Source organism: Helianthus annuus, chromosome 4 (genome assembly GCF_002127325.2).
Source record: "Helianthus annuus cultivar XRQ/B chromosome 4, HanXRQr2.0-SUNRISE, whole genome shotgun sequence".
In the NCBI taxonomy this organism is placed as follows: Eukaryota; Viridiplantae; Streptophyta; class Magnoliopsida; order Asterales; family Asteraceae; genus Helianthus; species Helianthus annuus.
In genome coordinates, this window is record NC_035436.2 from 175,424,442 (window position 1) to 175,496,530 (window position 72,089).

The window sequence follows — 72,089 nt, forward strand, 5'->3', positions numbered from 1 at the left end:
GATCATGTATTATAAAAATCCAGCCCTAACAAGTACGATGAGGTTATCAGCCCCGAAAGTGGGTACTGGTCCCAAAGATGTGAACTATACCAGGATCATCGTGCGCTACAGGCGGAAACTGGGGACAAGCCCAAGGATAACTGGGGTTGAACCCAAGGATCTGAGATGCTTTTGAAGATTCTTAATGATATGCTGAGGATACCTGGACTATCAGAACTTAAATTCTCGTGAGAAGAGGATGAAGGATACATGATCCTTATCCTTTAGTAAAAATAAGAAAATAGAATAGTTTAGTTTAGGATTAGGATATTACCAGAGTAAGGATCATTGACATTATCGGGATCCTTCGAGGATGCTTTCAATGTAAGGATCATATGTGCCAGGAGAATCCTGTTCACATGAAATATTTCTTTAAGTGAACAGCATTCCAGGCTCTAGGTAACAAATTTCCTTCCATGGTTAGCAATCTATATGCCCCTTTTCCTGCTTCAGCTTCAATCAAGTAAGGACCTTCCCACTTTGGTGCTAATTTCCCGTCAGCAGGATTGCTGGTATTTTGGAATGCTTTTCTCAATACCATATCCCCCACTTGGAATTTCCTTATTCTGACATTTTTGTTGTAAGCACCAGCCATTCTTTGTTGGTAGCTAGCCATCCTTATCCTAGCCAGATCCCTGATTTCTTCAATAGTATCCGAATCCTGAGCCAAGTTTGCAGCATTCTCTTCAGGATCACGGGTACTTGTTCTAGCAGTTGGAACCACCATTTCTGTTGGGATCACTGCTTCTGCCCCAAACACCAAGGAGAAGGGTGTTTAACCAGTAGCATTCTTGGGAGTTGTCCTGTCAGCCCAAAGCACATAAGGCAATTCTTCTGCCCATTTCCCCTTCTTGGATCCAAGTTTCTTCTTCAGATTGTTGATGATGATCTTGTTGGATGATTCTGCTTGGCCATTGGCTTGTGGGTGGACTGGTGTTGATGTTATCATCTTAATCCCCCAACTGTCACAAAAGTTAGTAGTCCTGCTCCCAATAAATTGGGAACCATTATCACATACAATTTCAGAAGGAATGCCAAATCTAGTTATAATGTTTCTTTTAATAAAGGATATCACTTCCTTTTCTCTGACTTGGGCAAAGGCTTCGGCCTCTATCCACTTGGAGAAGTAGTCAGTCATGGCAAGCATGAATACTTTTCCACCAGGTGCCTTAGGGAGCTTGCCAACTATATCCATCCCCCATCTCATGAATGGCCAAGAGGATGGTATAGGATGTAGAAATTCAGCCGGCTGATGAAGGATATTGCTGTGTCTTTGACAAGGATCACACTTCTTAGCATACTCCACAGCATCCCTCTTCATAGTTGGCCAATAGTATCCTGTCCTAAGGATCCTTGACAACAATGCCCTGCCCCCAGTGTGGTTTCCACAATCTCCTTCATGGAAGTCTTTTAACACTTCTTGAATTTCAGGATCCTCAATACATCTTAAATATGGTCCTACAAGAGATCGCTTATATAACACATTATTTAATATTGTGAATTGAGATACCTTAATCCTGAAAGCCCTAGGATTTTCTCCCATAGGAATCTCCCCGTGTTGTAAGTATCTCATGATTGGTGAGATCCATGATCCTGAATAAGATTGAGTCTCCTCACTAGGGATCATTGCAGTATCCTCTTCTATTTCCATGGCCACCTGATTTTCAATAGCAGGAGCTAGGATATGGATGATGGGGATACTTATATCCTCTGGGATCTTCAAAGATGATCCTTGATTGGCCAATGCATCAGCTTCTGTATTTTCCTCCCTTGGTACCTGTTTTGGTCAAAAATCACACAAGGATAATGCAACCAAACTCTAAGTAAACGGGGAATGATGCTTGGTTTGTTGAAAAAGTAAAGGATCACTTTAGTAAGAAATATGCAAGTGACACAAGGATTTATACGAGGAAAAAGCCCTTGATCAATGTATGATCTCCGGCATAAAAAACCTCGGGTGATGGCAACTACCGATCACCAAACTTCAATATAACAAAAAATGGTTACAACTTCGGATGATAATGAGCTGAGTACAAGGATCACTATAGTATCGAGTGTCTAAGCGTGTGAGAAATGTGTTGTGTGTCTTCCGAATGGGGAAGAGTGTTATATATACAAGTGTGAGTGGCCTATTTTAGGTAAACAAACTAATAATCAGCTCACTACCCCTTTAGAAATAAAAGTAAATCAAGCCTAAATTATCGCCCTTAAATCATGCCAAGTTTCCATATCCTTCACAACGTTCATCTCTGATTAAGCATATGCCAAAGTTGTAAAGACGCGTCCCTTTATTGTGATGCTAAGAGCGGATCCTGCTAGACATTCCTGCAAAATGACATTAAGTTCAACGAAAGCAACTGTTAGCATGAGGATCCTATGATGGTCCGTGATCCTGATCCTGGAACTCTGCTGAGGATCACTATCTGCCAAGGAAACAAGGATCACTAGTTAGGATCACATGTAAGGATCATGTATTATAAAAATCCAGCCCTAACAATTGCCCCCGAAATATAAGGAGTGATATTGTAAATAAATGAGTTATATTTTGCTTGATCTTATCTGTAACGAGCTAATCGGATAATTAGCCGTTAAAGTCGAACTAGCCGTTGCAATTCTTACGTCACAGAAGTGACAGCCCTGCAGATCATCATTATAAATAGGAGATAGAGATAGGATCAATTCGCATTTAAAATCAAAGAAACTCCCTTTATAATCTCGTCTGAAGATCAATCAGGTATCTCTCTTCTTCCTTCTTCCTTCTCTTACTCTGTTTTTCTGCTTCTTTGTTTTTCTTCTGCAAATATGTTGCTCCGGAATTCTCCTCATAAGGATCCTGAGAAGAACAGTCCCTTGAAAGGTCAAGGGATCATCAAAGACTCTCCCACCGAGAGGTGCTGCTTCACTGATCCTCAGGTTGATAGAATCCGTCACTGTTTTCCGGCGAACACCATCTTCAAGTCCTTCACTCCCACTGCTTTGAGTGACTTTATCTCTGATACTTGGGTGGCCTTTCCTGTTACCCCGTTCTTGATAGGGTATTCATATCCTTTCCCACAGTTCACTCAATCCTTCTTCTCTCTCACCGGCATCTGCTATATCCAGGCTATGCCAATGATCTGGAGGGTATTGTATACCCTTGAGAGGATTATTGAACAAGAAGGGATTGACCTTGGTATGGCGGAGCTGGCTGAGATGTACGATCTTACCACTTTCGGACCCCATCATTATCTATTTAAGCGAAAAGCTGGAGAGGATCATCCTGTCTTCAAGGTCACCAAGAACGACACGAATTGGAAGCGACGGTTCTTCTTTGTTAGGAGGGATACCATCCCTGATGGGAAGGATCTGCCCAAAGAGTGGGCTACTCATGGTAGGATAGAGGATCCTGGAAGGATCACCATAAGATTTGTTCCTTAGGATGAGGATCACTAACATTTTCTTTTGTTTTTTGTTTATTGTGTAGCTATTTCCATCTCTCGTCTGAAGTTGACACCTGCTGCAAAAGAGAGACTTTTAGCCTTCAAGAAGCTTGATCCGGAGACAAGGACTTTCCAGGTTGCTACTCAAGATTCCCAAGAAGTATCCTCTGCCTCTGTCACGATGTCAAGTAAGTATCCTGATTAAAAAGTAGTTTCATGTAGGATTTTTTAAATTAGTTAGAATACTTATCTGATTTTGGTTGTGTAGGTGCTGGAAAATCTGCTAAATCTGCCTCCAAGTTTGGCATTGATGATCTTGCTAATGTCAAATCTGCGAGGAAGAAGACCCCTGCTGCCAGTCCAACCGCTTCAGCCCCTAAAGCACCTATTAGGGGTAAAGGAAAGAAGAGGAAGGCCTCTGAGGATCTTCAAGGATTTCCCTTGCTCCGCCAACAGTTTCTTGATTACGTTAACGAAGTAAGGATCACTGCTCCTGCTTGTATATCCTGCTTGTATATCCTGCTTGTATATCCTGCTTGTTTGAGGATCATCTGGTCCTGAACTTACCCTTTTCCCTTTTGGCAGAAACTTGCTGAAATAGAAACATATATTGGCCACGTTGAGGATCAAGACCGCCAAATTGCTGACCTCCAACAGATGGGTGTGCTAAAGGATCTCAAGATTGCTGATCTTGAGAAGGAGCTCCGGGCCACCAAGGATAAAGCTGCCAGGATGCTGATCAATTTTGATTATGAGAAGCATGTCATTACCCAGGATGCCAAGGTCTCTGCTGCGATAACCATGTATAAGATCCAGCTGCAGATGGCTGCGGAGGCTCAGGATCCTTCCTTCGACAAAGGCACATGGGACGTGGAAGGCTGGAAGGCGAGGCTGGCAGAGTTGTAGGATGATGAGGAGGCTGAGGAGATCCCAATGCTTGAGGGCGGTGATGTTGGCAAGGATCAGGGGGAAGCAAGTGGAGCTAGTGGTGATGGTGCAGCGAAGGTTTGAGCTGCAGGATTGGGCAATGATGGAAATTTCTAGACATAGCCGGAGCCCAATTTTTTAAAATTTGGTAGTGGTTTTTTGTGGTTGTGATGTTTTGAAACAATTTATGGTCTGTAACTTAAACAATAGTTTTTAGGGTTAAGGATCATGGATCCTTTGAACAATAGGTAGGATCGCAAATAGTGGAGGGATCCTCTGTTTGGGGGATGAAGCCTTTGTGATCCTGCCGCTTTTAATTTCCTGCACCTGCTATGACCGCATAGACAATGGACACCCTTTGCCAACCCATGTGGACGGGCCACGTTTTGCTGGTAGAGACGTGGGTTGGCAATTTTGACAACTTTTTTGAAAGGGTTTAAGATCCTTTGTTAATAAAATAACTTTAATCTTTCTGGCTTACCTTGTTTCGTTATCCTTTATTTATCCTCTTGTTGTCCAATTATTTTAGAAACATATTTGTCAAAGTGACAAAAGTTGAGCAAATCATGTTTAAGAAATTTAGGATATGATCCTAGATCAAATATCCTATCATTGAAAATTTTCAGGGTAGCTTATTTCAAGGATCATAGGCTTAGTTGTCATAGTGTAAGGGTTGTTCAGAATAGTGAGTATAATCAAAATAGTCAAGGATCATACCTGAGAATCCAAGTTAGGATCCTTATTTGTTTAAGATAACCATAAGTGAAATTTTAACGGATAATAAGGATTAAGGATCCTTATTTGTTTAACTTCGAAAACCTGAAAAATGGAACATAACTTGGGACTAAGCCAATGTAAAAGATAAATTAATAGTTGGGGACATGCCCAAAGGATAACTGGGGATAAGCCCAAAGGATCACTGGGGACAAGCCCAAAGGATAACTGGGGACAAGCCCAAAGGATCACTAGGGACAAGCCCAAAGGATAACTGGGGACAAGCCCAAGGATCGTATGTTAACTGGAGTATGGCCCTTACTGGCGACTATCCAAACTTGGTGACATGAAAATGTCAAAACCTTAGCTAACATGAAAACGTTAGAAACCTTAGGAACGGATGTATGGTACGTCTACCATTATACGTAGGATCCTAGATATAGCCAGTACGATGAGGTTGTCAGCCCCTAAAGTGGGTACTGGTCCCAAAGACGTGAACTATACCAGGATCATCGTGCGCTACAGGCGAAAACTGGGGACAAGCCCAAGGATAACTGGGGTTGAACCCAAGGATCTGAGATGCTTTTGAAGACTATCGATAATATGCTGAGGATACCTGGACTATCAGAACTCAAATTCTCGTGAGAGAAGGATGAAGGATATGTGATCCTTATCCTTAGGTAAAAATAAGAAAATGGAAAAGTTTTGAGATAAGGACTTTACCAGAGTAAAGGATCACTGATGTCGCCGGGATCCTTCGAGGATGCTTCCGATGTAAGGATCATATACCTGAAGGATCCTGTTCACATGAAATACTTCTTTAAGTGAATAGCATTCCAGGCTCTTGGTAACAAATTTCCTTCCATGGTTAGCAATCTGTATGCCCCCTTTCCTGCTTCGGCTTCAATCAAGTAAGGGCCTTCCCATTTTGGTGCCAATTTTCCGTCAGCAGGATTGATGGTGTTTTGGAATGCTTTTCTCAACACCATATCCCCGACTTGGAACTTCCTTATCCTGACATTTTTGTTGTAGACACCAGCCATTTTTTGTTGGTAGCTTGCCATCCTTATCCTAGCCAGATCCCTGATTTCCTCAATAGTATCCAAGTCTTGAGCTAGGTTTGCAGCATTCTCTTCAGGATCACGAGTACTTGTTCTAGCAGTTGGAATCACCATTTCTGTTGGGATCACTGCTTCTGCCCCAAATACTAAAGAGAAGGGTGTTTGACCAGTGGCATTCTTGGGAGTTGTCCTATCAGCCCACAGCACATAAGGCAATTCCTCTGCCCATTTCCCCTTCTTGGATCCTAATTTCTTCTTCAGGTTGTTGATGATGATCTTGTTGGATGATTCTGCTTGACCATTGGCTTGTGGATGGACTGGTGTTGACGTTATCATCTTAATTCCCCAACTGTCACAAAAGTTAGTGGTTCTGCTCCCAATGAATTGGGAACCATTATCACATATAATTTCAGAGGGAATGCCAAATCTGGTTATAATGTTTCTCTTAATAAAGGATATAACTTCCTTTTCTCTGACTTGAGCAAAAGCTTCAGCTTCTATCCACTTGGAGAAGTAGTCGGTCATGGCAAGCATAAATACTTTTCCACCAGGTGCTTTAGGGAGCTTGCCAACTATATCCATCCCCCATCTCATGAATGGCCAAGAGGATGGTATTAGATGCAAAAAATCAGTTGGCTGATGAAGGATATTGCTGTGTCTTTGACAAGGATCACATTTCTTAGCATATTCTACAGCATCCCTTTTCATAGTTGGCCAGTAGTATCCTGTTCTAAGGATCCTTGAGAACAATGCCCTGCCCCCAGTATGGTTTCCACAATCTCCTTCATGGAAGTCTCTCAACACTTCTTGAATTTCAGGATCCTCGATACATCTTAAATATGGTCCTGCAAGAGATCGTTTATATAATACATTATTTAAGATTGTGAATTGAGATACCTTAATCCTGAAAGCTCTAGGATTTTCTCCCATAGGAATCTCCCCGTGTTGTAAGTATCTCATGATTGGTGAGATCCATGATCCTGAATAAGATTGAGTTTCTTCACTAGGGATCATTGCAGTATCCTCTTCTATTTCCATGGCCACCTGATTTTCAATAGCAGGAGCTAGGATATGGATGATGGGGATACTTATATCCTCTGGGATCTTCAAGGATGATCCTAGATTGGCCAATGCATCAGCTTCTGTATTTTCCTCCCTTGGTACCTGTGTTAAACTGAAGGAAACAAAAGAGAGTGCCAATTCTATGACTATCTCTAAATATTTGGTTAGTTTTTCTCCTTTAACAGCATAGGATCCATTAAAGTGATTAGTGATTAGTAATGAGTCTACGTATACTTTAAGGTATCTGACCCCCATATCCTTAGCAATTTGTAAACCAGCAATTAAGGCTTCATATTCAGCCTCATTGTTGGTTGCTTGGAACTCACAGGCTATGGAGTGGGGTATTATTCCCCCTGTGGCGATTTTAGTAGTATCCAGAGCCCTGTGCCCTTGACATTTGAGGATCCATCAGTGTGTAGTATCCAAGGATCCTTGGTCTCATCCAGCTGCTGGACTTCCAATTCTGCTTCCTTTTGTAGATCACTACTGAAATCAGCCACAAAGTCAGCTAGTGCTTGGGATTTAATGGCTGTTCTAGGCTCATATCTTATATCATGGGCAGTAAGCTTTACTGCCCGCTTAGCCATTCTTCCGGACATCTCTGGTTTCCTGAGGACATTCTTGATTGGAAAATTAGTTCTAACAACAATAGTGTGGGTTTCAAAATAATGTCTTAACTTAGTTGATGCCATAATTAATGCGAGAATAAGTTTCTCAAGGTGTGAGTACCTGGATTCTGCATCAAGTAAACTCTTACTTACATAGTAAATAGGATGTTGTGTACCTTCGTGATCCTTAACAAGGACAGCACTTACAGCGGTTGAGGATACCGCCAGGTATAAGGATAACACATCTCCTTTTCCGGGTTTCATTAATGCTGGTGCTGAGGACATATATTTTTTAAGGGCTTGTAAAGCATTCTCGTGTTTTTCAGTCCATTCAAACTTCTTGTTTTTCCTTAAGATATCGTAAAATTCTTTACATCTTTCTGAGGATTTTGATATGAACCTGTTTAGAGCTGCTATCCTGCCTGTTAGCCTTTGCACATCCTTAGCATTGGCAGGGGACTTGATATTCACTAGTGCTTTAATTTGCTCCGGGCTTGCTTCGATGCCCCTCTGAGTTACCATATATCCTAGAAATTTACCTGCTTTAACACCAAAGTGGCATTTTGAAGGATTAAGCTTCATGTTATAATTATCAAGGATATCAAATGCTTCCTCCAAGTCCCTTAGGTGATCCTCAGCTTTCTTTGACTTGACTACCATATCATCTATGTATACTTCCATAGTTTGTCCTATTTGATCTTTGAACATCATATTCACCAGCCTTTGATATGTTGGACCTGCATTTCTTAGTCCAAAAGGCATGGCAATATAACAATATAAACCGGTTGGGGTCATAAAGGCTGTATCCTCTTGGTCAGATGGTTCCATCTGAATTTGTTGGAATCCAGATGATGCATCCATAAAGGTCAACAGTTCATGTCCCGCCGTTGCATCCACCATGGAGTCAATGTGGGGTAGTGGGAAAGGATCCTTGGGACATGCCTTATTCACATCAGTGAAATCGACACATACCCTCCACTTTCCGTTTTTCTTTTGGACAACAACCACATTGGCTAACCATTTTGGATATTTTACCTCTCTGATCATACCTGCTCGAAGTAGTCTCTCTACTTCTTCTTGGATAATGGCATTCCTTTCTGGTGCAAACTTCCTCCTTTTTTGATGGATTGGTTTGATAGACCTGTCAATGCCAAGTTTATGAGTGATAATATCCTTAGATATACCTGTCATATCTTCATGTTTCCATGCAATGGTAGATTTTCTTCTTTTGAGGAAGGATATTATGTCTTCTTTCATCTTGCCAAGGATCCCTGATCCGATATAGATTTTTGATTCAGGATCACTAGGATCCAAGAGGATTTCGTCCACATCTTGTTCCCTTGCCTCCAAGACATTCCTTGGAGGAATCTGTAATTGCTATTGTTCCCTTGGCTTCGAGGTTGGCTTCATGGATGAGGTATAACAATCCTTAGCCTCCTGCTGATCACTGTCGATCTTGATTATCCCCCATGGGCTAGGGAGTTTCACACATTGATGGTAGGTGGATGGGACTGCTTTCATATCATGTATCCAAGGCCTGCCAAGGATAACATTGCAACAAGATAAACAGTCAATAACACAAAATTTTTGATAATTATGTAATCCTTCCACGTAGATTGGGAGTTTGATGTCCCCCAGAGTTTTCTTCGTTTCTCCACTGAATCCCACAAGCACGGAGGATCTTGGTGTGATATCTGATTCTAGGATACCCATTTTCTTTAGAACATCAAGCTGGATAATGTTTACTGAGCTTCCTCCGTCGATAAGGATCCTGCGGACAAAATGGTTAGAAATAAAGAGAGTAATAACTAAACTATCATGATGAGGATCCTGGATGTTAATGCGATCATCCTCATCAAACGTTATCGTCTTTCCTTCCGAGACACTTGATGTTCGAATAGGTCTTTCTCCATTATCCATTTTTGCTTCCTTTGCATGCCTTTTGGCTGCCGAGAAGGATGTACCACAAATATCTGATCCTCCGGAAATAAAGTTGATCACTTGTGCATTCGCAGGAGGGGCTGGAGCCTTTTCAGGGATCCTTTCAGGATCCTGAGTCCTTTGCTTTTTTCTTCCCAACAATTCTTTTAGATGCCCTTTGCTTAACAGATATCCAATTTCTTTTCTTAATGCTATGCATTCTTCAGTTAGATGCCCGAAATCCTCGTGGTATGCACACCACTTTGACTTGTCTTTAGTCCCGGATGGTTTGTCATTCTTTCTGGGCCATCTGGCTTTTTCTCCTAGATTCTGCATTGCAAGGATTAGTTCATGATTGTCAACAGAAAAACAATATTCAGAAATCGGAGGATAATCCTCATCATCCTCTTCCTGGTCAACAGCATGCACGTTCTGGTTGTCATTTCTATGGTAGGATTTGAACTTATTGTTCTTGAAAGAGGATCCTTGTTGTTCCTGTTTTGAGGATCCTACTTGCCTCTCCTGGATCCTCTTGTCATCCTCTAGCCGGATGAACCTGAGTGCCCGAGTTCTTACTTCATCTAGGTTCCTGCACGGTGTCATAACAAGATCATCATAGAACAATGAATCCTTAAGCAGTCCCATTTTGAAAGCCTCAACAGCCGTGGCCATATCCAAGTTGGGAATGTCCAAGGATTCTTTACTGAATTTAGTTATATAATCCCTTAGTGATTCATTATGACTTTGAGTTACCCTATATAAATCACTAGTTAATCTTTCAAATTTTCTACTACAAGAGAATTGATTATTGAACAAATTAACTAAATTAGCAAATGAAGTGATAGAGTAAGGGGGAAGACTTAGCAGCCATTTAAGAGCTGATCCAGTAAGGGTGGATCCAAATCCTTTACATAGGCATGCTTCCTTTAACTTTTCTGGGATTGGATTGATCTCCATCCTCTCCCTGTATTGTGCTATGTGCTCCTCAGGATCCGTTGTACCATCATACAGCTTCATAGTAGGGATATGGAACCTTTTGGGTACCTCTGCATCACAAATTGGTGGTGCAAAACGAGATACCTTATGGCTTCCATCTGCAATCTCCGGGATAGGCTTGACTACCCCTGGAACGCTTGAGATCATATCCTTCAGCTTCTGTAACTCCCTGGCCATAGCATGATTGATACCTGTATCCTGCATGAATCCATGGTTAGTGGTAAGATAATTATTTAAGGTGTTACCTCCCATCAGGTTCAAGTTAGGAACATTGGGTGTGAATCCATATTGCTGGGATTCTGGGATAATGGATGGACCAGTGGAAGCAATGGTCTGCATTGGAATAAAATCTCGTTGATGGACATCTAGGCTTCCTGTTTGCAAATTCTTCAAGGATCCTGGTATCTGTAGGGATTCTTGAATCTGGGATGATCCTGGGACGAAGGAGGATCCTTGAACCTGGGATGATCCCGGAACGAAGGAGGATCCTTGAACCTGGGATGATCCTGGGACAAAGGAGGATCCTAAGCTCATGAAGGATCCCAAATGCTGGGCGTAGGATCCCGCCGGTTGGAAATATGATCCTGATGCCTGAGTCATTGTTGCTGGGCTGAAATGCACTCCTCTTGATCCACCCATATATTGAATGTCTGGGACCTCTGATGGCTGAGAAGTAATCATTGGAGTATCAAAATTCAAAGATTTGGGCATTAGTGGGGAATGATCCTCTGCCGTTTTCTTTTGCCTTTTGAGATCTCCGATTTCTCTGAGGATCCTGTCATTAGTTTCATCCTGCTGCTGCATACGATCCCTCATCTGCAAAATCAAAGTAAATATATCACTAGTACTGGGAACAGAAGAAGTTAGAGCAGAAGATGATGGTTTAGAGGAGATAGAAGTTGGTCTCTTCTCAGCATTTTTCTGAGATCCAGCTGGTGGTGGAGGCAAAGGTGGAATGCCAGTAGATGAATTGACTGCCGACATCGCTGTGGATGTATTCTTCAATGATGAAGCCATGTAACTCTTTGAAATGATTTCGAACAGAAAGTTTTCTTATGAATGAAGCACCAATCGCCCCACGGTGGGCGCCAAACTGTTTTGGTCAAAAATCACACAAGGATAATGCAACCAAACTCTAAGTAAACGGGGAATGATGCTTGGTTTGTTGAAAAAGTAAAGGATCACTTTAGTAAGAAATATGCAAGTGACACAAGGATTTATACGAGGAAAAAGCCCTTGATCAATGTATGATCTCCGGCATAAAAAACCTCGGGTGATGGCAACTACCGATCACCAAACTTCAATATAACAAAAAATGGTTACAACTTCGGATGATAATGAGCTGAGTACAAGGATCACTATAGTATCGAGTGTCTAAGCGTGTGAGAAATGTGTTGTGTGTCTTCCGAATGGGGAAGAGTGTTATATATACAAGTGTGAGTGGCCTATTTTAGGTAAACAAACTAATAATCAGCTCATTACCCCTTTAGAAATAAAAGTAAATCTAGCCTAAATTATCGCCCTTAAATCATGCCAAGTTTCCATATCCTTCACAACGTTCATCTCTGATTAAGCATATGCCAAAGTTGTAAAGACGCGTCCCTTGATTGTGATACTAAGAGCGGATCCTGCTAGACATTCCTGCAAAATGACATTAAGTTCAACGAAAGCAACTGTTAGCATGAGGATCCTATGATGGTCCGTGATCCTGATCCTGGAACTCTGCTGAGGATCACTATCTGCCAAGGAAACAAGGATCACTGGTTAGGATCACATGTAAGGATCATGTATTATAAAAATTCAGCCCTAACAGTACCTGTGACAAACTGAAAGAAATAAAGGAGAGTGCCAATTCTTTGACTATCTCTAAATATTTGGTCAGTTTTTCACCTTTCACAGCATAGGATCCATTAAAGTGATTAGTGATTAACAATGAATCCACGTATACCTCAAGATACCTGATCCCCATATGCTTAGCAATTTGTAAGCCAGCGATTAAGGCTTCATATTCAGCCTCATTATTAGTGGCTTGGAACTCACAAGCTATGGAATGGGGTATTATGTCCCCCTGTGGCGATTTTAGTAGTATGCCAAGACCTGTGCCTTTGACATTTGAGGATCCATCAGTATATAGTATCCAAGGATCCTTGGTCTCATCCAGCTGCTGGACCTCCAATTCGGCTTCCTTTTGTAGATCACTACTGAAATCAGCCACAAAGTCTGCTAATGCTTGAGATTTGATGGCTGTTCTAGGCTCATATCTTATATCATGGGCACTAAGCTTTACTGCCCACTTAGCCATCCTTCCGGACATCTCTGGTTTCCTGAGGACATTCTTGATTGGAAAATTAGTTCTAACAACAATAGCATGGGTTTCAAAATAATGTCTTAGCTTAGTAGATGCCATAATTAATGCAAGAATAAGTTTTTCAAGGTGTGAGTACATGGATTCAGCATCAAGTAAACTCTTACTTACATAATAGACAGGATATTGTGTACCTTCATGATCCTTAACAAGGACTGCACTTACAGCTGTTGAGGATACCGCCAGGTATAAGGATAACACATCTCCTTTTCCGGGTTTCATCAATGCTGGAGCTGAGGACATGTATTCTTTGAGGGCTTGTAAAGCATTCTCATGTTTTTCAGTCCACTCAAATTTCTTGTTCTTTCTTAGGATATCATAGAATTCTTTACATCTTTCTGAGGATTTGGATATGAACCTATTTAGAGCTGCTATCCTGCCTGTTAGCCTTTGCACATCCTTAGCGTTGGCAGGGGATTTGATATTCACCAATGCTTTAATTTGTTCCGGGCTTGCTTCAATGCCCCTCTGAGTTACCATATATCCTAGAAATTTACCTGCTTTAACACCAAAGTGACATTTTGAAGGATTAAGCTTCATGTTATAATTATCAAGGATATCAAATGCTTCCTCCAAGTCCCTTAGGTGATCCTTAGCTTTCTTTGACTTTACTACCATATCATCTATGTACACTTCCATAGTCTGTCCAATTTGATCTTTGAACATCATATTCACCAGCCTTTCATATGTTGCACCTGCATTTCTTAATCCAAAAGGCATGGCAATATAACAATATAAACCGGTAGGGGTCATAAAAGCCGTATCCTCTCGGTCAGATGGCTCCATCTGAATTTGTTGGAATCCAGATGATGCATCCATAAAAGTTAACAGTTCATGCCCCGCCGTTGCATCCACCATGGAGTCAATGTGGGGTAATGGGAAAGGATCCTTGGGACATGCCTTATTCAGATCAGTGAAATCGACACATACCCTCCACTTTCCGTTTTTCTTTTGGACAACAACCACATTGGCTAACCATTTTGGATATTTTACCTCTCTGATCATACCTGCTCGAAGTAGTCTTTCTACTTCTTCCTGGATAATGGCATTCCTTTCTGGTGCAAACTTCCTCCTTTTTTGATGGATTGGTTTGATTGACCTGTCAATGCCAAGTTTATGAGTGATAATATCCTTAGATATACCTGTCATATCTTCGTGTTTCCATGCAAAGGTAGATTTTCTTCTTTTGAGGAAGGATATCATGTCTTCTTTCATCTTGCTAAGGATCCCTGATCCGATATAGATTTTTGATTCAGGATCATTAGGATCCAAAAGGATTTCGTCCACATCCTGTTCCCTTGCCTCCAAGACATTCCTTGGAGGATACTGTAATTGCTATTGCTCCCTTGGCTTCGAGGTTGGTTTCATGGATGAGGTATAACAATCCTTAGCCTCCTGCTGATCACTGTCGATCTTGATTATTCCCCATGGGCTAGGGAGTTTCACACATTGATGGTAGGTGGATGGGACTGCTTTCATATCATGTATCCAGGGCCTGCCAAGGATAACATTACAACAAGATAAACAGTCAATAACACAAAATTTTTGATAATTATGTAATCCTTCCACGTAGATTGGGAGTTTGATGTCCCCCAGGGTTTTCTTAGTTTCTCCACTGAATCCCACAAGCACAGAGGATCTTGGTGTGATGTCTGATTCTGGAATACCCATCTTCTTCAGAACATCAAGCTGGATAATGTTTACTGAGCTTCCTCCGTCGATAAGGATCCTGCGGACAAAATGGTTAGAGATAAAGAGAGTGATGACTAGACTATCATGATGAGGATCCTGGATGTTAATTCTATCATCCTCATCAAAGGTTATAATTTTTCCTTCCGAGACGCTTGATGTTCGAATAGGCCTTTCTCCGTTATCCATTTTAGGTTCCTTTGCATGCCTTTTAGCTGCCGAGAAGGATGTACCACAGATGTCTGATCCTCCAGAAATAAAGTTGATCACTTGTGCATTTGCCGGAGGGGCTGGAGCTTTTTCAGGGATCCTTTCAGGATCCTGAGTCCTTTGCTTTTTTCTTCCCAACAACTCTTTTAGATGCCCCTTGCTTAGCAGATATCCAATTTCCTTTCTTAATGCGATGCATTCTTCAGTTAAATGCCCGAAATCCTCGTGGTATGCACACCACTTTGATTTGTCTTTAGTTCCAGTTGGTTTGTCATTCTTTCTGGGCCACCTGGCTTTTTCTCCTAGATTCTGCATTGCAAGGATTAGTTCATGATTGTCAACGGAAAAACAATATTCAGAAATCGGAGCATAATCCTCATCATCCTCTTCTTGGTCAACAGCATGCACGTTCTGGGTGTCATTTCTATGGTAGGATTTGAATTTGTTGCTTTTGAAAGAGGATCCTTGCTTTTCTTGCTTTGAGGATCCTGCTTGTCTCTCCTGGATCCTCTTGTCATCCTCTAGCCGGATGAACCTGAGTGCCCGAGTTCTTACTTCATCTAGGTTCCTGCATGGTGTCATAACAAGATCATCATAGAACAATGAATCCTTAAGCAATCCCATCTTGAAGGCCTCAACAGCTGTGGCCATATCCAAGTTAGGAATATCCAAGGATTCTTTACTAAACTTCGTTATGTAATCCCTTAATGATTCATTATGACCCTGAGTTACCCTATATAAATCACTAGTCAATCTTTCAAACTTTCTACTACAAGAGAATTGATTATTGAATAAATTAACTAAATTAGCAAATGAAGTAATAGAGTAAGGGGGAAGACTTAGCAGCCATTTAAGAGCTGATCCAGTAAGAGTGGATCCAAATCCTTTACATAGGCATGCTTCCTTTAACTTTTCTGGAATTGGATTGATCTCCATCCTCTCCCTGTATTGTGCTATGTGTTCCTCAGGATCCGTTGTACCATCATACAGCTTCATAGTAGGGATATGGAACCTTTTGGGTATCTCAGCATCACAAATTGGTGATGCAAAACGAGATACCTTATGGCTTCCATCTGCAATCTCCGGGATAGGTTTGACTACCCCTGGAACACTTGATATCATATCCTTCAGTTTTTGTAGTTCTCTGGCCATAGCATGATTGATACCTGTATCCTGCATGAATCCATGGTTAGTGGTAAGAGAATTATTAAAAGTGTTACCTCCCATCGGGTTCAAGTTAGGAACATTGGGTGTGAATCCATATTGCTGGGATTCTGGGATAATGGATGGACCAGTGGAAGCAATGGTCTGCATTGGAATAAAATCTCCTTGATGGACATCTGGACTTCCTGTTTGCAAATTCTTCAAGGATCCTGGTATCTGAAGGGATCCTTACCTGGGATGATCCTGGAATGAAGGAGGATCCTTGAACCTGGGATGATCCTGGAACAAAGGAGGATCCTTGAACCTGGGATGATCCTGGAACAAAGGAGGATCCTTGAACCAGGGATGATCCTGGAACAAAGGAGGATCCTTGAACCTGGGATGATCCTGGAACAAAGGAGGATCCTTGAACCTGGGATGATCCTGGAACGAAGGAGGATCCTAAGCTCATGAAGGATCCCATATGTTGAGTATAGGATCCTGCCGGTTGGAAATATGATCCTGATGCCTGAGTCACTGCTGCTGGGCCGAAATGCACTCCTCTTGATCCACCCATATATTGAATGTCTGGGACCTCTGATGGCTGAGAAGTAATCATTGGAGTATCAAAATTCAAAGATTTGGGCATCAGTGGGGATTGATCCTCTGCCGTTTTCTTTTGCCTTTTGAGATCTCCGATTTCTCTGAGGATCCTGTCATTGGTTTCATCCTGCTGCTGCATACGATCCCTCATCTGCAAAATCAAAGTAAATATATCACTAGTACTGGGAACAGAAGAAGTTAAGCAGAAGATGATGGTTTAGAGGAGATAGAAGTTGGTCTCTTCTCAGCATTTTTCTGAGATCCAGCTGGTGGTGGAGGCAAAGGTGGAATGCCAGTAGATGAATTGACTGCCGACATCGTTGTGGAGGTATTCTTCAACGACGAAGCCATGCAACACTCCGGAATAGTCACCAACAGAAAAACTTTTTATGAATGAAGCACCAATTGCCCCACGGTGGGCGCCAAACTGTTTTGGTCAAAAAATCACACAAGGATAATGCAACCAAACTCTATGTAAACGGGGAATGATGCTTGGTATGATGAAAAAGTAAAGGATCACTTTAGTATGAAATATGCAAGTGACACAAGGATTTATACGTGGAAAAAGCCCTTGATCAATGAATGATCTCCGGCATAAAAAACCTCGGGTGATGGCAACTACCGATCACCAAACTTCAATATAACAAATAATGATTACAACTTCGGATGGTAACGAGCTGAGTACAAGGATCACTATAGTATTGTGTCTAAGCGTGTGAGGAATGTGTTGTGTGTCTTCCGAATGTGGAAGAGTGCTATATATACAAGTGTGAGTAGCCCTATTTTAGGTAAATAGACTAACTATCAGCTCATTACCCCTTTAGGAATAAAAGTAAATCTAGCCTAAATTATCGCCCTTAAATCATGCTGAGTTTCCATATCCTCTACAACGTTCATCTCTGATTAAGCATATGCCAAAGTTGTAAAGACGAGTCCCTTGATTACGTTGCTAAGAGCGGATCCTGCTAGACATTCCTGCAAGATAACATTAAATCCAATGAAAACAACTGTTAGCATGAGGATCCCTATGATGGTCCGGGATCCTGATCCTGGAACTCTTCTGAGGATCACTATCTGCCAAAGAAATAAGGATCACTGGTTAGGATCACATGTAAGGATCATATGTCATAAAAATCCAGCCCTAACAATAAGTATCCCCATCATCCATATCCTGGCTCCTGCTATTGAAAAACAGGTGGCCATGGAAATAGAAGAGGATACTGCAATGATCCCTAGCGAGGATACTCAATCTTATTCAGGATCATGGATCTCACCAATCATGAGATACTTACAACACGGGGAGATTCCTATGGGAGAAAATCCTAGGGCTTTCAGGATTAAGGTATCTCAATTCACAATCTTAAATAATGTGTTATATAAGCGATCTCTTGCAGGACCATATTTAAGATGTATTGAGGATCCTGAAATTCAAGAAGTGTTAAAAGACTTCCATGAAGGAGATTGTGGAGACCACACTGGGGGCAGGGCATTGTTCTCAAGGATCCTTAGGACAGGATACTATTGGCCAACTATGAAGAGGGATGCTGTGGAATATGCTAAGAAGTGTGATCCTTGTCAAAGACACAGCAATATCCTTCATCAGCCGGCTGAATTTCTACATCCTATACCATCCTCTTGGCCATTCATGAGATGGGGGATGGATATAGTTGGCAAGCTCCCTAAGGCACCTGGTGGAAAAGTATTCATGCTTGCCATGACTGACTACTTCTCCAAGTGGATAGAGGCCGAAGCCTTTGCCCAAGTCAGAGAAAAGGAAGTGATATCCTTTATTAAAAGAAACATTATAACTAGATTTGGCATTCCTTCTGAAATTGTATGTGATAATGGTTCCCAATTTATTGGGAGCAGGACTACTAACTTTTGTGACAGTTGGGGGATTAAGATGATAACATCAACCCCAGTCCACCCACAAGCCAATGGCCAAGCAGAATCATCCAACAAGATCATCATCAACAATCTGAAGAAGAAACTTGGATCCAAGAAGGGGAAATGGGCAGAGGAATTGCCTTATGTGCTTTGGGCTGACAGGACAACTCCCAAGAATGCTACTGGTCAAACACCCTTCTCTTTGGTGTTTGGGGCAGAAGCAGTGATCCCAACAGAAATGGTGGTTCCAACTGCTAGAACAAGTACCCGTGATCCTGAAGAGAATGCTGCAAACTTGGCTCAGGATTTGGATACTATTGAAGAAATCAGGGATCTGGCTAGGATAAGGATGGCTAGCTACCAACAAAGAATAGCTGGTGCTTACAACAAAAATGTCAGAATAAGGAAATTCCAAGTGGGGGATATGGTATTGAGAAAAGCATTCCAAAATACCATCAATCCTGCTGACGGGAAGTTAGCACCAAAGTGGGAAGGCCCTTACTTGATTGAAGCTGAAGCAGGAAAAGGGGCATATAGATTGCTAACCATGGAAGGAAATTTGTTACCTAGAGCCTGGAATGCTGTTCACTTAAAGAAATATTTCATGTGAACAGGATCCTCCTGGCACATATGATCCTTACATTGAAAGCATCCTCGAAGGATCCCGATAATGTCAATGATCCTTACTCTGGTAATATCCTAATCCTAAACTATTCCATTTTGTTATTTTTACCAAAGGATAAGGATCATGTATCCTTCATCCTCCTCTCACGAGAATTTGAGTTTTGATAGTCCAGATATCCTCAGCATATTATTGATAGTCTTCAAAAGCATCTCAGATCCTTGGGTTCAACCCCAGTTATCCTTGGGCTTGTCCCCAGTTTTCGCCTGTAGCGCACGATGATCCTGGTATAGTTCATGTCTTTGGGACCAGTACCCACTCCAGGGGCTGATAACCTCATCGTACTGGCTATACCTAGGATCCTACGTATAATGGTAGACGTACCATACATCCGTTCCTAAGGTTTCTAACGTTTTCACGTTAGCTAAGGTTTTGGCATTTTCATGTCACTAAGTTTGGATAGTCGCCAGTAAGGGCCATACTCCAGTTTACACACGATCCTTGGGCTTGTCCCCAGTTATCCTTCGGGCTTGTCCCCAGTGATCCTATGGGCTTGTCCCCAGTTATTCTTTGGGCTTGTCCCCAGTTACTAACTTGTCTTTTATATTGGCTTAGACCCAAGTTATGTTCTATTTCTCAGGTTTCGAAGTTAAAACAATTAAGGATCCTTAATCCTTATTATCCATTAAAATTTCATTCACGGTTATCCTGATTAAAGGTTATGATCCTAACTTGGATTCTCAGGTATGATCCTTAACTGTTTTTAATCCTATTTATTGTTTCTTTATGCTAACCCTTGAAATTTGACAACTAAACCTGTGACCCTTAAAATATGTACTACTTTTTGGGATTTTTCAACTATAGGATATTTGATCAAGGATCATATCCTAAATGTTTTCAATCTGACTTATTCAAAATTACTTATTCAATAAATGTACACCAAAACAATGGGGAATTAAAGGAACAAAAAGGATAATAACACAAGATAAGCGACAAAAGTTTAAGATTTTATTTATAAACGAAAGGAGTAACCCTTCAAAGATTGTCAAAATTACCTACCCCGAGCATCTACCAGCAATACGTGGCCCGTCCGCTGGGTTAGGTAAAGGGTGTCCATGATAATAGGTTCAAAAGTTATGCAGGGATATAAAGGCGGCAGGATCACAATGGCTTCATCCCCCAAACAGAGGATCCCTCCACCATTTGCAATCCTACCTATTGTCTGAAGGATCCTGGATCCCTAATCCTAAAACTATTGTTCAAAGTTACAGACCATCATTGTTTAAAACATCACAACCACAAAAGAAACCACTACCAAAATTAAAAAATTGGGCTCCGGCTATGTCTAGAAGTTTCCTTCATCGCCCAATTCTGCAGCTCAAACCTTCGCTGCACCATCACCACCAGCTCCACTTGCTTCTCCCTGATCCTTGCCAGCATCACCACCTTCAAGCATTGGGATCTCCTCAGCTTCATCATCATCCTCCAACTCTGCCAGCCTTGCCTTCCAGCCCTCCACGTCCCATGTGCTTTTGTCGAAGGCAGGATCCTGAGCCTCCGCAGCCATCTGCAACTGGATCTTGTACATGGTTATCGTAGCAGAGACCTTGGCATCCTGGGTGATATCATGCTTCTCATAATCGAAGTTGATCACCATTTTGGCAGCTTCATCCTTGGTAGCCCGAAGCTCCTTCTCAAGATCAGCAATCTTGAGATCCTTCAGTACACCCATCTGTTGGAGGTTAGCGATTTGGCGGTCTTGATCCTCAACGTGGCCAATATAAGTTTCTATTTCAGCAAATTTCTGCAAAAAGGGAAAAGGGTAAGCCCGGGACCAGGTGATCCTCAAACAAGCAGGATATTCAAGCAGGATATTCAAGCAGGATATACAAGTAGGGGCAGTGATCCTTACCTCGTTGAAGTAGTCCAGAAACTGTTGGCGAAGCAGGGGCAGGCCTTGTAGATCCTCAGAGGCCTTTCTCTTCTTTCCTTTACTCCAAATAGGTGCTTTAGGGGCTGAAGCAGTTGGGCTGGCAGCAGGAGTCTTCTTCCTTGCAGATTTGACATTAGCAAGATCATCAATGCCAAACTTTGAGGCAGACTTAGAAGATTTTCCAGCACCTACACAACCAAAATAAGATAAGTTTTCTAATTAAACTTGAAAATCCTACATAGAATTACTTTCTAAATAAGGATACTTACTTGAAATTGTGACAGAGTCAGAGGATACTTCTTGGGAATCTTGAGTAGCAACCTGGAAAGTTCTTGTCTCCGGATCAAGCTTCTTGAAGGCCAAAAGTCTCTCTTTTGCAGCAGGTGTCAACTTCAGACGAGAGATGGAGATAGCTGCACAATAAACAAGAAAATATTAGTGATCCTCATCCTAGGGAACAAATCTTATGGTGATCCTTCCAGGATCCTCTATCCTACCATGAGTAGCCCACTCTTTGGGCAGATCCTCCCCATCTGGGATGGTATCCCTCCTAACAAAGAAGAACCGACGCTTCCAGTTTGTGTTATTCTTGGTGACCTTGAAGACAGGATGATCCTCTCCAGCTTTTCGCTTAAACAGATAACGATGGGGTCCGAAAGTGGTAAGATCATACATCTCAGCCAGCTCCGCCATTCCTAAGTCAATCCCTTCCTGCTCAATGATCCTTTCAAGGGTATATAAAACCCTCCAGATCATTGGCATGGCCTGGATGTAGGAGATGCCGGTAAGGGAAAAGAAGGACTGGGTGAATTGAGGGAAAGGATATGAATATCCTATCAAGAACGGAGTAACAGGAAAGGCTACCCAAGTATCAGAGATGAAATCACTCAAAGCGGTAGAAGTAAAAGACTTGAAGATGGTGTTCGCCGGAAAACAATGACGAATTTTGTCGACCTGAGGATCGGTAAAACAGCACCTCTCGGCGGGAGAATCCTTGATGATCCCTTGACCCTTCAAGGGACTATTCTTCTCAGGATCCTTATGCGGAGAGTTCCGGAGCAACATCTTTGCAAGAATAATGGAAAGAGATAGAAAAACAGAGTAAGAGAAGGAAGAAAGAAGAAAAGAGATACCTGATTGATATTCGGACGAGAATATAAAGGGAGTCTCTCTTGAATTTAAATGCAAATTGATCCTATCTCTAACTCCTATTTATAATGATGATTTGCAGGGCTGTCACTTCTGTGACGTAAGGTTTGCAACGGCTAGTCCGTCTCCAACGGCTAGTTATCCGTTACTTTGTTGCGAATAAGATCAACAAAATACAACTCGTTTATTTACAATATTACTCCTTATATTTTGGGGGCAATTGTTAGGGCTGGATTTTTATGACTTATGATCCTTACATATGATCCTAACCAGTGATCCTTATTTCTTTGGCAGATAGTGATCCTTAGAAGAGTTCCAGGATTAGGATCACGGACCATCACAGGGATCCTCATACTAACAGTTGTTTTCATTGGATTTAATGTTATCTTGCAGGAATGTCTGGCAGGATCCGCTCTTAGCAACGTAAACAAAGGACTCGTCTTTACAACTTTGGCACATGCTTAATCAGAGATGAACGTTGTGGACGATATGGAAACTCAGCATAATTTAAGGGCGATAATTTAGGCTAGATTTACTTTTATTCCTAAAGGGGTAACGAGCTAATAGTTAGTCTATTTACCTAAAATAGGGCCACTCACACTTGTATAAATAGCTCTCTTCCACATTCGGAAGACACAACACACTTCCCTCACGCTTTGACACACGATACTGTAGTGATCCTTGTACTTAGCTCGTTACCATCCGAAGTTGTAACCTTTATTTGTTATATTGAAGTTTGGTGATCGGTAGTTTCCATCACCCGAGGTTTTTTATGCCGGAGATCATTCATTGATCAAGGGCTTTTTCCTCGTATAAATCCTTGTGTCACTTGTGCATTTTATATTTAAGTGATCCTTCACTTTGTTCATCATACCAAGCATCATTCCCCGTTTACATAAAATTTGGTTGCATTATCCTTGTGTGATTTTTGACCAAAACAACGAGCAGGTATGATTAGAGAAGTGAAGTATCCAAAATGGTTAGCCAATGTGGTTGTTGTTCAAAAGAAAAATGGAAAGTGGAGGGTATGTGTCGATTTCACTGATTTGAATAAGGCATGTCCCAAGGATCCTTTCCCATTACCCCACATTGACTCCATGGTGGATGCAACGGCGGGTCATGAACTGTTAACCTTTATGGATGCATCATCTGGATTCCAACAAATCCAGATGGAACCATCTGACCAAGAGGATACGGCCTTTATGACCGCAACCGGTTTATATTGTTATATTGCTATGCCTTTTGGATTAAGAAATGCAGGTGCAACATATCAAAGGCTAGTGAATATGATGTTCAAAGATCAAATTGGACAAACTATAGAAGTGTTAAAAGACTTCCATGAAGGAGATTGTGGAAACCACACTGGTGGCAGGGCATTGTTCTCAAGGATCTTAAGGACAGGATACTACTGGCCAACTATGAAAAGGGATGCTGTGGAGTATGCTAAGAAGTGTGATCCTTGTCAAAGACACAGCAATATCCTTCATCAGCCGGCTGAATTTCTACATCCTATACCATCCTCTTGGCCATTCATGAGATGGGGGATGGATATAGTTGGCAAGCTCCCTAAGGCACCTGGTGGAAAAGTATTCATGCTTGCTATGACTGACTACTTCTCCAAGTGGATAGAGGCTGAAGCTTTTGCCCAAGTCAGAGAGAAAGAAGTTATATCCTTTATTAAGAGAAACATTATAACTAGATTTGGCATTCCTTCTGAAATTGTATGTGATAATGGTTCCCAATTTATTGGGAGCAGGACTACTAACTTTTGTGACAGTTGGGGGATTAAGATGATAACATCAACACCAGTCCACCCACAAGCTAATGGTCAAGCAGAATCATCCAACAAGATCATCATCAACAATCTGAAGAAGAAACTTGGATCCAAGAAGGGGAAATGGGCAGAGGAATTGCCTTATGTGCTTTGGGCTGATAGGACAACTCCCAAGAATGCTACTGGTCAAACACCCTTCTCTTTGGTGTTTGGGGCAGAATCAGTGATCCCAACAGAGATGGTAGTTCCAACTGCTAGAACAAGTACCCGTGATCCTGAGGAAAATGATGCAAACCTGGCTCAAGACTTGGATACTATTGAAGAAATCAGGGATCTGGCTAGGATAAGGATGGCTAGCTACCAACAAAGAATGGCTGGTGCTTACAACAAAAATGTCAGGATAAGGAAATTCCAAGTTGGTGATATGGTATTGAGAAAAGCATTCCAAAATACCACCAATCCTGCTGATGGGAAACTGGCACCAAAATGGGAAGGCCCTTATTTGATCGAAGCCGAAGCAGGAAAGGGGGCATATAGATTGCTTACCATGGAAGGTAATCTGTTACCAAGAGCCTGGAATGTTGTCCACTTGAAAAAATATTTCATGTAAGCAGGATCCTTTTGGCATGAGTGATCCTTGCATTGGAAGTATCCTTCAAGGATCCCTGAAGCATCAATGATCCTTACTCTGGTAATGTCCTAAGCTTGAACTCTTATTTACATATCTTCTTATTTAAGGATAAGGATCATGTATCCTTCATCCTTCTCTCACGAGATTTTGAGTTCTGATAAGTCCAGGTATCCTTAGCATAATGTCAACAATCTTCAGAAGCAACTCAAATCCTTGGGCTTGTCCCCAGTTATCCTTGGGCTTGTCCCCAGTTTTCGCCTGTAGCGCACGATGATCCTGGTATAGTTCACGTCTTTGGGACCAGTACTCGATTTAGGGGCTGATAACCTCATCGTACTGGCTATACCTAGGATCCTACGTATAATGGTAGACGTACCATACATCCGTTCCTAAGGTTTCTAACGTTTTCACGTTAGCTAAGGTTTTGGCATTTTCATGTCACTAAGTTTGGATAGTCGCCAGTGAGGGCCATACTCCAGTTTACATACGATCCTTGGGCTTGTCCCCAGTTATCCTTCGGGCTTGTCCCCAGTTATCCTTCGGGCTTGTCCCCAGTTATCCTTCGGGCTTGTCCCCAGTGATCCTTTGGGCATGTCCCCAGTTACTAACTTATCTTTTATATTGGCTTAGTCCCAAGTTATGTTCTATTTTTCAGGTTTTCGAAGTTAAACAATTAAGGATCCTTAATCCTTATTATCCGTTAAGGTTTCATTTATGGTTATCCTGATTAAAGGTTAGGATCCTAACTTGGATCCTCAGGTATGATCCTTAATTATTTTCAATTTCATTCATTATTTGTTTAAATAACCCATAGACTTTGACAACTGAACCTATGATCCTTAAAATAAACTACTTTGAAAATTTTCGATTATAGGATATTTGATCCAGGATCATATCCTAAATTTCTTAAACATAATTTGCTTAACTTTTCTTGCTCAAAAAAATATGTATCAAAACAATTGGAAATTAAAAGGATAACAATACGAGATAAGCCAAAAAGATTAAGAGTTATTTTATTAACAAAGGTTTGAAACCCTTTAAAGTTGTCAAAATTGCCAACCCACGTTTCTACCAGCAAAACGTGGCCCGTCCACATGGGTTGGCAAAGGGTGTCCATTGTTTGTGCGGTCTTAGCATGCAGGAAATTAAAAGGCGGCAGGATCACAATGGCTTCATCCCCCAAACAGAGGATCCCTCCACCATTTGTAATCCTACCTATTGTCTGAAGGATCCTGGATCCTTAACCCTAAAACTATTGTTCAAATTACAGACCATAATTGTTTTAAAACATCAACAACCACTCAACAAAAAAAAATTGGGCTCCGGCTATGTCTAGAAGTTTCCTTCATCGCCCAATCCTGCAGCTCAATCCTTCGCTGCACCATCACCACCGGCTCCACTTGCCTCTCCACCCTGATCCTTGCCAGCATCTCCACCCGCAAGCATCGGGACCTCCTCAGCTTCTTCATCATCCTCCAACTCTGCCAGCCTCGCCTTCCAACCCTCTACATCCCATGTGCTCTTGTCGAAGGCAGGATCCTGAGCCTCCATAGCCATCCGCAGCTGGATCTTATACATGGTTATTGCAGCAGAGACCTTGGCATCCTGGGTGATCTCATGCTTTTCATAATCAAAATTGATCAGCATCCTGGCAGCATCATCCTTAGTGGCCCGGAGCTCCTTGTCAAGATCAGCAATCTTAAGATACTTCAGCACACCCATTTGTTGGAGGTCAGCGATTTGGCGGTCTTGATCCTCGACGTGGCCAACATAAGTCTCTATCTCAGCAAATTTCTGCAAGGAAAACAAGGCACAACATCAGAAACAAGTGATCCTCAAAACTGTCAGGATAACAAACAGGGGCAGTGATCCTTACCTCATTGAAGTAGTCCAGGAACTGTTGGCGGAGCAGGGGCAGACCTTGTAAATCCTTAGAGGCCTTTCTCTTCTTTCCTTTAGGGGCTGAAGCAGTTAGGCTAGCAGCAGGAGTCTTCTTCCTTGAGGATTTGACATTTGTAAGATCATCAATGCCAAACTTCGAAGCAAACTTAGAGGATTTCCCAGCACCTACACAACCAAAATAAGATAAGTATTCTAATTAAACTTGAAAATCCTACATAGAATTACTTTTCAAATGAGGATACTTACTTGACATTGTGACAGAGGCAGAGGATACTTCTTGAGAATCCTGGATGGCAACCTGAAAAGTTCTTGTCTCCGGATCAAGCTTCCTAAAGGCCAAGAGTCTCTCTTTTGCAGCAGGAGTCAACCTAAGATGAGCAACGGATATAGCTGCACAATAAACAAGAAAGTGTTAGTGATCCTTATCTTAAGGAACAAGTTCTATGGTGATCCTTCCAGGATCCTCTATCCTACCATGGGTAGCCCACTCCTTTGGCAAATCCTTCCCATTAGGGATGGAATCTCTCCTAACAAAAAAGAATCGTCGCTTCCAGTTCGTGTCATTTTTGGTCACTTTGAAAACAGGGTGATCCTCTCCAGCTTTTCGCTTGAACAAATATCGGTGGGATCCAAAAGTTGTAAGATCATACATCTCACCCAACTCAGCCATACCAAGGTCAATCCCCTCTTGCTCAATGATCCTTTCAAGGGTGTATAACACCCTCCAGATCATCGGCATAGCCTGGATATAGCAGATGCCGGTAAGGGAGAAAAAAGATTGGGTGAATTGAGGAAAAGGATACGAATATCCTATCAAGAAAGGAGTGACCGGGAAAGCTACCCAAGTCTCAGAGATAAAATCACTCAGAGCGGTAGGACTAAAAGACTTGAAAAGGGTTTCCGCCGGGAAACAACGACGTATTTTATCGATTTGAGGGTCGGTGAAGCAACACCTCTCGGTGGGGGAATCTTTGATGATCCCTTGACCCTTTAAGGGGCTGTTCTTCTTAGGATCCTTGCAGGGGGAGTTCCGGAGCAACATCTTTTATAGAAGAATAGAAGAAGAAGAAGAAAAACAGAGCAAGAGAGAAGAAGATGAAAAGGAGAATACCTGGTTGATCTTCTGAATACGGTTATAAAGGGAGTTGCTTTGAATTTAAATGCATTCGATCCTATCCCTATTTCTATTTATAATCATGATTGTGCAGGGCTGTCACCTCCATGACGTCAGACCATAACGGATAGTTCCACCTTAACGGCTATATATCCGTTGAGTTAGTTAGAGATAAGATTCAGCAAAATATAACTCGTTTATTAAATAAATACTCCTTACATTTTGGGGGCAATTGTTAGGGCTGGATTTTTATGACATGTGATCCTAACATGTGATCCTAATAAGTGATCCTTGTTTCTTTGGCAGATAGTGATCCTCAGAGGAGCTCCAGGATCAGGATCACGGATCATTCCAAGGAACCTCATACTAATGACTGTTCTCTTTGGACTTAATATTATCTTGCAGGAATTACGAGTTGGATCAGGTCTTAGCAACGTAAACAAGGAATCTATCACGCTAATCTCGCACATGCATAATCAAAGATGGACGTTATGACAAATATGGAAACTCAGCACAACTCAAGGGCGATTATTTAGGCTAAATTTACTTCTATTTCTAAAGGGGTAACGAGCTAGTAGTTAGGTGATTTGCCTAAAATAGAACCACACACACTTGTATAAATGGTACTCTTGAACATTCGCAAGAACACACACATTTCTCACACGCTTTAGCATACGATACTATAGTGATCCTTGTACCTAGCTCGTTACCATCCGAAGTTGTAACCATTATTTGTTATATTGAAGTTTGGTGATCGGTAGTTTCCATCACCCGAGGTTTTTTATGCCGGAGATCATTCATTGATCAAGGGCTTTTTCCTCGTATAAATCCTTGTGTCACTTGTGCATTTTACGTTTGAGTGATCCTTCACTTTGTTCATCATACCAAGCATCATTCCCCATTTACATAAAGTTTGGTTGCATTATCTTTAAGTGATTTTTGACCAAAACAGTGTCATAACAAGATCATCATAGAACAATGAATCCCTAAGCAATCCCATTTTGAAGGCCTCAACAGCTGTGGCCACATCCAAGTTGGGAATGTCCAAGGATTCTTTACTAAATTTGGTTATATAATCCCTTAATGATACATTATGACCCTGAGTTATCCTATATAAATCACTAGTCAATCGTTCAAATTTTCTGCTACAAGAAAATTGATTATTGAATAAGTTAACTAAATTAGCAAACGAAGTAATAGAGTAAGGGGGAAGACTTAGCAGCCATTTAAGAGCTGATCCAGTAAGAGTGGATCCAAATCCCTTGCACAGGCATGCTTCCTTTAACCTTTCTGGAATTGGATTGATCTCCATCCTCTCCCTGTATTGTGCTATGTGTTCCTCAGGATCCGTTGTACCATCATACAGCTTCATAGTAGGGATATGGAATCTTTTGGGTATCTCAGCATCACAAATTGGTGGTGCAAAACGAGATACCTTATGGCTTCCATCTGCAATCTCCGGGATAGGTTTGACTACCCCTGGAACACTTGATATCATATCCTTCAGTTTCTGCAGTTCTCTGGCCATAGCATGGTTGATACCTGTATCCTGCATGAATCCATGGTTAGTGGTAAGAGAATTATTAAAAGTGTTACCTCCCATCGGGTTCAAGTTAGGAATATTGGATGTGAATCCATATTGCTGGGATTCTGGGATGATGGAGGGACCAGTGGAAGCAATGGTCTGCATTGGAATAAAATCTCCTTGATGGACATCTGGACTTCCTGTTTGCAAATTCTTCAAGGATCCTAGTATCTGAAGGGATCCCTGAACATGGGATGATCCTGGAACAAAGGAGGATCCTTGAACCTGGGATGATCCTGGAACGAAGGAGGATCCTTGAACCTGGGATGATCCTGGAACGAAGGAGGATCCTGAGTTCATGAAGGATCCCATATGCTGAGTATAGGATCCTGCCAGTTGGAAATATGATCCTGATGCCTGAGTCACTGTTGCTGGGCCGAAATGCACTCCTCTTGATCCACCCATATGTTGAATGTCTGGGACCTCTGATGGCTGAGAAGTAATCATCGGAGCATCAAAATTCAAAGATTTGGGCATCAGTGGGGAATGATCCTCTGCCGTTTTCTTTTGCCTTTTGAGATCTCCGATTTCTTTGAGGATCATGTCATTAGTTTCATCCTGCTGCTGCATACGATCCCTCATCTGCAAAATCAAAGTAAATATATCACTAGTACTGGGAGCAGAAGAAGTTAGAGTAGAAGATGAAGGTTTAGAGAAGATAGGAGTTGGTCTTTTCTCAGCATTTTTCTGAGATCCAGCTGGTGGTGGAGGCAAAGGTGGAATGCTATTAGATGAATTGACTGCAGACATCGCTGTGGAGGTATTCTTCAACAATGAAGCCATGCAACACTCCGGAATGATCACCAACAGAAAAACTTTCTTATGAATGAAGCACCAATTGCCCCACGGTGGGCGCCAAACTGTTTTGGTCAAAAATCACACAAGGATAATGCAACCAAACTCTTTGTAAACGGGGAATGATGCTTGGTATGATGAACAAAGATAAGGATCACTTAAATGAAAATTGCACAAGTGACACAAGGATTTATACAAGGAAAAAGCCCTTGATCAATGAATGATCTCCGACATAAAAAACCTCGGGTGATGGAAACTACCGATCACCAAACTTCAATATAACAAACAATGTTTACAACTTCGGATGGTAACGAGCTAGGTACAAGGATCACTATAGTATCGTATGCTAAAGCGTGTGAGAAATGTGTTGTGTCTTCCAAATGCTGAAGAGTGCCCTTTATATAAGTGTGTGTGGTCGTATTTTAGGCAAATCACCTAACTACTAGCTCGTTACCCCTTTAGGAATAGAAGTAAATTTAGCCTAACTAATTGCCCGTAATTTGTGCTGAGTTTCCATATTCTCCACAACGTCTATTTCCGGAGATGTTTGTGCGAGATTTACGTGAAAGATTCCTTAGTAACGTTGCCAAGACCAGGTCCGACTCGTAATCCCTGCAAAACAACATTTAATTCAAAGAGAACAGTCGTTAGTATGAGGATCCCTAGGATGATCCATGATCCTGATCCTGAAGCTCTTTTCAGGATCACTATCTGCCAAAGAAACAAGGATCACTCGTTAGGATATCATGTAAGGATCACAGGTCATTAAAATCCTGCCCTAACACTATTGAAGAAATCAGGGATCTGGCTAGGATAAGGATGGCCAGTTATCAACAAAGAATGGCTGGTGCTTACAACAGAAATGTCAGGATCAGGAAATTTCAGATTGGTGATATGGTATTAAGGAAAGCATTTCAAAATACCACCAATCCTGCTGATGGAAAATTGGCACCAAAATGGGAAGGCCCTTATTTGATTGAAGCTGAAGCAGGAAAGGGGGCATATAGATTGCTGACCATGGAAGGTGATTTGTTACCAAGAGCTTGGAACGTTGTCCATTTGAAGAAATATTTCATGTGAGCAGGATCCTCATGGCACAGATGATCCTTACATTAGGGGTATCCTGGAAGGATCCTTAAAGCATCAATGATCCTTACTATGGTAACGTCCTAATCTTGAACTATTTCATTTCCTTATTTTCTCATATAAGGATAAGGATCATGTGTCCTTCATCCTTATCTCACATGATTTTGAGTTTTGAAAGTTCAGGTATCCTTAGCAAAGCGTTTATTATCTACAGAAGCAATCCAGTTCCTTGGGTTTAACCCCAGTTATTTGGGCTTGACCCCAGTTCCGCCTGTAGCGCATGATGATCCTGGTATAGTTCAAGGCAGTGGGACCAGTACTCGCTTTAAGGGCTGATAATTCCATTGTACTGGCTATACCTAGGATCCTACGTATAATGGTAGACGTACCATACATCCGTTCCTAAGGTTTCTAACGTTTTCACGTTAGCTAAGGTTTTGGCATTGTCATGTCACTAAGTTTGGATAGTCGCCAGTTAGGGCCATACTCAAGTTTACATACGATCCTTGGGCTTGTCCCCAGTTATCCTTGGGCTTTGTCCCCAGTTATCCTTGGGCTTGTCCCCAGTTATCCTTGGGCTTGTCCCCAGTTATCCTTGGGCTTGTCCCCAGTTATCCTTGGGCTTGTCCCCAGTTGCTAACTCTTATCTTATATTGGCTTAGTCCCAAGTTATGCTCTATTTCAGGTCCTTGAAGTTAAACAACTAGGGATCCTTGATCCTTACTTCTCCCTAAGGTTTATCTTATAGTTATCCTGATTATGGTTAGGATCCTAACTTGGATCCTCAGGTATGATCCTTAACTATTTCAATTCTATTCGTTGATTATTTGAATAACCCTTATACTTTGACAACTGAACTTATGATCCTTAAAACATATACTACTTTTTGGGATTTTTCAACTATAGGATATTTGATCATGGATCATATCCTAAATGTTTTCAATCTGACTTATTCAAAATTGCTTATTTAATAAGTGTACATCAAAACAATTGAGAATTAAAGGAACCAAAAGGATAATAACACAAGATAAGCGACAAAAGATTAAGATTTTATTTATTAACAAAAAGACTAACCCTTCAAAGGTTGTCAAAATTACCTACCCCGAGCATCTACCAGCAATACATGGCCCGTCCGCTGGGGTAGGTAAAGGGTGTCCATGATAATAGGTTCAAAGTAGTGCAGGAATATAAAGGCGGCAGGATCACAATGGCTTCATCCCCCAAACAGAGGATCCCTCCACCATTTGCAATCCTACATATTGTCTGAAGGATCCTAGATCCTTAATCCTAAAAACTATTGTTCAGTACAAACCATTAAATCGTTCAACAAACTACCATCAAACAAAAAAAGATTGGGCTCCGGCTATGTCTAGAAGTTTCCATCATCGCCCAATCATGCAGCCTAGACCTTCACTGCATCACCACCTCCGGCTCCACTTGCTTCACCACCTTCACCCTTGCCTCCAGCCTCAATGGTCAGGATCTCTTCAGCTTCAAACTCACCAACCAGGCTGTGGAGGAGGGCAGGTTGCCCAAAAGGATCAGTGCTGCGGAAGGAACTTCCAGTGATGGCAAACGAAAGTGGGATGGAAATCAGGGCAAAGATGTTAACCCTACTCAAGCCCCAGCTCAGCAAAGGACACAACACAACATAGCATAGCATAACTGTAAGAATATACAAGCCAGCCTTGCCTTCCAGCCCTCCACATCCCAGGTGCTCTTGTCAAAAGCAGGATCCTGAGCTTCCAGGGCCATTTGCAGCTTGGTTTTGTACATTGCTATGGCAGCGGAGACCTTGGCATCCTCGGTGATCTCATGCCTCTCGTAGTCAAAGTTGATCAACACCTTGGCCGTCTCGTTTCTGGCATTCTGGAGATCCTTCTGAAGATCAGCAATCTTGAGGTCCTTTAGCAGTGCAACCTGTTGAAGATCAGCAATCTTACTATCCTGATCCTCAACGTAGCCAACGTAGTTCTCAATCTCAGCGAATTTCTGCAAAGAAGACAAAGGATAAGGTCAGAACCAAGTGATCCTCATATCAACAGGATATATCAGCAGGATATAGGAGCAGGGACAGTGATCCTTACCTCACTGAAGTAGTCAAGGAATTGTTGGCGGATCAAGGGGAGACCTTGCAGATCCTCAGCTTGTAACACCTCGAAAATTCATGTCCAACAATGTATTGACACGTGTCATAAGCTTTGAACGTGTAAAAGATTACGTATGAAGGACTAAAGTTGACAAACAGAGAAAGTATGTGAATTTAAGGGTTCAAAATGTCAACAATGGATAAATATGTCTTTCAATAACCCTATATGATGTTTATATCCTTAAACGAATAAATCATGGATCATACGAAGCTAATTGTGAAAGAAAGTGAGGAATTACAAACTACAGGGGCTAAATGTGTCAACATGTTTAAAGTATACCTCTGAGTGATCTTTTAGCAGACCCGAAGCCTTGTAATGATAAATTATACTCACTAGAATATGTGATAAAAATTTCACAAGGTTTCGATAAAGTATGAGAAAGTTATGACAATATTCGTATGCGAGGGATTAAAAGCGTCAATATTGAAATTTAAGACTTTTCAGTGAACGTATGAATAACCGGGGGCTAAACAAAGTTGGTTTATGAGTTGGAGTCCTTAAAAGTCAAGTTTGGGGGTTTATAGTGCAAGAAACCACCTTAAAATCAAGTTTGGAAGGACCAGGGACCAAAACTGCAATTATTGAAACTTTGTAACCGGATCAGAGGGGCCATGCGGCCCGCGTAAGATCCTTATGAATCCTGAAGCGGGCCGCCTGGGACTACCAGATGCAGAAAATCAGGACAGCTGGCTGTTAAAGCTTTGTAACCGACTTAAAATGGTTGTTTTTGATTCTATGGGCTTGTTTGCTGATATATTGAGGCCTAGGGACACTTGTAATGATCCCATATCATCCATAGACCTTGTTTGGCATGATCTTGATGATCAAAGAAGCCTATATAAGGGCCATGATCTTGGGTTCTTGATTGCTCATTCATTTGGAACTTCAACTCTTTGCTTGGAGGTTCCTGGAGCTCAAGGCTCATCCTTAGTGTTCATTAGTCGTGCTTAGGACTATTGTAAGTATGCTTATCCTCCTTTAATCCAGTTTTGCTTAGTTTATTAGCGTTTGGTCAACCGTCGTAATTAAGGTTTGACTTCGTCATTAATCTTAATTGCTCCAGTCAAAATTCAATTTGAAAGTACCTATGAGTTGGTAATTATGTGGGCATCAAACCTTTAAAAGGTCACCCTCTGATTCCCACTCTAATTAGGTCAATTGTCGAGTCAAACTTGATTATAAAAAGTCAACAGAAAGCTAATTTTCGAATAAATGCATAATTAGCAATATAGAAGCTATGCAACCTGTTTTGACATTAATATAACTTGGTAATTAATGTAAGAACATGTCTAAACATGTTCAACTCGACAATTTTCAGCTTAGGCTCGGTTCGGGACCGAAAGTCGCATAGTTTGACTTATGCTTTGACTTTCAGTTCTGACCCGTTTGAGCATGGTTTAGGAATGCCTTAGAGCCTTATTAGGACCAAGTTACCTATAAGTATAACCCTCTGTGATTATACAACTTGGTTCATTAGTTATCCAATTTATATGCATGTTTCCGTTAATCGCCTAAATGTTGACTATTATGCCCTTATGACCTTAAAACATGAATTTTGAAAATGTAAAAGAGTAGAAACCTTTGGTACTGATTTATAAACTTGTACCTAGAATTTGACATCAGTTTGAGGTCTAGATTAAGAGTTACGCTCAGTAGCGTAATTAGAAAGCCTTTTAGTAATTAAATGGCGTAATTAGCATATAGCCTATCTAAACCCAATTTTTGACACCAAACTTTATACCTATTGATGTAAAATAATATTTTGGGATTTTTGGAGATTTTTATTTATTTTTAGGCTGATCTAACCTAGAGTTCTAAGCTTAATTCGGTAGTTGTCGGTTTTGCTCTTTTAAGCCATAAAATGAGTTTTACCAAACCTTTTGGAACCAAACCTTTTGGAACCAAACCTTTTTCTACTGATCTAATATGATGGATAGAGTATTTTAAGCCTTCTGGAATAGTAAAAATATCAGCTTTCCTTTAAGAACCCGGAAATAGCTCAAAATCGCCATTTTAAGCGTTTTTAAGTGTTTTAAACGCATAGTATGTATTAAAACCATATTAGACATATAAGACCTGATACCTACTGATGTTTTAAGTTAATTTCCATACTTTAGCAGTAAGCAAAAGTTTTGAAGTCAGATTTCCAGATGTGACCTTTAACCTTAAGTGAAATTACCAAAATACCCTTCGGAGCATAGTATGGTTGGAAATGATAAATTTCACATATAAGTTATACTCTACTGATATAACTTAGTAAATTAAGTATTTTTACTGATTTCATCAGACCCGAAACTCAGAATTATATTTAAACTCTTTTATAACCTTTTAAATGACCAAAATACCCTTACGGGGCATAAATTGGTTTTAAATTCGTTATGGGCATAATAGAAGATATCTTACTGATGTCACAACATATTTAAGGCATGTTAACTTAGGAAACTTGTGTATGACTCTTATGGTTACTCGTTACGCACATTTCGCGTTCGGATCGGCGTATGTAACTAGTTTGCATATATTAGCCGAAACGGGTCAAACCATATCGTTTTTGTCTCAAAATCCAGAATGTGTTTAAGTTACCCATATTAAACAAGCATGCAAGCTTGTCGGGTCAAAATCACATTCTAAACCGGTCTTCGCTTTATCATGCGTTATGGACCGTGTCTTCCTTTTGAAAACTAACCGGTCTAAGTCTAAGCTTAATTAAAGAGCCGTTAGGATTCTAATAGGTTATTAAAAACCTTCGTTCCAGATTAGGAGCCCAGTAAAAGATACGTGCACTTGCTGTATTTGATTTATACATTGCTCAGGTAAATACCCTTAACTTATTTTCCCTATACGGGCTTGGGATACGGTACTATAAAAGTACCGCTTGGTCGGGTGTATGTAGTCATTTAAATCGTATTGTGATTGATGTATTTACATAACCTGTTTGATATGTATTATTTGGTGTATGGCCCTTGGGGGTTAAATGACCATGTCCCGGATATCCTTGGCATCATTCATGAAATGGCCACGACCTAAGCACGGGGTGTAGGCGTACACCTGACAGTTGCATTATGTAAAAACTGGTATCCCACTATAAGGAATCGACCTTGTGGGCATTATACCTGTGGCGTGTTAGTTAACTTAAGTCCGGCCCTACAAACCGGCCCTAATGGACGACAAATGAGTAAAACTGTATACAAGATTATTTTGAAAATTGTCCCAAGTTATAAAAATATTTTTGCCGAAGTGCATTCAAATCAATTTTCAAACTCTTTTCAAAATGAGTCAGTTAAGTTGTATTTACCAGTGCAAACTGACGTATTTTCCAAAAAGGCTAAGTGCAGGTGCTAGACGAAATAGGCTGGCTACTCCAGGCATCATTACTCAAGTCTCGCAAGCTTTAGATGTCAAAGTCTGTTGAACAGTTTTTCTTTTTATTTGATCCGCCTGTGGATCTGTTTCGACTGTGTTGTAATACTTAAACATTACATTTTGTCCAGTTGAAATAAATCTATATCTTTTGCTTCCGCTGTGCATTTATAAGTTGTGTTGTTTGACTATGATGATATCAATAACGTCACCATATTCCCCACCGGGCCCACCGGTGACACGTGGAAATTAGGGGTGTGACAGGTTGGTATCAGAGCCAACACTGAGTGAATTAAACACTAGCCTTTTGTGTTTAATCTCAGTTACACAATTGCACATTCTTGAGTCTAGACAAGAACATAGGACTAATCCTAATTCGTTTTATCTTTTATTTGTTTCCTTTGTTATTTTTTATGATTAGCCCTTGCATGGGCATGTCATTTTCAGTTAGAAGTCCTGTTTAGGGCAACCATGTATTTTTTAAATTTTAGTGGAACGTTTAGGTTCCTATTCTAAGATCTACCATTATGATAAAATGGCAAAATCTAAAAAGGACAAGACCTAGCTCAAATGTCGTTCTAAGACATGGCCAAGATGGTAGTTCCTCAATTAGATTCAGATCCTTGTTAACATCTCAATTTAGGATTGCTCTGTGTTAATATTAAAAGAATCTTAAAGGTAAAACCTAGCCTAATTGTCATTACAGACATGGCCAAGATGGTAAAACCTAGCCTAATTGTCATTACAGACATGGCCAAGATGGTAGAACCGAGCCTAATTGTCATTGCCGACATGGCCAAGATGGTACAACCTATTCGAAAGATTCAAAACCTTGTTAACCTCAGAAAACATATTAATGTGCTTGACAAATGTGATTCGATAAAATCACATAAGTCATTATTAAAATAGGTTATTCTAAATTCCCTTATTTAAATTAATCATCCCTTAAGGATGAAGTGCCCACGGGCTATGATTAACGTCCTCTGGGACTAAAGACAGTGGTAGCCTACAACTCCCTGTCTAGAAAGGGTAATGAACTTTGATTCAAACCTTAATGCCTCGATTCTGTAAGAATTATGGCTTATAAATTAAACTTGTCTTCGTGACTAGGCCTTTTGTGCTATTATTTATAATTTAGGGTTATAATGAAAATCCTGAATAAAATAAATATTATTCCTTTTCTGCTAGTATAGGTATTAGAAAGAATCTTAAAAGGTATAACCTAGCTTGAATGTCATTAAAGACCTGGCTAAGATGGTAAAACCTGTTTAAAAGAGATTCATATCCTTATTAACACCTGAAAACGTGTTAACACTCCCGACAACAGTGATGCGATAAAATCACACTTGTCATCTTTATATTAGGAATCTTCCAAACCCCTTATTTAGCCTAAATGATCAATAAGAATCATGGTTAATAATCGTCGAACATGATGTACACATCTAAACATCCATCTGGGATGTATACCTACGGGCAAAGATGTATACATGAAAAAGATAGTTTCATTTCATAACTTCTTGTCAAGGCAATGAATTATGAAATTTTCCGATCCAAAGGAATCATTGATTCTGTTTTAAAATTTCCCTAGTGACAAGGCATTTGTGCCATCGAAAAGTCCTTTGGAACAAGCCCTTGTGCTATATAAAATGTCGGTACGACATTGACAGTCGTGACTTATGTCCCCTGTCTAATAAATATGAAGGATTATATTCCGTCTAAACGCCAAAGATGGTTTATTTAAAAACCTAGGCAAACATAATCAAATAAATGCTATCTATTGGCCTATATGGTTGGTTTACACCCTGGCTATTTAATCATCAAGTTCGACAATTCAGCAAATTATTACTACCTAGTCTATAGCCTTCAAAGCTTCATCATGGATGACTCATCTGAAGCTCACCATCATCCAGTCGATCAGAATAATAATGCAAGACTGAAATTAACGGACACTGAGCTACAGGGGTATGTTAGATATAGCCATAAACAAAGTAGTGGACCGAGTATTAAAGGATCATAAGTGAAAGTGCAAGAATATCCCAAATAAGGGTTACAAAAGGGGTAAGACTGGTCCAAGTTGTAACCAGTCCAAGCCAAAGGAGGCAAAACCCAAATGTAAAACCTGCGGGAAGAAGCACTTCGGAAAATGTTCCTATGAATAGACTAGGGGATGTGTCATCTGTAAGGAGATGGATCACGAGACCCATGAATGCAAGGACTTGAAGGACGCCACGTGCTATGGTTGTCGCGAGAAGAGGTGCATAAAGACCCGCTGCCCAAAGAAGGCAACTAAAGGAAAGTGCACTTTAAGAGTCACAAGCTAGGCCTTGTGGAATTTGTAGCAAGAAAGGGCACAAGACTTTGGAGTTCCAAGACATAAAGGACGCAACCTGCTATAGTTGCAGTGGAAAAGGGCACGTCAAAACAAATTGTCCAAATAAAACCAAGCAGCCTGGAGAGGTTGAGAAGACCAAAGCTGAAAGCTCTTAAATGGATGCTCAAGAGACTATTCAGGAAGACAATGTCACAATGGATACTATTCTTTATCAATAACGCTCGTACTAGAGTATTATTTAATTCAGGTTCAGATAAGTCTTTCGTAGACAATGGATTTTGTAAATCATTAAATCTGCCTGTTAAAAAACTCTAAGCGTCAAGTATAAAGTAGAGTTGGTAGATAGTACCTCAGAAACTACTTCGGCAATATTAGATGAATGCTTTATATCCATTAGGAACCATTCTTTTCCACTGTCCTTGTTTCCGTTGAAATAGAGGGACTCGATATAGTGATAGGAATGGATTGGTCATCTTATAGCTAAGCTCATATTAAGGGTAATAAGAAGCAAGTAGTTATCAAGACTTCTTACGTTAAGTCCTTGGCAATTCAAGGAAGACACATGGTAAGGATTGCCTGAGCACTTGTTGAATTTGGTATTTAACAAGCGTCGAGTATGGAAAACTCGGAAGAGACATACAAAAGTCGCGATGCTAGAAACGCGACAAATGATAATGGTGCATCAAATGTGAACCTCAATATTAATGGAGTTAATCTCCAAATCGGTAATTAACGCAGCCATTAGAAAGGCTGGGAGAAGAGCCAAGAAAAGGATCGAGAAGCTGAATGCTGTTTGCTCTAAAACACATGTCGCTGCTCATGAGAAGAGCTTCATTCATACTTCAAATAATAAACCCAACAAAGGCATATATGGCAAGGAGCCCATTATTTTTGGATGTACTTAAAAGTACTTCGTCTCTGGGAAGTCCAGAGACTTCAATAGTAAAAAGGGACCATCGATTACAGGAAATTTTTGAGGAAGTAGAAACCATTAGGTGTATCAGTGGTTACGCTGAATGGAACACTGTGAGGTATGCATCACAGCCATTCGATGGTAATACCCTTAATTAATGAGGACATTAATGAAGTCCAAAAGAAAGATTCTCTTATACACTATGGGATGGACCAAGTGTTAAGAACCTTATTAGGAAGACCTATTATCCGTTTCACGAAGTGGAAAAGATGGAATAAGAATTTTCTGACTCTCACCACAAAAAGTTTAGATTGTTGACAGTATGTCGCAGATTTTAATTCATTGGCTGAGATAGTACCCTATTCCAATTACCCAAAGCCAAAGCTTAATGCAATAGTTATTGGTGGTTAGCACCGGCAATAAGAGGGCACATTAAGGTTTAAAGCCTGCTCATTATAAATCCATTATGGATCTACCTCAGCTGCTCGCGTTGTATAAATTGAGAAATAACCAGTCAAAGCTGAGACTGCCCCGAAATTGTTAAAAAATTCTGCAGCTGAGTTTAAAAGGATTAAGAATAGAGGCGTTTAACCCTCCTGATGTATGATTAGAGGCAGCTCACATTAATAATGATACTAGATAAATCCCCTATTGTGATTTTAGTGCTAAGAATTTCGTTTGGTTTCGGGTACTGATAAGTTTTTCATAAAACCATAAGCTTAGCAAACATTTAGAAATTTTCCCGTAAGAACCTTGGATATTAAGTATAAGGTAAAACTTACAAGTGAAATCATAAGAATCATTTCTTCAGTTCCCATCAGAAACCTTCAGCCGTAAAATTTTTTGAAGTATCTTCTCTATAGAGGAAGTGCATCGGCATAAATAGTTGATATCTCTTTGATCTCTATCGATTACGAATACCAGACGGTATGATAAAAGCGCCATATGGGGATTTGTGTATCTTAATATGTTCCATAGATTGCTTCCATGCCTGATCAGTATGGAGGTTTAATGCATGGAACCACAAAGATATCCCAATAATCATATGATACTAAAAGTCAACTAATGGTATTCAAAGAAGATATCCTCAATGGAATTGTTCAAATAAATGTTCCCGATTAAGGAATTCGTGAACTTATAACATGAATGTGTCACTTATTGGACACATGCAATGATGGATGAACTGAGGCCTGAGATTTGGAAAATCTCTGCAACCTCCTTGTATCTTGATTATCTTCTCCTAAGATTACCCTGTTTACCTCCTGAGAGGCAGGTAGAGTTAAGATTTATATCCAATTTAGGGCTGTATTATTATGAAATCTCCAAGACGGCTAGTACCATCATTGGAAGAATTGAAACCCTGATTAAGTAGGTTTTAAAGTAGAGGATTCATATAGCCTAACTCAATATTCTGAGAATTTGGTATAGTCAAATAAGAAAGACGGTTCATTTTGCTTATGCATTGATTACCGCAACCCTAATTAGGCAACAATTAAGAATTTGCCATCAGCTGCCCAGGATCGTCGATTTGTTCGACTAGTTGTAAAGATTAGCTATTCCTTAAGACTAGCTTTAAGCAGTGGTTGGAATAAACATCTCACCTTAAGATAAGCTTTTCTATAATAGTTAAAATAAGTATTTAGGCTGCTCCTTGGGAGACCTTGTATGGATGGAATGATAAGCATCCATTGTTAGACAGAAGATTGGTAAGTCCAATTATCAGGATCTGAAAGTTGCATTGGAAACAACGAATAAGATCAGTCAAATCCATAATCATCTGTAAGTTGCCACTATTTGGCAGAAAAATCAAGATTAATGGAAATAGCAAACCTCCTAAGTTCTTGTTAAGAAATAGGGTCCAACAAAGATATCACCCTGGAAGGGTGTGCCAATTTGTTAATTATCAGGCTAGTTGAGCTCTGAATATATAGAATCATTCGAAGGAATCGAATGTATCAAGATCAAATAGCTTATAAGCTAAAACCTATTTAAGGAGCTTGGCAAAACTCGCAATGCATTACACATTAATGATTTAAAGATGTGTTTCACCAATAAGTTGAGAAGCATTATCAAATAATGATATGCAGACTTATGATATGATGGGAACCCTGCATCAATTAAGGATCAACAGGTTAAGAAGCTCCAAAAAGGATACATGTACCTATTATAGAGGTTAACTCGGGAGCTTGGAGAGGCTCCAGATATGCTATAGAAGTTAAAGTCCACTATGCGACAAAAAGTACTTCTAGCATTTTAGCAAATCTCGAGGTCGAGATTTCTTTTAAGGGGGTGAGGATGTAACACCTCGAAAATTCATGTCCAACAATGTATTGACACGTGTCATAAGCTTTGAACGTGTAAAAGATTACGTATGTAGGACTAAAGTTGACAAACAGAGAAAGTATGTGAATATAAGGGTTCAAAATGTCAAAAAACGGATAAATATGTCTTTTAATAACCCTATATGATGTTTATATCCTTAAACGAATAAATCATGGATCATACGAAGCTAATTGTGAAAGAAAGTGAGGAATTACAAACTACAGGGGCTAAATATGTCAACATGTTTAAAGTATACCTCTGAGTGATCTTTTAGCAGACCCGAAGCCTTGTAATGATAAATTATACTCACTAGAATATGTGATAAAAATTTCACAAGGTTTCGATAAAGTATGAGAAAGTTATGACAATATTCGTATGCGAGGGATTAAAAGCGTCAATATTGAAATTTAAGACTTTTTGGTGAACGTATGAATAACCGGGGGCTAAACAAAGTTGGTTTATGACTTGGAGTCCTTAAAAGTCAAGTTTGGGGGTTTATAGTGCAAGAAACCACCTTAAAATCAAGTTTGGAAGGACCAGGGACCAAAACTGCAATTATTGAAACTTTGTAACCGGATCAGAGGGGCCATGCGGCCCGCGTAAGATCCTTATGAATCCTGAAGCGGGCCGCCTGGGACTACCAGATGCAGAAAATCAGGACAGCTGGCTGTTAAAGCTTTGTAACCGACTTAAAATGGTTGTTTTTGATTCTATGGGCTTGTTTGCTGGTATATTGAGGCCTAGGGACACTTGTAATGATCCCATATCATCCATAGACCTTGTTTGGCATGATCTTGATGATCAAAGAAGCCTATATAAGGGCCATGATCTTGGGTTCTTGATTGCTCATTCATTTGGAACTTCAACTCTTTGCTTGGAGGTTCCTGGAGCTCAAGGCTCATCCTTAGTGTTCATTAGTCGTGCTTAGGACTATTGTAAGTATGCTTATCCTCCTTTAATCCAGTTTTGCTTAGTTTATTAGCGTTTGGTCAACCGTCGTAATTAAGGTTTGACTTCGTCATTAATCTTAATTGCTCCAGTCAAAATTCAATTTGAAAGTACCTATGAGTTGGTAATTATGTGGGCATCAAACCTTTAAAAGGTCACCCTCTGATTCCCACTCTAATTAGGTCAATTGTCGAGTCAAACTTGATTATAAAAAGTCAACAGAAAGCTAATTTTCGAATAAATGCATAATTAGCAATATAGAAGCTATGCAACCTGTTTTGACATTAATATAACTTGGTAATTAATGTAAGAACATGTCTAAACATGTTCAACTCGACAATTTTCAGCTTAGGCTCGGTTCGGGACCGAAAGTCGCATAGTTTGACTTATGCTTTGACTTTCAGTTCTGACCCGTTTGAGCATGGTTTAGGAATGCCTTAGAGCCTTATTAGGACCAAGTTACCTATAAGTATAACCCTCTGTGATTATACAACTTGGTTCATTAGTTATCCAATTTATATGCATGTTTCCGTTAATCGCCTAAATGTTGACTATTATGCCCTTATGACCTTAAAACATGAATTTTGAAAATGTAAAAGAGTAGAAACCTTTGGTACTGATTTATAAACTTGTACCTAGAATTTGACATCAGTTTGAGGTCTAGATTAAGAGTTACGCTCAGTAGCGTAATTAGAAAGCCTTTTAGTAATTAAATGGCGTAATTAGCATATAGCCTATCTAAACCCAATTTTTGACACCAAACTTTATACCTACTGATGTAAAATAATATTTTGGGATTTTTGGAGATTTTTATTTATTTTTAGGCTGATCATAACCTAGAGTTCTAAGCTTAATTCGGTAGTTGTCGGTTTTGCTCTTTTAAGCCATAAAATGAGTTTTACCAAACCTTTTGGAACCAAACCTTTTTCTACTGATCTAATATGATGGATAGAGTATTTTAAGCCTTCTGGAATAGTAAAAATATCAGCTTTCCTTTAAGAACCCGGAAATAGCTCAAAATCGCCATTTTAAGCGTTTTTAAGTGTTTTAAACGCATAGTATGTATTAAAACCATATTAGACATATAAGACCTGATACCTACTGATGTTTTAAGTTAATTTCCATACTTTAGCAGTAAGCAAAAGTTTTGAAGTCAGATTTCCAGATGTGACCTTTAACCTTAAGTGAAATTACCAAAATGCCCTTCGGAGCATAGTATGGTTGGAAATGATAAATTTCACATATAAGTTATACTCTATTGATATAACTTAGTAAATTAAGTATTTTTACTGATTTCATCAGACCCGAAACTCAGAATTATATTTAAACTCTTTTATAACCTTTTAAATGACCAAAATACCCTTACGGGGAATAAATTGGTTTTAAATTCGTTATGGGCATAATAGAAGATATCTTACTGATGTCACAACATATTTAAGGCATGTTAACTTAGGAAACTTGTGTATGACTCTTATGGTTACTCGTTACACACATTTCGCGTTCGGATCGGCGTATGTAACTAGTTTGCATATATTAGCCGAAACGGGTCAAACCATATCGTTTTTGTCTCAAAATCCAGAATGTGTTTAAGTTACCCATATTAAACAAGCATGCAAGCTTGTCGGGTCAAAATCACATTCTAAACCGGTCTTCGCTTTATCATGCGTTATGGACCGTGTCTTCCTTTTGAAAACTAACCGGTCTAAGTCTAAGCTTAATTAAAGACCCGTTAGGATTCTAATAGGTTATTAAAAACCTTCATTCCAGATTAGGAGCCCAGTAAAAGATACGTGCACTTGCTGTATTTGATTTATACATTGCTCAGGTAAATACCCTTAACTTATTTTCCCTATACGGGCTTGGGATACGGTACTATAAAAGTACCGCTTGGTCGGGTGTATGTAGTCATTTAAATCGTATTGTGATTGATGTATTTACATAACCTGTTTGATATGTATTATTTGGTGTATGGCCCTTGGGGGTTAAATGACCATGTCCCGGATATCCTTGGCATCATTCATGAAATGGCCACGACCTAAGCACGGGGTGTAGGCGTACACCTGACAGTTGCATTATGTAAAAACTGGTATCCCACTATAAGGAATCGACCTTGTGGGCATTATACCTGTGGCGTGTCAGTTAACTTAAGTCCGGCCCTACAAACCGGCCCTAATGGACGACAAATGAGTAAAACTGTATACAAGATTATTTTGAATAATTGTCCCAAGTTATAAAAATATTTTTGCCGAAGTGCATTCAAATCAATTTTCAAACTCTTTTCAAAATGAGTCAGTTAAGTTGTATTTACCAGTGAAAACTGACGTATTTTCCAAAAAGGCTAAGTGCAGGTGCTAGACGAAATAGGCTGGCTACTCCAGGCATCATTACTCAAGTCTCGCAAGCTTTAGATGTCAAAGTCTGTTGAACAGTTTTCCTTTTTATTTGATCCGCCTGTGGATCTGTTTCGACTGTGTTGTAATACTTAAACATTACATTTTGTCCAGTTGAAATAAATCTATATCTTTTGCTTCCGCTGTGCATTTATAAGTTGTGTTGTTTGACTATGATGATATCAATAACGTCACCATACTCCCCACCGGGCCCACCGGTGACACGTGGAAATTAGGGGTACAGAGGATCCCTCCACCATTTGCAATCCTACCTATTGTCTGAAGGATCCTAGATCCTTAATCCTAAAAACTATTGTTCAGTACAAACCATTAAATCGTTCAACAAACTACCATCAAACAAAAAAAGATTGGGCTCCGGCTATGTCTAGAAGTTTCCATCATCGCCCAATCATGCAGCCTAGACCTTCACTGCATCACCACCTCCGGCTCCACTTGCTTCACCACCTTCACCCTTGCCTCCAGCCTCAATGGTCAGGATCTCTTCAGCTTCTTCTTCATCCTCCAGTTCAGCCAGCCTTGCCTTCCAGCCCTCCACATCCCAGGTGCTCTTGTCAAAAGCAGGATCCTGAGCTTCCAGGGCCATTTGCAGCTTGGTTTTGTACATTGCTATGGCGGCGGAGACCTTGGCATCCTCGGTGATCTCATGCCTCTCGTAGTCAAAGTTGATCAACACCTTGGCCGTCTCGTTTCTGGCATTCTGGAGATCCTTCTGAAGATCAGCAATCTTGAGGTCCTTTAGCAGTGCAACCTGTTGAAGATCAGCAATCTTACTATCCTGATCCTCAACGTGGCCAACGTAGTTCTCAATCTCAGCGAATTTCTGCAAAGAAGACAAAGGATAAGGTCAGAACCAAGTGATCCTCATATCAACAGGATATATCAGCAGGATATAGGAGCAGGGACAGTGATCCTTACCTCACTGAAGTAGTCAAGGAATTGTTGGCGGATCAAGGGGAGACCTTGCAGATCCTCAGCTTCAGAGGCTTTTCTCTTCTTGCCTCCCTTTCCTTTGAGGGGTGCCTTGGGGACCGAAGCTGTCGGGCTGGTAGGAGCTTTTCTCTTGGAGGATCTGACGGTGGTGAGATCGGTGACACTGAACTTTGAAGCAGACTTGGTGGATTTTCCAGCACCTACACAACCAAAACAAGATAAGTATCTTAATTTCACTTGTATTTCGTTATTTATTTGAATTTTTAAGAAAAGATACTTACTTGACATCGTGACAGAACCTGAGGATACTTCCTGAGAATCTTGGGTGGTTGTCTTGAAAGATCTTGTTTTAGGATCAAGCCTCTTGAACGCGGCGAGACTCTCTTTAGCAGCAGGAGTCAGTCTAAGATGTGAAACGGGGATAGCTGCACAACAAGAAAGCAAAAGAATGTCAGTGATTCTTATATTAAAGGATAAGTTCTCTGGTGATCCTTCTCAGGATCCTCCATCCTACCATGGGTAGCCCACTTCTTGGGTAGATCCTTCCCATCAGGGATAGAATCTCTCTTGACAAAAAAGAAACGCCGCTTCCAGTTGGTATCATTTTTGGTAGCTTTGAAGATCGGGTGTTCCTCACCAGGTTTACGTTTGAACAGATAACGATGGGAACCAAAGGTAGTGAGATCATACAATTCTCCCAGCTCTGTCATGCCTAATGTAACATTTGTGCCTGTAATCATCATGGACAGTTCAATTATCAATAAAATAATGTAATTTGATCCCAATGTTTGTTTCATTGTGTTTTACATTTTTCATGTTTTGACTTTTATTCAATTCCAAACTCTACATCGCTTTCTGGAGCATTATACGCAAACTGGTGCGTAAACGTACTCAGTTTAATGCGACAAATACTCCGGAACATCAACATATACTCAACATACCTTAAATAACCTTTACATAACTTAGAAATAAGTTTTGAAGGCTTTGGTATAGCAAAAACAAGTTAATTCGCTTACAGGGACTAAACTTGACAAACTGCGAAAGTATGCCAATTTGAACTGTAACGAACATTCCAGAACATGTCCATAAGTTAAACATACCATAAATATCCTTTACATAGCTTAGAAATAGGCTTTGAGAAGTCTGGTATGTTAAAACAAACTTTTGGATCATTCAGGGACTAAAAGTGTCAAAAAGTGCCTAAGTTTGCACTTTTGCACATAACTTACGTTCTGAATACATCCGGACATCCAAAAATTTAGGTAAGCATCCTTATATTATGCCTTAGTATTTGGCATGAGAAAAATCCATTCGTCGCGTCATTTGGATCGTCTTTCACGCTTATGCGCATTCCGTCGTAATTAAGCGAACATCGCGATCGTACGGCCAAACGAACCGACATCCGACATATTTTTGGGCATGTTTCATGTCCACAATGTTTAGGCATCATTTTAGGGCCTTAAAGATGACTTTTCAGGTCTTAAAAGGGCTGGAAATGGCTTAAAAACGCAACAGGGGCCAAAAGTGTAAATTCTGCAAGTGGGCAGATCAGAGGACTTCAGGCGACCCGCGTAAGGATTGCCCAAACTTGAGGCGGGGCGCGTGAGACTGTCAGACAGAAGATTTTGCATTTAATGCAGAATCTGGCCTTTCGTTCGATCAAAGGGCGATGCCTTTTCACCCAAATGAAGGGCCAAGGGTCAAATACACTGAATCTAACCCCTGGACACGTGTACGCACGAGATCAAAGCACGTTATTCGATAAAACGATCCTAACGGTTCCACCTTTCCTATAAATACCCCCCCCCCTTTTTGTGTAAAAACCCACAAATCAGATCTAAATGCTCTAAGTTGATGCTTATGCTTCATACCTGAGCTATTGGATCTTGATTAGCACTCGGGGACCCTCCGTAAGTCTTCTTTCGCTCTTTTATTCGCTTTTCGAGTCCGAAAGTCAACGTTTTGTTGACTTTCTGCATTGACCAGCTTATGGTCGATGCGAAGTTCATGGAACTTCATAACGTGAGCGTGATCACGATGGTCATGGTCCGTAGTGACCATACCTACTGATCACCACGCTATCTAGGCTCAGTGACGAGTCGTAGTTTCGGCCAAAATGTGCATTCTTGCATATTTTGTAACCAAACTACTCGTGGGCATCAAAGCCGTTTGTTTTGATGTCAAACCTGTTTCTAAACTTAGTTAAGCATGTTCTAACATGCTTAGCTCGTCACTTTTAGTTTAGTGCTTATATAGGGTCGTAAGTTAAGCGATCTAAACCATCGCTTATGCTTTCGAACCCGACCCTTTTGGTCGGTCATTAGGATCCGACCAAACATATTAGGTGACCATAGCTATAACCTTCCGAGGTTATACCTTGTGGTCACGATGTTAGGCGTTCCGAGCGCGTTCTACGCGAACGACGCGTTAGGGTAGCATAAGCTACCTAAACGGGTCGTGATGGACCGTAAGCACTTAGATTAGGTTTCATTTTAGTATGTGGGCTTTGTTAAGCCATATTACACGAGTCTCCATACTCGTTTGGTTTACGAACCCGCGTACTGTCCGATCCTTCCGATTTGGTCCGGTATATTAACATAGCTACCAATTAGGTGCCGTTGATATTCCGTGACCTCTCGCATTACCTGGTTATTTCACAAGAACAACAAAGCAACCTCAGGTGAGTACATTGAACCCCATCTTTTACATGTTTTCGAGGAGTCAATGTGAGTACATTGAACCCCTCTTTTACTGTTTTCTAAACTGTTTTGGGGTGAAACACATGTGCCTATCTGTTACATTCATGCTTTCCATGTTTTCACATCATATGCCTGCTATGTTGTTAGTACATTATAGTACATGATTTCATTACATTTCATGCTAAGTATGCCCATTGTGTGCGTACTTAGTACATTGATTTACATTACATTTTCTGTTGCATATGTTTACTCAGCATATGGACACATTGATTTACATGAACATTTCTGTTGCATATGTTTACTCAGCATATGGACACATTGATTTACATAAACATTTCTGTTGCATATGTTTACTCAGCATATGGACACATTGATTTACATAACATTTCTGTTGCATATGTTTACTCAGCATATGGACACATTGATTTACATAAACATTTCTGCTGCATATGTTTACTCAGCATATGGGCACATGCCTTCATTTTGTTATGACATTTGGTTTGTTTAACATGGGACAATACATTCATTAACATTAGCTACGCCGTTCGTTAGTAGGTAGTGGTACCATAGGAATTGACAACTCCCATTCCTGAAGTCCTGGGTTTGATAGGACTGGAAGGAATGACCGAATTCGATATACATAACTTAGATAAACCTTTAATTTGTTTAAGGGTTTATCGCCGCAGTCTCAAGGCTTGGATGTATGCATAGTTTACAATACCACATAAATGTTAATATCAATAGAGCATGCATTTCCCGCAGAACATAACGCTGATTTAAACCACGTTTTACTTCAACGACTTGTTTTGTGCATATGGTTTAAGTTGATACATTTCGCTTACCATACATGATACATTTTGGGATTTCACATTACATGGTTTACATTGAACATAAACACGTCGACATTGACATATACGTTTGGTGGTTTACATTTGAACATAAACATTTGACATGGTTTACAATAACACTTGACATTTGGTTTACACATGAACAATTTACATGGTGGATTGGTTTGGGTAAATGATTTAAGTAACGTGGCGTACGTAATATGATACAAACATGGTGGATACGCCGCTGGTACTTCCTATATATAAATGTTTGTATAATGTTACATATCGTGGCGTTATCTAAGTCATTTCAGTTTAGACACATTACATTTTACATAAATAACATATTCTTCACAAGACATTATTTTCACAAACAACTTATCTTATTCAACTCATTTTACTTGGTTATTCGTTTAACCCTGCACTTATCTATACATATCGTTTGATGTTATCGTTTTTCAAATGATTTACAAAGCAAAACAAATTACAAGGTTCATGACTGACTGTTATTAAACATTCTTCAAAACTCAAGTCATGAACCCCATTTTCACAAAACCTATGTATCTCACAGGCATTTTTATGCTGACGTACCTATTTTCACATGTGTTTTCAGGAGCTATTCCATAGGGCGATGATCATGATTCTAGGGCGGACCTGTGCCTTAGAGCCTAAAAACGAAGCTAGACTAGTTAAATCATGTTATAAACTTTGTATTTTCCTGTTTTGAAACAATGGAACACTCTTGTCAATAAATAAAATGTAACTTTAATTTCCATGGTTGTATAACAATTAATTCTGTCCACGACACTCCCCGGCGTTTCCGCCGCGGTTGCATGTTACACGCGGCCGGGGTGTGACAGAAGAGTTGGTATCAGAGCCAATGGTTATAGGGAATTAGGTTATTAGTAATGCTTTGACCTAGACTATAACTTTCTAGGACCCTAACACAAGTTGTCTTGTGTTTAGAGTTTAAAACATGCACATCACCTATCCTTAGGTGATAACTACAACGGGAACTTCGGTTCCGCATCCGCTTTGAAAATTAATCATCTGTTCTAGGATGATTGATTACTAGGTTTTGAACCCTCTATTATAAGGTTTTGAACCCCTTTGGATTTTCAAAAATCCCGTCAAAGTGTTGGGTTAATAGTGTGAACACGTGCGAACTGGAAGGGTGAATGCCTGTACCCTGGGTTTTCTGTCTAAGGCTAGAGTGTTCGTACAAATCCACATAATCGGACCAGTCACTCTTACCTGGGAACTCTTGGGGTGAGTGTTCACTTATAGGCGAGCATGTCTTCGCGATACACTAATTCTGACCCATTTACTTTGACTAGACATTTCACATCGCTTATTTGCTTTGCGATGCATAACCGCCATCTTTGCTTTTGATTGCTTTTGTTTCATCTCATTCTCTTCATCCAATCATCTCACTCGTTTCATTTCATGTTTTTCTCTTCTAGAATGCCTCCTCGACGCGACAACCAGATAGCTACTGCCGAGCTGGCGGAGATCATTGCGCAGCAGATGGCTGCTCAATTTCCGAATCTCTTTGCTCAATGGAACCAGGCCAACAACAACAATGGTACATGCAAATACAAGGATTTTAACCAGGCTAAGCCACTCAAGTTTAGTGGTTCTGAAGGAGCAACTGGGCTTCTTCAGTGGTTCGAGAGCATCGAGAACACTTTTCGCCATGTGCAGTGTCCGGATAATCGCAAAGTCGAGTTTTCTTCAAGCGTGTTTCAGAAGAGGGCTCTAACATGGTGGAATGGGGTTATGAGAGATCAAGGTGCAGAAGTTGCTTTAGCTCAGACATGGGCTCAACTGAGAGCTCTTATGATGAGGGAGTTTTGTCCTCGTCATGAGCAACGAGCATTGGAGAAGGAATTTGATGTGTTGAAGCAAGATAGTGGCGAGCACAGGGCTTATACAGATAGGTTTGAGGAGCTGAGTCTTCTTTGCCCGAATATGGTTACCCCACTCGATAAGGCCATCGAAAGATACATCGACGGCCTACCTGACTCAGTACAAGACATCCTTACTGGTAGCAACCCTACCACACTTCGTCAGGCGATCGAGTTATCAGCGACGTTGACTGAGTCGCAGATCCGAAAGAATAAACTACACAGGAAGGGTGACAAGGGCAAGAAGCAGTCGGCAGACAAGGAGGATAGCAAGAAAGGTCAGAACAAGAAGGGAAAGGACTCTGGTTCCTCAAGGGGGTCAAGGAAGCGTAAGGCTTCCCAAAATTTTGCTGTGACTGCCCAAGCTAACCAAGCAGCTCCCAACCAGCCTCCAGCGAAGAAACCCTATTCAGGAAGTGCACCTTTGTGCAATCGATGCAACAGTCACCACCAGCCACAATATCAGTGCCGTTTCTGTACTAACTGTGGGAAGTCGGGTCATCTTGCCGATGTTTGTCGGTTTGCTCAGAATAACGCAGTCCAGAACCCTGCTCAACAGGTTGCTCAACAACAGGGTCAGGCTGCACGACCAAACTACCCACCAGGTGCATGTTATAATTGTGGGGATCTGACCCACTACAGAAATCGGTGTCCAAGACTAGTCAACCAGAACCAGAATGCAAACCAGAATCTGGCACCGGCTCGAGGTCGAGTCTTTAACATGAATGCACAAGAAGCACAAGCAGACAACGAGGTGGTGAACGGTACGTTCTTTATTAATAATCAGCCAGCATCTGTTCTTTTTGATTCGGGTGCCGACAAGAGTTTCGTGTCATTGTCTTTCGAGACAATGCTTCGCGTGTCTAGAACGAAACTAGGTAAACCTTTGACAGTAGAGGTTGCCAGTGGTGAACCCATTGTTCTTAATTCCGTTCTACGCAACTGCCAGTTAAATCTTAATGACCATATTTTTCCTATTGACCTCACGCCAATGCAACTTGGAAGCTTCGACGTTATAGTGGGAATGGATTGGTTATCCAAGCATCGCGCAGAGATAGTTTGTTCTGAGAAGATTGTTCGTGTACCGCTATCGACAGGTGAGATCCTACAGGTTCATGGTGAGAAGCCTGCCGGTGGTCTCAAACTCATGTCTTGTTTTAAAGCACGGAAGTACCTACGAAAGCACTATGTGGCGTTCTTAGCACATGTTACAGCAGATAAAGGCAAGGGTAAGTCTATTTCAGATATTCCTGTCGTTCGGGATTATTCCGAAGTATTCCCTGAAGACTTACCTGGTCTACCTCCAGCACGCCAAGTCGAGTTCCGTATTGATCTCGTACCTGGTGCAAATCCCGTTGCCAGAGCTCCATACCGTCTTGCACCGTCAGAGATGCAAGAATTATCTAAACAGCTTCAGGAGCTCTCCGACAAAGGTTTCATCCGTCCTAGCTTTTCACCCTGGGGTGCTCCCGTTCTCTTTGTAAAGAAGAAGGATGGATCTTTTAGGATGTGTATCGATTATCGTGAGCTTAACAAGCTTACCATCAAAAATCGATATCCCCTACCTCGCATTGATGATCTCTTCGATCAATTACAAGGCGCATCTTACTTTTCAAAGATTGATCTACGATCTGGATATCATCAGCTTCGTGTACATGAAGAAGACATTCCCAAGACAGCGTTCCGTACTCGTTATGGACATTATGAGTTCACAGTCATGCCATTCGGTTTGACTAATGCTCCTGCTGTTTTCATGGACTTAATGAATAGGGTCTGCAAGCCTTATTTAGATAAGTTCATCATCGTTTTCATTGACGACATTTTGATATATTCTAAAACGCGAGCTGATCATGAGCAACATCTTCGTCTTACATTGGAACTCCTAAAGAAAGAACAACTTTTCGCCAAATTCTCCAAATGTGAATTCTGGCTTAAAGAGGTTCAATTCTTAGGACATATTGTCAACAAACAAGGTATTCATGTAGATCCCTCCAAGATCAGTGCGATTAAGGATTGGGATACACCTACTACCCCTACTGAAGTTCGTTCTTTTCTTGGTCTAGCGGGTTATTACCGCCGCTTCATAGAAAATTTCTCGAAGATTGCAGTTCCTCTAACAGCTCTAACTCAGAAGAACAAGCCATTTGAATGGGGAGTCAAACAAGAGGAAGCGTTTCAGACTTTGAAACAAAAGCTTTGCGACGCGCCTGTCCTAACATTGCCTGAGGGCAACGATGATTTCGTCGTTTATTGCGACGCATCTAAATTAGGACTTGGTTGCGTCCTAATGCAAAGAAACAAAGTCATAGCATACGCATCAAGGCAGTTGAAGATACATGAGAAGAACTACACCACTCATGATCTTGAGTTGGGTGCAGTTGTCTTCGCTCTCAAAATTTGGAGACACTATTTGTATGGTACAAAATGTGTGGTTTTCACTGACCACAAAAGTCTTCAACATATCTTCAATCAAAAGGAACTCAACATGAGGCAAAGACGTTGGGTTGAACTTCTAAACGACTACGACTGCGAGATTCGCTACCATCCTGGTAAGGCGAATGTCGTAGCCGATGCATTGAGTCGCAAGGAACGTATTAAGCTTCATTGTGTACGTGGCCAATCTGTTGTTCAAACCGATATCCAAGCCCGTATTTCTCAGGCCCAACAAGCTTGTGTTTCACAAGGTTTAATGGATAAGGAATTTCCTTATCACATAACTCCTGCTCTTGAACTGAAAGACAATGGATCGTACTATTTCATGGACCGTTTGTGGGTCCCAAGCCAAGATGATCTTCGTACCTTGCTTATGGATGAAGCCCATAAGTCTCGTTATTCCATTCATCCTGGCTCAGATAAGATGTATAAGGATCTTCGTATTCAGTATTGGTGGCCTGGTATGAAGAAAGACATTGCCTTATACGTATCTAAATGCCTTACTTGTCTTAAGGTTAAGGCAGAACATCAGCGTCCTTCTGGATTATTAGAGCAACCGGAGATCCCAGTTTGGAAATGGGAAAACATTACTATGGATCTCATTACCAAACTCCCGCGCACAAAGAAAGGTCACGATGCCATCTGGGTGATCGTTGATCGTCTTACCAAATCAGCGCATTTCTTGCCAACCCGTGAGGATTTTTCGGCTGACAAACTTGCTCAAATCTACGTGGATGAAATTGTAGCTAGACATGGTGTTCCTTTGAGCATCATTTCTGACAGAGATGCTCGTTTCACTTCTCATTTTTGGAGAACCATGCAATCTGCTATGGGGTCTCAACTCAATTTAAGCACAGCTTATCATCCGCAAACGGATGGTCAATCTGAAAGAACAATCCAGACACTGGAGGATATGCTTAGAGCTTGTGTGATAGACTTTGGTGGTAGTTGGGATTCACATCTTCCATTGATTGAATTCTCCTACAACAACAGTTATCACTCCAGCATCAACATGGCTCCTTTCGAGGCTCTCTATGGTCGAAAATGTCGTTCACCAGTCTGCTGGAATGAGATTGGCGAGGCTCAACTTACTGGACCTGCCCTCATTTTAGAGACAACAGAAAAGGTAAAGAAAGTTCGTGATAACCTTCAGACAGCTAGAAGCCGTCAAAAGAGTTACGCGGACCTAAAACGCAAACCCTTGGATTTTCAAGTCGGTGATCGTGTATTACTTAAGGTCTCACCTTGGAAAGGTGTGATCAGATTCGGAAAGAAAGGAAAACTTGCACCTAGATATGTTGGACCATTCAAGATCGTCGAAAGAATCGGTAAGGTAGCCTACAGACTCGAGTTACCTCCTGAACTTGGAAATGTTCATCCAACCTTTCACGTATCCAATCTCAAGAGGTGTTTAGCCGATGAGAACCTCCACATACCGCTTGATGAAATTCGTGTTGATAAAACACTGAAATTTGTTGAGAAACCGGTAGAAATCATGGAACGTGAAGTCAAATGGCTCAAACGCAAGCGCATTCCTTTGGTCAAGGTTCGTTGGGAATCTAAGCGTGGACCCGAGTTTACTTGGGAACGTGAAGACCAAATGAAGGCAAAATATCCGCATCTTTTTCAATCAGTTTCCTCTAAATAAATTTCGGGACGAAATTTCCACAAGTAGGGGAGACTGTAACATTTGTGCCTGTAATCATCATGGACAGTTCAATTATCAATAAAATAATGTAATTTGATCCCAATGTTTGTTTCATTGTGTTTTACATTTTTCATGTTTTGACTTTTATTCAATTCCAAACTCTACATCGCTTTCTGGAGCATTATACGCAAACTGGTGCGTAAACGTACTCAGTTTAATGCGACAAATACTCCGGAACATCAACATATACTCAACATACCTTAAATAACCTTTACATAACTTAGAAATAAGTTTTGAAGGCTTTGGTATAGCAAAAACAAGTTAATTCGCTTACAGGGACTAAACTTGACAAACTGCGAAAGTATGCCAATTTGAACTGTAACGAACATTCCAGAACATGTCCATAAGTTAAACATACCATAAATATCCTTTACATAGCTTAGAAATAGGCTTTGAGAAGTCTGGTATGTTAAAACAAACTTTTGGATCATTCAGGGACTAAAAGTGTCAAAAAGTGCCTAAGTTTGCACTTTTGCACATAACTTACGTTCTGAATACATCCGGACATCCAAAAATTTAGGTAAGCATCCTTATATTATGCCTTAGTATTTGGCATGAGAAAAATCCATTCGTCGCGTCATTTGGATCGTCTTTCACGCTTATGCGCATTCCGTCGTAATTAAGCGAACATCGCGATCGTACGGCCAAACGAACCGACATCCGACATATTTTTGGGCATGTTTCATGTCCACAATGTTTAGGCATCATTTTAGGGCCTTAAAGATGACTTTTCAGGTCTTAAAAGGGCTGGAAATGGCTTAAAAACGCAACAGGGGCCAAAAGTGTAAATTCTGCAAGTGGGCAGATCAGAGGACTTCAGGCGACCCGCGTAAGGATTGCCCAAACTTGAGGCGGGGCGCGTGAGACTGTCAGACAGAAGATTTTGCATTTAATGCAGAATCTGGCCTTTCGTTCGATCAAAGGGCGATGCCTTTTCACCCAAATGAAGGGCCAAGGGTCAAATACACTGAATCTAACCCCTGGACACGTGTACGCACGAGATCAAAGCACGTTATTCGATAAAACGATCCTAACGGTTCCACCTTTCCTATAAATACCCCCCCCCCCTTTTTGTGTAAAAACCCACAAATCAGATCTAAATGCTCTAAGTTGATGCTTATGCTTCATACCTGAGCTATTGGATCTTGATTAGCACTCGGGGACCCTCCGTAAGTCTTCTTTCGCTCTTTTATTCGCTTTTCGAGTCCGAAAGTCAACGTTTTGTTGACTTTCTGCATTGACCAGCTTATGGTCGATGCGAAGTTCATGGAACTTCATAACGTGAGCGTGATCACGATGGTCATGGTCCGTAGTGACCATACCTACTGATCACCACGCTATCTAGGCTCAGTGACGAGTCGTAGTTTCGGCCAAAATGTGCATTCTTGCATATTTTGTAACCAAACTACTCGTGGGCATCAAAGCCGTTTGTTTTGATGTCAAACCTGTTTCTAAACTTAGTTAAGCATGTTCTAACATGCTTAGCTCGTCACTTTTAGTTTAGTGCTTATATAGGGTCGTAAGTTAAGCGATCTAAACCATCGCTTATGCTTTCGAACCCGACCCTTTTGGTCGGTCATTAGGATCCGACCAAACATATTAGGTGACCATAGCTATAACCTTCCGAGGTTATACCTTGTGGTCACGATGTTAGGCGTTCCGAGCGCGTTCTACGCGAACGACGCGTTAGGGTAGCATAAGCTACCTAAACGGGTCGTGATGGACCGTAAGCACTTAGATTAGGTTTCATTTTAGTATGTGGGCTTTGTTAAGCCATATTACACGAGTCTCCATACTCGTTTGGTTTACGAACCCGCGTACTGTCCGATCCTTCCGATTTGGTCCGGTATATTAACATAGCTACCAATTAGGTGCCGTTGATATTCCGTGACCTCTCGCATTACCTGGTTATTTCACAAGAACAACAAAGCAACCTCAGGTGAGTACATTGAACCCCATCTTTTACATGTTTTCGAGGAGTCAATGTGAGTACATTGAACCCCTCTTTTACTGTTTTCTAAACTGTTTTGGGGTGAAACACATGTGCCTATCTGTTACATTCATGCTTTCCATGTTTTCACATCATATGCCTGCTATGTTGTTAGTACATTATAGTACATGATTTCATTACATTTCATGCTAAGTATGCCCATTGTGTGCGTACTTAGTACATTGATTTACATTACATTTTCTGTTGCATATGTTTACTCAGCATATGGACACATTGATTTACATGAACATTTCTGTTGCATATGTTTACTCAGCATATGGACACATTGATTTACATAAACATTTCTGTTGCATATGTTTACTCAGCATATGGACACATTGATTTACATAACATTTCTGTTGCATATGTTTACTCAGCATATGGACACATTGATTTACATAAACATTTCTGCTGCATATGTTTACTCAGCATATGGGCACATGCCTTCATTTTGTTATGACATTTGGTTTGTTTAACATGGGACAATACATTCATTAACATTAGCTACGCCGTTCGTTAGTAGGTAGTGGTACCATAGGAATTGACAACTCCCATTCCTGAAGTCCTGGGTTTGATAGGACTGGAAGGAATGACCGAATTCGATATACATAACTTAGATAAACCTTTAATTTGTTTAAGGGTTTATCGCCGCAGTCTCAAGGCTTGGATGTATGCATAGTTTACAATACCACATAAATGTTAATATCAATAGAGCATGCATTTCCCGCAGAACATAACGCTGATTTAAACCACGTTTTACTTCAACGACTTGTTTTGTGCATATGGTTTAAGTTGATACATTTCGCTTACCATACATGATACATTTTGGGATTTCACATTACATGGTTTACATTGAACATAAACACGTCGACATTGACATATACGTTTGGTGGTTTACATTTGAACATAAACATTTGACATGGTTTACAATAACACTTGACATTTGGTTTACACATGAACAATTTACATGGTGGATTGGTTTGGGTAAATGATTTAAGTAACGTGGCGTACGTAATATGATACAAACATGGTGGATACGCCGCTGGTACTTCCTATATATAAATGTTTGTATAATGTTACATATCGTGGCGTTATCTAAGTCATTTCAGTTTAGACACATTACATTTTACATAAATAACATATTCTTCACAAGACATTATTTTCACAAACAACTTATCTTATTCAACTCATTTTACTTGGTTATTCGTTTAACCCTGCACTTATCTATACATATCGTTTGATGTTATCGTTTTTCAAATGATTTACAAAGCAAAACAAATTACAAGGTTCATGACTGACTGTTATTAAACATTCTTCAAAACTCAAGTCATGAACCCCATTTTCACAAAACCTATGTATCTCACAGGCATTTTTATGCTGACGTACCTATTTTCACATGTGTTTTCAGGAGCTATTCCATAGGGCGATGATCATGATTCTAGGGCGGACCTGTGCCTTAGAGCCTAAAAACGAAGCTAGACTAGTTAAATCATGTTATAAACTTTGTATTTTCCTGTTTTGAAACAATGGAACACTCTTGTCAATAAATAAAATGTAACTTTAATTTCCATGGTTGTATAACAATTAATTCTGTCCACGACACTCCCCGGCGTTTCCGCCGCGGTTGCATGTTACACGCGGCCGGGGTGTGACACCTAAGTATATCCCCTCCTGCTCGATGATCCTTTCAAGGGTATACAAAACCCTCCAGATCATCGGCATGGCTTGGATATAAGATATGCCGGTTAGGGAAAAGAAAGATTGGGTGAAAGCTGGAAAGGGATATGTGTAGCCTATGGTGAACGGGGTAACAGGAAACGCAACCCAGTTATCAGAAATATGATCACTGAGGGCATTGGGATCAAACGATTTAAACACAGTGTTCGCCAGGAAGCAGTAGCGGATCCTATCAATTTGCGGATCGGAGAAGCAACATCGTTCTTTTATGGAATCTTCGATGATTCCCTGGCTCTTTAGCGGGCTGTTCTTCGTGTGATCCTTAGATGGGGAGTTTCGGAGCAACATTTTGACAGAATAATGAAAAGAGAAGGAAAACAGAGCAAAAGAAGGAAGAAGATGAATACCTGTTTATCTTCGGAATGCAGTTATAAAGGGAGTAACTCTGGAATTTAAATGCATACGATCCTATCTATATCTCCTATTTATAATCATGATTCTGCAGGGATGTCACTTCTGTGACGTCATAGTTGCAACGGATAGTTCTACATCAACGGCTATATATCCGTTAGTTAGTTACGGATAAGATCAAGAAAACATAACTCGTTCATTTTACATATTACTCCTTATATTTTGGTGGCAATTGTTAGGGGAGGATTTTCTAACAATTAGTGATCCTTACTTGTTATCCTAATAGTGATCCTTACTTCTGTAACAGATAGTGATCCTCAGAAGACCTTCAGGATCAGGATCATGGATCACCCTGAGGATCCTCATACTAACGATTGTTTGTTTATGTTTCGGATTGTTTTGCAGGAGTAATAAGCTTGACTTGGTCTTGGCAACGTTACTATGGAATATTCCACGGGTATTTCGCATACGTTTGAATGGAAATGGACGTTGTGGAAAACGTGGGAGCATGGCACAAAAGTCGGACAGTTTGTTAGCTTAGTTAGCTTTAATTTTTAAAGGGGTGACGAGCTATTTTTAGAACACTTAGCCATTTTCAGCTACATACACTCTCGTATAACTGCACTCTCGAAGCTTTCAGCAAACACTTAACAGTTTTCACACACTTTTATCACAATTAACCATAGTGATCCTTGTACCTAGCTCGTCACTATCCGAAGTTGTAAACATTTATTGATTTATTTGAGCTTGGTGATCGGTAGTTTCCATCACCCGAGGTTTTTTATGCCGGAGATCATTCATTGATCAAGGGCTTTTTCCTTGTATAAATCCTTGTGTTGTTTCTACAATTTACATCGAAGTGATCCTTATTATTGTTCTTCATCTCAAGCATCATTCCCCGTAACTAAGAGTTTGGTTGCATTATCCTCATTAGATTTTTGACCAAAACAGCTTATACAACATATTATTTAAAATTGTGAATTGAGATACCTTAATTTTGAAAGCCCTAGGGTTTTCTCCTGTTGGAATCTCTCCATGTTGTAAGTATCTCATGATTGGGAGGATCCATGATCCTGAATGAGATTGAGTATCCTCACTAGGGATAATTGCAGAATCCTCTCCTATTTCCATAGCCACATGATCCTCGATAGCAGGAGCCATGATATGGGTAATGGGGATACTTATATCCTCCGGGATCTTCAAGGATGATCCTAAATTAGCCAATGCATCAGCTTCTGTATTTTCTTCCCTTGGTACTTGTGTCAAACTAAAGGAAACAAAAGAGAGTGCCAATTCTTTGACTATCTCCAAATATTTGGTTAGCTTTTCACCTTTAACAGCATAGGATCCATTAAAGTGATTAGTGATTAATAATGAATCTACATGTACCTCAAGATACCTGATCCTCATATGCTTAGCAATTTGCAAACCAGCTATCAAGGCTTCATATTCAGCCTCATTGTTAGTAGTTTGGAACTCACAAGCTATAGAGTGGGGTATTATGTCCCCCTGTGGCGATTTTAGTAGTATTCCAAGCCCTGTGCCTTTGATATTTGAGGATCCATCAGCATAGAGTATCCAAGGATCCATGGTCTCTTCTAGCTGCTGGACTTCCAATTCAGCTTCCTTTTGCAAATCACTACTAAAATCTGCCACAAAGTCAGCTAATGCTTGGGATTTAATGGCTGTCCTGGGCTCATATCTTATATCATACGCACTGAGCTTCACTGCCCACTTAGCCATCCTTCCTGACATTTCAGGTTTCCTGAGTACATTTGCTTTTGAGGATACCGCAAGATATAAGGATAACACATCTCCTTTTTCCGGTTTCATCAAGGCAGGAGCCGAGGATAGGTAATCCTTAAGAGCTCTTAGGGCACTTTCATGCTTCTCAGTCCACTCAAATTTCTTGTTTTTCCTCAGGATATCATAGAATTCCTTGCACTTTTCTGAGGATTTGGATATGAATCTGTTCAAAGCTGCAATCCTGCCTGTTAGCCTCTGGACATCCTTAGCATTGGCAGGAGATTTGATGTTCACTATTGTTTTGGTCAAAAATTACCGAAGCAATTAAGTGATCAAATTAGTTAAGTGAGGTAGTGTGCTAAAAAATGTGTTGAAAATATGTTGGTTAAGTTGTTTAGAAAAAAACAGTATTCAGAATACGGCTCAGGATATTGAGCTGTATTTACGATCAAACAATGAGCAAAAAGTAAAGGGGTTGACACGAGATGTACGAGGAAAGCCCTTGATCAATCTAGATCGCCGGCATAAAACCTCGGGAGCTGACAATCGCAGCTGCCTTGTTCTTCTTATTGCTTCAAACTTCAGGATACAGTGCAGGATATGATACGGATCAACTAAGTGTTACAATGAGATTTGAGTACAAGTGTTTGTGTGTAGTGGTTGCTAGTAGCTAGAGAGCAAAGAGTGTGAGTGAAAGTGTGTGAAAAGTTGTGTCTACCTATGATCCGGTCGCCCCTTTATATAGTAACAAAAAACAAACTAACTCTCCTATTATTCTGGGATGCTGGGAATATTCCATTCTGAACGTTGGGGGACTCTTTCTACTTGTTTTCCACGTGCTTATTGACTACAAAACCGGGTCTTCAGCTCATATAACCGTTACAATGTCAATAACATTGACCAATATCCGATATTCTCGGGGAATATGCCTTTCTAACCGTTACAAGACCCATTCTTCCACCATCAACGTCCATTTTTCAACCACCTTGAGCGAATCTTCAGGTAGATCAAGTCTTTTAACGTTGGTACCTTGCAACCAAAGTTTTACAAGCCAATCGTTAGTAATAGTCAGGATACTGCCTCAGGATATTACCAATATCCTGGCCCGGTATCCTGATACGGTATCCTGATCCGGTATCCTGATCTGGTATCCTGATCATATACAACTAAAAAATCAAGATACAAAATCAGGATATGGGCTCAGAATTTCACCCATAACAATTGTCCTCAAAAATATAACTGTTGGATATCATGATTCCAACGGATATATTGTTTTTAGTGATTCCAACATGTCTGGTAAGGATATCTGTTTTAAATATTCCTGCATAGGTTTGGTTACTTCAGAATACTATCATGTAATGAAATTAGAATTACTCCCTTTTATGCAGATTCCATCAAGGACCCTGCTACTTTTGATCCAGAGGAGCTTGGCAGCTTTTCTATGCCTGCCTTAGTGAAAAAGGAGCCATATGTTGCTATCAGCTCTAAGCCCTCTGCTGCTACTGCCGAAGGTTTCTCTAATGGTGACCTTGGCTTCATGGAATCCATCGAGCCCGTGATCTCCTTCCCTAATAAGGTAAGTATCCAGATCCTGTATCCCGTACACATATACTGAACATGTATCCTGGTTAGTTTGTCTTTAGTGATACTTATATTTTGTAGGGTCTAAATTATCTGGTCGTCCTGCACTTAGAACAATTTTAATTTCCTGCAAGTAGAATAGTTTGACAGTTGAAGGTGGAGGGATCCTGTGTTTTCAGGACGAAGCCTTCAACTGTTTATGTAAATATGTTTTAAAAACTTAATTGTGTTCTTGGTGAATGGGTCGCTTTTTGAGACGAAACCAAGAATACAATTTTTTGGACCAATAACAATAAACTAACCTTTTCGACCTTATCTCCGTGTTATATGTTATTTTGAAAAATTTGTTCTGAATATCCTGATCAGGATACTGGTATGACACTTAATTGCTTTGTCACCTTTGTTCAAAATGTTTGACAAAAACTTAGTTAAATACAAATTTTCATAAAAACTTAACTTACTCAGATAAGGCCTTCAAACTTAGGAACAGTAAGAATCCATACCAGAAACACCTAGGCAATAATCTTCATTCTTAAACCTTTGAATCATTCGCAATGTCCCCAGTGGGATATAATGTTGGCATAGGTTTCCTTCTCGCTCCAGCATAAATGTCCCCAGTAGGATATAGTATCAGCATACGTCATGTTCCATCACGGATGTCCCCTGCCTGTGCAAGACTAGTATGTTGTACCAGGATATGATCCTTTAGCAATTCTTCAACCAGTTGTTTAAACTTAGTAATTCTTTTTCAAAAATTTATGTAGACTCGTAAATGATTATGTTTTTTTTTTTTTTTTGAAAATATACTTTGGGATTATCCAAAAACTTTGTATTTTATTGGGACTAAACCCATTTTCCACGCATTTAAGCCGGAGTATAAGAACCTCAAGACTTGAAAAGGTGAAAAACTTTAAGTCTTTGAGTTTTACTGGGGATTTTACCCACGTTTCGTGCGCTACAGGCGAGGGTGTGGAAACCTCGAAACTTAGAAAGGTGAAAACCTTTACACCTTAGAAGAGTGTGAAAACACTCTTGTTTTCGTGCGCTACAGGCGGGAGTGTATAAACTCCAAGACTTAGAAAGGTGAAAACCTTTAAACCTTAGAGAGTATGAAAATACCCTTTCGTGAGAGAGGGTGATCAATCCTCATATACCTTAAGGATCCAGGGTATAGCCAACAGTAACGAAATTGTCAGCCACTTTTACATGAACTGGTCCCGCCACCTTGAACTATCCCTGCATAACTTACGCTCCAGGCGGGGTGTTTAAACCCAATTCATGAGAAAGGTGAATACCTTTAAACCTGTGAAGGGATCAGGATCCCTTAAACGTGAGAGAGGGGGCCAATCCTCTAATCTTCCGAATTATCTCGAGTGTATATCCTGGATGTATATCCTGAAGCATATCCTGCAAAACATCCTTAAACTAAGGTGGGTGTTAGCTTGGCTAACACCCCCCCCCCCCGATGCTTAAGTCAGTAATCAGTTCAAAAGAGTAAATAATATTAAACATATTAAAAGAGATAGAATTCATACCATCCTGAGTTAGAAATTAAATTCCAAACTCACATGAAATAGAGCTTTAGATGTATAGCATTCCAGGATTTTGGTAGCATATCCCCCTCCATATTCTTGAGTTGGTATGCTCCTTTTCCTGATTCGGATTCAATCTCATAGGGTCCTTCCCACTTTGGAGCCAATTTTACATCAGCAGGATTCATAGTATTCTGAAAAGCTTTTCTTAACACCCAATCTCCGACTTGAAACCTCCTAGTCCTTATATTCTTGTTGTATGCTCCGGATATCCTCTATTGATATGCTGCCATCCTTAGCTTTGCTGCGTCCCTTGTTCCATCCACAGTATCTAATTCTTGACATAAGGCTTCAGGATTCTGTTCAGGATCCTGTAGGATCAATGTTGTAGAAGGCGCTAGGCGCTAGTCGGGCGGTGAGGTACAGCCTAGGGATTAATCGGGATTAATCAGGATTAATCGGGATTAATCGGAATGGGATTTTTGTATGTATTTTTTCAAAATTATATATATATACCCAATAATATAAAAATAATACTTCAAAATTCACATAAATACTTGAAGTTTCAGATAGTTTGGTTCGATTTTGACCGATTTTGACCAATTTTGACCGCCTAGGACCGCCTAAGACCGCCTAGGACCGATTTTGACCGACTAATATTGTCCGATTAATCCGATTTTTGACCGCCTAGGACCGATTTTGACCACCTAGGACCGATTTTGACCGATTTTTTACCATGGCCGATTAATTGACCGCCTAGCTCAAAATTAGGCAGTAAGTGACCTCCTACCGCCTAGGCGCCGATTAATCGGCCGCCTAGGCCGATTTCTGCAACAATGTGTAGGATAGATCTTGCAGTAGGTATCGCCATTTCTGTTGGAATCATTGCTTCTGCTCCAAATACCAAGGAAAATGGGGTTTGGCATGTCGCATTCTTTACCGTTGTCCTATCAGCCCACAAAACAAAGGGTAATTCTTATGCCCATCTTCCTTTTTTGGCTCCAAGTTTCTTCTTTAAGTTATTGACAATTATCTTGTTTGAGGATTCTGCTTGTCCATTCGCTTGAGGATGCACCGGAGTAGACGTGATCATTTTGATTCCCCAACTCTTGCAAAAGTCAGTAGTCCTCTTGCTTATAAACTGGGACCCATTATCACAAATTATTTCAGCTGGTACCCCAAACATGGTCAGGATATTCCTTTTTATGAAGGATACTACTTCTTGGTCTCTAACTTGGACAAATGCTTCAGCTTCAACCCACTTAGAGAAATAATCCGTCATTGCTAGCATAAAGACTTTTCCTCCCGGAGCTTTTGGTAACTTCCCTACTATATCCATCCCCCATTTCATGAATGGCCAAGGGGACGCTACAGGATATAGTGGTTCAGCTGGTTGATGTAGTATGTTACTATGCCTTTGACATGCATCACACCTTCGAGCATATTCTGCAGCATCTTTCCTCATCGTTGGCCAATAATATCCTGTCCTTAATACTTTGGAGAACAATGACCTGCCCCCAGTGTGGTTACCACAATCCCCTTCATGTATATCCTGAAGTACTTCTTTGGCTTCAGGACCCTCCAAGCACCTCAAATACGGTCCTGCAAGAGATTTCTTGTATAAAACATTGTTTATAATAGTGAATCGTGATACCTTCATCCTAAATGCCTTAGGATTTTCATCTCTGGGGATATGTCCTTCCTTGAGATATCTCATGATTGGAGTCATCCAGGATTTAGGATGCTTTTCAGGATACTCTGCTCCAGGATCCTGAATACCTGCTACTTCTTTATCCTGAGGATTCGTTGCAGGATACAAGATATGTAATATTGGTATTTGGGTCTCGTCTGGTATCCTGATCGATGATCCCAGGTTTGCTAAGGCATCTGCTTCAGCATTATCCTCCCTTGGTACCTATTCAAGTGTAAAAACATCGAAATATCCTGCTAATTTTTTGAGAATATCGAGGTATTCGATTAATTTCTCACCCTTGACTGCATATGATCCATTAAAATGATTAGTAATTAACAAGGAGTCAACATATACTTGCAAATTCTTGATACTCATATTCTTAGCCAATTCTAATCCTGCAATTAAAGCCTCATATTCTGCTTCGTTATTGGTAGCAGGGAATTCACAGCTAATAGCCCGGGGTAATATGTCCCCATGTGGCGATTTTAGTAGTATTCCCAAACCTACTCCTCTTACATTAGATGCACCATCAGTATATAATATCCAGGATTCTAAGTTCTCTCCTAGTTGTTGCACTTCTAGGTCTACTTCATTTTGAATATCACTACTGAAATCAGCCACAAAGTCTGCTAGAGCTTGAGACTTTATTGCATTTCTAGGTTCATATACTAAATCATAGGCACTTAATTTTACCGACCACTTAGCCATTCTACCCGACATCTCCGGTTTCCTAAGCACATTCTTAATAGGATAATTAGTTTTAACATGAATCCTATGTGTTTCAAAATAATGTCTAAGCTTTGTTGATGCCATTACTAGGGCCAATATTAGTTTTTCTAGGTGAGAATATCTAGTTTCAGCATTTAACAAACTTTTGCTAACATAATAAACAGGATACTACTGACCTTCATGATCCTTTACGAGTACCGCACTTACTGCATTCCCTGATACTGCAAGATACAGGGATAATGGTTCGCCATCTTCAGGCTTCATCAATAGAGGCGCGGTTGAGAGATACTGCTTCAAATCCTGTAGGGCTGCTTCATGCTTCTCGCCCCATTCAAATTTCTTATTCTTTTTCAGGATATCATAGAATTCTTTACACTTTTCCGAGGATCTTGAAATGAACCTATTCAGGGCTGCCACACGTCCTGTTAACCGCTAAACATCCTTCATGTTCGAGGGTGACTTTATATTCAAGATAGCTTTAATCTGCTCCGGGCTCGCCTCTATCCCTCTTTTTGTCACCATGTATCCAAGAAACTTTCCTGCCCCCACTCCGAAATGGCATTTAGCAGGATTCAGCTTCATGTTGTATTGATCCAGGATATCAAATGCTCCCTTGATATCCTGGAGGTGATCCTCAGCCTTTTTAGATTTCACCACCATATCATCGATATATACCTCCATGGTATCCCCCAGTTTGTCTTTGAACATCATGTTTACCAATCTTTGGTATGTTGCACCTGCATTTTTCAAACCAAAAGGCATAGCTGTATAACAATAAATACCTGTTGGTGTCATGAAGGCAGTATCCTCCTGGTCAGAAGGCTCCATTTGGATCTGTTGAAATCCTGAAGATGCGTCCATGAAAGTCAGCATTTCATGCCCGGCAGTGGCATCTACCATTGCATCAATGTGGGGAAGAGGAAACGGGTCTTTAGGAAAGGCTTTGTTCAAGTCTGTGTAGTCTACACAAACTCTCCATTTCCCATTTTTCTTTTGTACTACAACCACGTTTGCTAGCCATCTTGGGAACTTAACCTCTCTGATCATTCTGGACTTTAATAGTCTTTCAACTTCCTCCTGGATAATAGTGTTCCGCTCAGGAGCAAACTTCCTTCTTTTTTGTTGCACAGGCTTGAATGATTTATCAATTCCAAGCTTGTGAGTGATAATATCTTTGGATATGCCTGTCATATCCTCATGCTTCCATGCAAACGTTGACATCCTGCATTTCAAAAAGTTAATTAATTGTTCTTCAATATCCTGAGGGATATTGGTTCCCACGAGCACCGAAATATCGGGATTATCCTGGTCTAGGATAATTTTCTTCACATCCTGCTCCGGATCCTCCACGATATCCTGGGCCCGCGTCTTTAATTGCTATGCTGCACTAGGTTTGGTTGAGGATTTCATCGAGGATGAGTAGCATTCTTTCGCCTCTTGCTGATCACTATCAACTTTGACAACTTCCCAAGGGGTAGGTATCTTGATGCATTGGTGATATGTTGATGGCACGGCCTTCATATCGTGAATCCACGGTCTTCCCAGTATGATGTTATAGCAGGATAGAGAATCCATCACACAGAAACGTTGTATCGAGTTGACTCCTTCAACGTATACTGGCAACTTTATCTCTCCCACTGTGTTTCTAGCCTCTCCACTGAACCCAACAAGCACGGTAGACTTTGAAGTGATATCCATTGGAGATACATTCATTCTCTTCAGAGTTTCTAGTTGGATTATGTTGACGGAGCTGCCATTATCAACCAGTATCCTGCGTACAAAATGGTTAGCCACATATAACGTTATTACCAGAGCATCATGGTGAGGATCCTGGACAGTATCCCTGTCATCTGCATCAAAAGTGATCACTTTGTCAGTTGTGAGGGTAGTCATCCTGACAGGTTTGTCTCCCCTTTCGGCCTTAGCTTCCTTTGCATGTCTCTTTGCTGCCGAATACGAAGTCCCACAATTGTCGGATCCTCCCGAAATGAAGTTGATTATCTTGGCATCCGCAGGAGGTGACGCTGCTCGTTCAGGATCCTTCTCAGTATCCTGACCCTTATTCTTCTTTCTTCCCGGGAGATCCTTCAGATATCCCTTGCTCAAGAGATAGCTTATTTCTTTCCTTAAAGCAATACGATCCTCAGTAACATGTCCGAAATCCTTGTGGAAGGCACACCACTTGGACTTATCCTTCCAATCAGCCTTTTGTTGATTCTTCCGAGGCCACCTGGCTTTGTCTCCCAAACCCTGCATAGCATACATTAGTTCAGAAAAAAATATTCAGATAACTCAGGATACTCCTCAGGATCCTCGTCTTCAACAGCATTCACTTTCTTGTTATCATTTCTACCATACGGCTTAGAGCGGTATGGTTTGTACGAGGATTCTGACTTCCTGTTAGTTGATTCATATGTTGAGGATGCATTCATCCTCTCTTGCATTTTCTTATCATCTTTCAGCCTGATATATCTGAAGGCCCTGTTTCGAGCTTCGTCCAAGTTCCTGCAAGGATTCATTACAAGATCCTGATAAAATTGACGATCCTTCTGTAACCCCATTTTGAACGCTTGTACTGCCGTAGCAATATCAAGATTCGGGATATCCAAGGATTCTCTACTAAATTTTTTAACATAATCCCTTAGGGATTTTTGTGATCCTTGTGTTATCCTGTAAAGATCAATTGTTAGTTTCTCAAAGCTCCTGCTATAAGAAAATTAACCGATAAACAAATTAACTAAATGAGAAAATGATGTAATTGAATAAGGTGGAACGTTTAAAAGCCATTTTAAGGCCGGTCCTGTTAAAATTGAACCGAAGCCTTTGCATAAGCATGCTTCCTTAGGTTCTGGTAGGATTGGATTTGTTTCCATCCTTTCCCTATGCTGGGCAATATGCTCCTCAGGATATGTCGTCCCATCATACAACTTTATGCTGGGAGTCTGGAATCTTTTTGGAATTTCAGCATCACAAATTGAATGAGCAAATCGGGATATCCTGTGACTATCCTAGGATACTTTCTGTATAGGCTGCACTGCTCCAGGAACACTTGATATCATATCCTTCAATTTTTGAAGTTCCCTGGTCAATACTGGTGTTACACCTATATCCTGCAAAGAATCAGAATTATTAGTAGTAGCAGGGATACTGATATTGGCAAACATGTTACCAGCCTGTCGGCTTTCGCCATATCCTGGACCATATCCTGGGCCATATCCTGGATCCCTCACGGTCGATATCCTGGCGGATGATAGTATCTCCAGCATGTTGCTCCGGGACTGACTCGGTATCATGTTGCCTTGATTATCCTCGGTAAATGTTGATGAACTAAAGATTAGCATCCTGGGCTATAGAGGAGTAGTTGTATACTCCATAGGTTTTCTGGAGTTTGACTTCAAGAGTTGTATATCCTTCATGATTGTCTGGTTAGTTTCTTGCTGCCTCTTCATTTGTTCCTGTATACTACCAAACAAAGACAGAATTTCGTTATTAGAAGCAAGGATATGGGTTCTCCCTGAATTTCCGGATCTAGAAACATTCTGAGCAGCAGAAATTTCTCTCGGTGTGTGGCTTTCATTTCTCCTTTGAAAAGTCTAAACTTGTGAAGGTGAGGGAGGCACCGAACCAACTGTTGCAGAAGTTGTAGCAGACACAGTAGAAGAGCTCATGTTTGATCTTGAGGCCATTGTAAACAATGTGGCAAAAAGTTTTGAAAACAGAAAACCGATTAACGATTTCACAAAGATTTTTAGTAAAGAGAGCACCACTTGCCCCACGGTGGGCGCCAAATTGTTTTGGTCAAAAATTACCGAAGCAATTAAGTGATCAAATTAGTTAAGTGAGGTAGTGTGCTAAAAAATGTGTTGAAAATATGTTGGTTAAGTTGTTTAGAAAAACAGTATTCAGAATACGGCTCAGGATATTGAGCTGTATTTACGATCAAACAATGAGCAAAAAGTAAAGGGGTTGACACGAGATGTACGAGGAAAGCCCTTGATCAATCTAGATCGCCGGCATAAAACCTCGGGAGCTGACAATCGCAGCTGCCTTGTTCTTCTTATTGCTTCAAACTTCAGGATACAGTGCAGGATATGATACGGATCAACTAAGTGTTACAATGAGATTTGAGTACAAGTGTTTGTGTGTAGTGGTTGCTAGTAGCTAGAGAGCAAAGAGTGTGAGTGAAAGTGTGTGAAAAGTTGTGTCTACCTATGATCCGGTCGCCCCTTTATATAGTTACAAAAAACAAACTAACTCTCCTATTATTCTGGGATGCTGGGAATATTCCATTCTGAACGTTGGGGGACTCTTTCTACTTGTTTTCCACGTGCTTATTGACTACAAAACCGGGTCTTCAGCTCATATAACCGTTACAATGTCAATAACATTGACCAATATCCGATATTCTCGGGGAATATGCCTTTCTAACCGTTACAAGACCCATTCTTCCACCATCAACGTCCATTTTTCAACCACCTTGAGCGAATCTTCAGGTAGATCAAGTCTTTTAACGTTGGTACCTTGCAACCAAAGTTTTACAAGCCAATCGTTAGTAATAG